A 60,948-nucleotide genomic window follows, 5' to 3' on the forward strand; every position below is an offset into this window, starting at 1 on the left:
ACAACTACGGTATGAGATGCCCGAGCCACGCTTAAACCTCTTCCTCTTTATTTCTACTTATTCTAAAAGGTTAGCAACTATATTTCCTTGTTTAGACCGTGCGGTACTAATTTTTAGGATCGTGATTGTATTTGATATACTGTCGTATAACGCAGATGAGCCATCCATGGATGTACGGTGATCGACGCACAGCCGCTTACAGAGAAGGCGTGCATTCTTTTCGAGATGCAGCCGATGCGAACAAGCATGGTGATGGCTATATGTTTTGTCCATGTGTTGAATGTCGGAATGAGAAGGATTACACTTCCTCAAGAGTCATTCAGAGCCACCTGCTTCGGTCCGGTTTTATGTCGGGCTATAATGTTTGGACCAAGCACGGAGAAAGAGGGGTTATGATGGAAGACGACGATGAAGAAGAAGAGAACGATGATGACAACTATCGATCTATGTTCCCTGAGTATGCTGATACTGCAATGGAAGACAATGAAGAAGAAGATCAGGATGAAGAACGAGAACCAGATGAGCCCGCTGATGATCTTGGTCGGGTCATTTCTGATGCACAGCGAGGTTGCGACACAGAAAAGGAGAGGTTGCAGTTCGAGCAGATGTTACAGGACCACAACAAATTGTTGTACCCAACTTGTGAAGATAGCCAGAAGAAGCTGGGTAGCACACTGGAATTGCTGAAGTGGAAGGCAGAGACCGGTGTAACTGACACGTCATTCGAAAAGTTGCTGGTACTGATGAAGAAGATGCTTCCAAGAAAGAACGAATTGCCCGCCAGCACGTACGAAGCAAAGAAGCTTGTCTGCCCTCTAGGATTAGATGTGCAGAAGATACATGCATGCCCTAATGACTGCATCCTCTACCGCGGTGAGAAGTACGAGAATATGGATAAATGTCCGGTATGCACTGCATTGAGGTATAAGATCAGAAAAGATGACCCTGGTGATATTGAGGGCGAGCCACCCAGGAAGAGGGTTCCTGCCAAGGTGATGTGGTATGCTCCTATAATACCACGGTTGAAACGTCTGTTCAGAAATAAAGATCATGCGAAGTTGTTGCGATGGCACATGGAAGATCGTATGAAAGACGATAAGTTGAGGCACACCGCTGATGGTCGGCAATGGAGAAAAATCGAGAGAGAGTTCCCGAGATTTGCAGCTGATGCAAGGAACTTATGGTTAGGTCTGAGTACAGATGGCATGAATCGTTTTGGGGAGCAGAGTTGCAGTCACAGCACCTGGCCCGTTACTCTATGTATCTACAACCTTCCTCCTTGGTTGTGCATGAAGCGAAAGTTCATTATGATGCCAGTGCTTATCCAAGGTCCAAAGCAACCCGGCAACGATATTGATGTGTACCTAAGGCCATTAGTTGATGAACTTTTACAGCTGTGGGCCGAACCAGGTGTACGTGTGTGGGACGAGCACAAACAAGAGGAATTTGACCTTCGAGCGTTGCTTTTCGTAACCATCAATGATTGGCCTGCTCTTAGTAACATTTCAGGACAGTCAAACAAGGCATACAATGCATGCACGCACTGTTTGGATCAGACAAAAAGTATATATCTGGACAAATGTAGGAAGAATGTGTACCCGTACAATCGTCGTTTTCTTCCGCCCAAGCATCCCTTAAAGAAAAAAAGGCAAGCATTTCAATGGCAAGGCAGAACCCCGGGGGAAGCCTGTCATCCGTAGTGGTGCTGAAGTATTTGATATGGTCAAAGATTTAAAAGTAATCTTCGGAAAGGGTCCTGGCAGCCAACCTGTTCCTAACGGCCCTGATAAGCGCGTACCCATGTGGAAGAAGAAATCTATATTTTGGGAGCTACCCTACTGGGAAGTCCATGAGGTCCGCTCGGCAATCGACGTGATGCACCTCACGAAGAATCTCTACGTGAATATTCTAGGCTTCCTGGGCTTTTATGGGAAGTCAAAAGATACACCGGAAGCATGGGAGGACCATGAACGTCATAAAGGAAGAGATGGCATGCATCCAGGGCAGTTTCAAGGGCGTGCCAGCTACGCCCTTACTAAGGAAGAGAAGGAAATCTTCTTTGAAGTCCTTTTCAGTATCAAGGTCCCGACTGGCTTCTCGTCGAATATAAAGGGAATTGTAAATATGAAAGACAAAAAATTCCAAAACCTAAAGTCTCATGATTGCCACGTGCTTATGACGCAATTGCTTCCGGTTGCATTGAGGGGAATTCTACCGAAAAATGTTTGCCTGGCAATTGTGAAGGTATGTGCATTCCTCAATGCAATTTCTCATAAAGTAATCGATCGAGAAAGACTATCAGGGTTACAGATTGATGTGGTCCAATGTCTGGTCAGCTTTGAGTTGTTGTACCCGCCATTCTTCTTCAATATAATGACACACCTCCTAGTTCACCTAGTCGAAGAGATTAGAATTCTCGGTCCTGTGTTTCTACACAATATGTTCCCCTTCGAGAGGTTCATGGGAGTCTTAAAGAAATATGTTCGTAACCGTGCTAGGCCAGAAGGAAGCATATCCAAGGGCTATGGAACAGAAGAGGTCATTGAGTTTTGTGTGGACTTTCTTCCTGACCTTAAGCCGATTGGTGTTCCTGAATCTCGGTATGAGGGTAGGCTGACAGGAAAAGGCACACTAGGAAGGAAAGCAAAAGTATGTATGGACGGGCATTCTTTCTCTCAAGCACACTACATAGTTCTACACAATTCCACCGTGGTGGCTCCGTATATCGTGAGACACAAGAATATTCTACGCTCCAAAAACCCGGGGAAGGCTGACTCTTGGATTAAAGGGGAACACGAGAAGACTTTCGGCAGTTGGTTGCAGACACATCTCATGAATGACGACATCGTTGGAGATCAGCTGTACTGTTTGGCCAGGCCACCATCTTTGACTATATGTACTTTCCAAGGGTATGAGATAAATGGGAAATACATTTTACACGGTTGCCCAAGATAAAAAGAGCACCAACCAAAATAGTGGTGTCCGCTTTGATGCAACAGACGAGAATGGGCACTGTTTGGAAACATATTACGGGTACATAGAGGAGATAAGGGAACTTGACTATGGACCTACTTTTAAGATCCCTTTGTTTCGGTGCAAATGGGTGAAGCTGACAGGAGGCGGAGTAGTTGTAGACCAAAAGTACGGCATGACAACAGTGGATCTCAACAATCTTGCGTACATGGATGAACCATTTGTCCTAGCCAATGATGTCGCTCAGGTTTTCTATGTGAAGGACATGTCTACAAAAACGAGAAAAAGAAATCAGCAAAAGAAGATATCGTCCGATGAGCCAAAACGCCACATAGTTCTTTCAGGGAAAAGAAACATCGTGGGAGTAGATGACAAGACAGACATGTGAGTAGATTATAATAAGTTTCATGAAATTCCGCCCTTCAAAGTGAAAACGAACCCAAGCATCCTACTGAATGATGAAGATTCTCCATGGCTACGACCCACAAGAAAACAGAAATAATAGATAGGAATATTGGTGCAATAATGTAATGATGTATTAAACCTTTTATGTAATGCATGTATGGAATGTACTAAACCTTTTAGTTTTGAATTATTTATTCAATTTCAAAAAAACGAAGTGCATCCAGTTTTTGTCGTAGCCCTCTCAACTTTTTAACACATGCTATGTGGGTGAAATGATGATAGCATGGCAACTTTCAACATTTTCAGAGTTCATTTGTAGTGCTTTTCAATTTCAGGGTCAACTAGCTCAAAAAAAATAAGTAAATGCACGAAGAATACCAAATGAAGTCAGATATTGTTGAAATTTTGTGATGTGCCTTTGAATGGTGCATTTTGAACACACAAAAAGTATGGAGTTCAAATAAGTTCAAAAAAATGAAATCCCTTTGTAAGGGATGAGTTCTCGTCCGAAACCCTTATACTTCGAGAGAGATTGTCCATTTTGTACACGAAGTGCATCCAGTTTTTGTCGTAGCCCTCTCAACTTTTTAACACATGCTATGTGGGTGAAATGATGATAGAATGCCAACTTTCAACATTTTCAGAGTTCATTTGTAGTGCTTTTCAATTTCAGGGTCAACTAGCTCAAAAAAAATAAGTAAATACACGAAGAATACCAAATGAAGTCAGAAATTGTTGAAATTTTGTGATGTGCCTTTGAATGGTGCATTTTGAACACACAAAAAGTATGGAGTTCAAATAAGTTCAAAAAAATGAAATCCCTTTGTAAGAGATGAGTTCTCGTTCGAAACCCTGATACTTCGAGAGAGATTGTCCGTTTTGTACACGAAGTGCATCAAGTTTTTGTCGTAGCCCTCTCAACTTTTTAACACATGCTATGTGGGTGAAATGATGATAGCATGCCAACTTTCAACATTTTCAGAGTTCATTTGTAGTGCTTTACAATTTCAGGGTCAACTAGCTCAAAAAAATAAGTAAATGCACGAAGAATACCAAATGAAGTCAAAAATTGTTGAAATTTCGTGATGTGCCTTTGAATGGTGCATTTTGAACACACAAAAAGTATGGAGTTCAAATAAGTTCAAAAAAATGAAATCCCTTTGTAAGAGATGAGTTCTCGTTCGAAACCCTGATACTTCGAGAGAGATTGTCCGTTTTGTACACGAAGTGCATCCAGTTTTTGTCGTAACCCTCTCAACTTTTTAACACATGCTATGTGGGTGAAATGATGATAGCATGCCCACTTTTGTCACATCCCTAACACCTTAAGCTAGTTAGTCTTGTGCTCATGTCTTCTTTGCATTGCATCTAAGAAATTTTCAACAAGAACAAAGAAAGAGGTGATGGAAAAACTCAAACCCTAGCCACTTCTTCAAATAAAGGAAATCTCAAAACTAGTTAAAATCAATGAACCCAAAATGGCCTCAAGAAAAGTTCAAACTTTCTGATAAATCATGAAAGTAAATGAGCAATGAAGAAAACCATTTTCTTAATATCTTAAGCATTTTAAATAAATGCAAAAGCTACTGGTTTCAAGTTTTAAATTTGAAATCAGAAACTTTAAAATTTCAAAAATGTTTAAAACTTTGGAAATGGTTGGAAATATTCCAACAAATATTCAGGTGTGTTTAAAATAGTTTTTACAAACCATTTTGGAGCTGAAATAAAAAGCAAAACAATAGTTAGCAAAAGAGAAACAAAATAGAAAAGAAATAAGAGAAAGAAATGACTTACCTCTATTTGTCGCCGGCCCAGCCCGCCAGGGGCTCCCCGGTCATCTTCCTCCTCCTGCCAGAAGGCAGGGGAGAAGATGAGCACGGCGGCCGAGCCGGCCACCTCCTGCCTGCCTGCTCGCTGCTGGAGGCCTCCAGGAGCGCCAGCGCGACGCCCGCGTCTTCTTATCCTCCTCCCCGCGGCTCTATCCTCTCCCCTATGCCTCTCGATCCCGTTTCCCTCTCGGATCTCTCTCTCCCGAAGCTCCGGTCGCCGTCGATCCGTCGTCTCCTGGTCCTCCCCGACCCTGCCGGCAGCCTCACAAGATCCGCCGTGAGCTCCTCTTCCTGTTCCCCCTCTTCCCGAGGCCTTCCCCCTCCTCTAACCACGTTAGCCGCCGGAGCCCGAAGGACCTCGTCGCCGGCCATGTCATTGTCGTCGTTGTGGTACTCGGCTCGCGAGGCCGAGCTCAGGAATGAGCTCCTCGAGCTCTGTAGATGGCGTAGGGCCTCTCTCCCAGCTCGCTATCCCCCTGCATCGGCACTTTCGTCGATGCCTGAACCGCAGCCGCCGCTGGCCTCATCGCCGGCAAGGATTCCGGTGACCACCGGGTCCAGCTCCACTCCAGATAGATGCGGCGTTTCACCAGCTGCCTGTAGCTCTCTTCTGCGCCCAAAACCGACGGCCGTAGCGCTGTTTGGCTCTCTCCGGCGAGCCCTCCGCCGCGCCCGTGGTCGCCGCCGGCCATACTCCGGTGGGGGCCGACGTGCCCAAGCTAATCTAGTAGATTAGAGGCTTAAACTCTCGCTGACAATGGGCACAAGGCCAAGTCAACTTAGTTAAGGGGCTGGTCAGCGCGGGATTAACCCCAGAGAGGCTGACCAGTGGGTCCCCCATGTCAGGTTTGACCTGAAGAGGTCGGCTGACCTGCTGATGTCAGGCTGACGCAATAAAGAGATTTTTCAGTATAAGAATAATTCCAGAAATGTTTAAAACTTCAAAAATTCATAGAAAATAATCTGTAACTCCAATGAAAATAATTTATATATGAAAAAGTATCAGAAAAATTCAAGGAATCTGAATATGCTATTTTCCATCATGTTTGAAAAAGTTACAGAACCCAAACATGTAGATTAATGAATTTGTCAACTCTTATAAATACTTTATAAATGGAATATGGAAAGTATTTAAATTTATTTTTGTTTGACATGATCAAACACTGCTCTAACAACAAACCAGCAACTTAACATGACATCACATGCATGTTAACATCAAGTTGATCTGAGCATCAGGTCGAATCAATTAAAACGGTATCTGAGAATACCTCGTTTGAAGTGATATTTGAATTTGATTCAAATCAACTTCAAACCTAATACATGTTGACTATATTAGTTTATCACCTTGCATTCTCATGCCATGCTCATGCATCATCTTGTTTGCATATGATTGTTATTGATTGTTGCCCTTCATCTCGGTAGGCTCCGCACCCCCGGATTCCACCGAATATCCGTCTGACGGATATTGTCCCTCCTCTGAGCAACAAGGCAAGCAACCATTTTGATCATCCCGATAAATCCCATGTTCTTGCTCCTGCACTTATTTATTGCATTAGGATCAAATGCTTCAACTGCTTTTGCCACGTTAGTTGAACCCACTTCCTTTGCATGACCTATCCTTGTCACAGTAAATAGCCGAACCTTGCAACCTAGCATACCTGGTAGTTGCTTGAGCTATATTGTGCCGTATCCTGCTATGCATGCTATGCTTAGAGTTGTGTATGGTCTGTCATCTGGGACATGAATAGAATTGTGAGAATGTGTTCGGTAAGCAAAGGTTCTGTGTTGAATCTGATTTGGTAAAGGTACCGATGAAAGGCTGTGTAGGAGTACATGGCGGGTTGTTTCATTGGAACCGTCCTTAGGAACTGAGTTCCGTGTATGTAATCCAAGACTAGATACTACCACATGCTGGGCCCTGAAATATGACCCTGCTCGGCCTATTAATCGCTTAGTACTCGGTCCAGGAGTTGCAAGTAGTTTCTGGTGTTTATAGTAATGTTGGAGGCCGTGCATGGTGCTGACCTGAGAGGTGGGCCGCGATGCGGTAGGCAGTGGCACGGTGTACCAAGTGGCACCCGGATGGTGGGCTTGGGAACCCTGCGCACATCGTTTGAGGCCGTGGTGGAAACCTCGGTCGGACTTCCGTACGGGTTACTCTCAGATAGGTGATAAACCTGGACTAGGTACTAGTGTGGTTAACGGTCGTGACCGACTCCCTCGCTGGGCTTCCGCTTGAAGGTTGCCGAGGTGCATGACGTGCACATGGCGATAAGTGGCGAGAGCGTGTGTGACGAAGTACACCCCTGCAGGGTTATGATCTATTCGAATAGCCGCGTCCGCGCATATGGACTACTTGGAGACATATGTTGTTCATAGATAACTTAAATGGCTACTTATAAAATTGCCAAGATAAGTGTGAGTGTCGTGGATGGCAATTCCGAATGGAGATGGAATGATTCCACGATGGTGTATTGTTGTGGTGTTAGTGGACTCGTGTGCGAGAAATCAAGTTGTCAAAATTATTTAAAAATGCAAGTTGTCTAGCCACGAGTCAAATGCTGGCTTCCCGCATGAAACCCCACAATACCTTATTGATACATTGCATGAGTAGATAGTTATCCTAAAGTCTTGAACTTATTTGAACCCCTGCGCACATGCTATGTGTCTTTTCTGCGGGAATTAAGGACTAGGTTACTCATCTTCTTCTAGGCTCGTGTTTCTGATCGGTAGATTATAGGACTACGGGTCAAGAGACATTGGGTTTCTTTCATTCCTAGGAAAAAGGAAGTAAGTTTGATGATCATTGAGTTGAACTTGATAGTTGAGTGGTTACGCTATTCCATTTCTGGGTTGTCTCAAAATTTGTTTTTGAGCATTTACAGCCGTTATGCTGCCCAATTTTTCATTCGGAGCTCTAATGCTTTTGCATTACTCTCTATTTACATATGCCTGGCCGTCCTTCTCGTCGGGTGGTACGTCTGACCAGGTGCATTGATGTACCGGGTCATACGGCCATGCTGGTCAGGGTGATGTCGGTGTGCGGTTACCACTGGTACCCCGAGTACACAGTGGAGGAACAGTACCGAGACTTCAACCAGATCCAGTACATCTGCAGTGTTAGGGTATTTCCAGACTACCCTGGAGCTAAGGAGCCAATCCATTGGTCCTATGGGTTGGGAGTCACTATTGACATGGCAGTACAAGATGTTGCCTATTCAATGCTGACCATTATGAGAGCGAGACATGCACTGCTGCAGAATTCAGAGTTCTGCTATGTTCCGGCCTCTCAGCCTGGTGAAGACGGATACCTTAGTGGAGTCTATTTTGATTCTTCTATGGAGGATCCACTTCTGCAGTCCACTGTTGAGATGCTAGAGAACAGAGACAGGGATGCTCGTGCTCTCCGCATGGAGCTTTATGCTACCCGTGCCCGTCTGTGGACGGCCTTGACGCAGCTGGCACCGGTAGTCCAGACAGGGTATGGAGAGATGGAGATGCTGAACCCTGTTAGGACCCATCTTCCGGCTCACGTTGACTGGCCAGCTTTAGGAGGAGTCACACCTCTTCGGGGACCCCTCTTACCACCAGTCAGGGGACCAAGGCCACATCCGTGTCCTTATGGATCCCAGGGATCTCAGGCTAGAGTGTTTCCTGATCCGTAGGTTGAGCTTCCAGGTCATGGAGGTAATCTCTATGAGATGTTCTATGCGGATGCGTGAGCTGTGAGCGGAAGGATAGTATGGTAGTAGCCGTACGTTCACAGTCCTGCGTGACTTGTGAAGTATGCCTGTAATGTGAAATGAATTCCGGAGGCCTAGATAAATAATGTATAGGGAGCTTGTAAGCCTCTGATGAGTAGTTTCATAATTTCAGTAGTTTGCTCTTCGGTTAAGGTTGTACTGAACTATGTATGGGTGTGTATGAACCATGGTGTATATATAGCAGTTGCTTGTTACCATGTTGTTCGGATATTCATTTCCGCATTCCGTGTGTTCAGTACATTCTTAATCCATAGCTAGTATTGATATTATATTGGTCTAAGCTGTGAGTTTGTTTGTCAGGATGGTGTTCACCAGGTTGAACCGTGCCCCTGGTCATGAGCAAGGCGAGGGTAGTCAAGCGTCGCAGGAAGACCTGCCTCACCCGCCCTCTCTGGCGGAAGTGATGCTTGAGGCAGAGAGAAATAAAAGGGAGACCAACCAACTGTTAGAGCGTATTGAGCAGAATACGGCTCGTCAGCCTAGGAATGCTGCAGTGTCCCTCAACGACTTTGTGAAGCTGAATCCTCCAAAGTTTCATCATTCCGTCGATCCCCTCGACGTTGATGACTCGTTGTGTAGCATCTCACGCAAGATTCGCTCTGCGAATGTGTCTGAGGCCGACAAGGTGACCTTTGCGGCTTATTTCCTGGAAAGATCCGCCAATCTGTGGTGGGAGAACTTTGAAGCTATGCGTCCTGCTGAACCAGTAGCCACATGGGCAGACTTCAGTGCAGCATTTCGTCTGCAACATATTCCAGAGGGCCTGATGGACAGAAAGAGAGAGGAGTTATGTGCCTTCACTCAGGGCAAGTTGACTGTGGATGCCTATAGCCGCGAGTTCGGTAATCTTGCCCGCTATGCAACAGAGGAGGTGTCTACTGACGCCAAGAATTAAACAAGGTTCTGTAAGGGTTTGAGCCCTGAGCTTCGTCGTGATCTGCGCCTCCACGAGTGTGCATGCTTTCAAGCCCTGGTCAACAAGGCGATCAGTGCCGAGACTGGTCATTCTGACTTTGAAGCCACAAGGAAGCACTCCCGTGACTTTGGCTCGTCTTCTCGTTCCGCGTTTCCAAAAAGCAGGCTGTGGGTTCCGAACAGTTCTCTGCCGTCAAGATACACTCCGAGGCCATCCTACGTGGCGCCTCAGACGAATCAGGCCAACCCTCCAGCAAAAGCTTATGGTGGTCCAGCTAGCAATGCTGCACCACGTGCCAACCAAGTGATATGCTACAAGTGTGGAGAACCCGGGCACTATTCCCGTGAGTGTCCTCAAAATGTGGGTGCCAACCAACCCGGAAAGTCTGTCGGGCAAGCCAAGTCGGGCAAAGCTTACTATGTGAAGCCAACTCCTGCACGTGGCCGTGTGAACTATGTGTCAGCAGAAGAAGCTGCAGAGGATCCCGACGTCATGCTGGGTAAGCTTCTTGTTAATCATCACCCAGCATCCGTTCTCTTTGACACTGGGTCTTCTCATTCCTTCATTTCAGAAAGTTATGCACAGTTGCATAACATGTCTTTTTGTGATATGCCAATCCCATTGGTTGTCCAAACTCCTGGTAGGAAATGGCAAACCTCTAGGATAACCTATGACAATGAAATTCTAGTAGACAGGCTAGTTTTTCTAGCCTCATTGATAGCCTTGAAATCTTCGGATATTAATATCATCTTGGGCATGGACTGGATGTCAGCTCACTATGTCAAGATTGATACCCATTCTAGAAATGTCCAGCTTACCCATCCCTCGGGTGAGATAGTAAATGTCTCTACTCGAGTTGCCAAATGCCAACTCTATTCCTTAAATGCCAACCCTCTTCTGGAACTTGAAGACATTCCGGTAGTCCGTGACTTCCCGGATGTTTTTCCAGAGGAACTGCTAGGAATTCCACCTGACAGAGATGTAGAGTTTGTGATAGATCTTGTTCCGGGAACTGTTCCAATAGCCAGAAGACCTTATAAGATGGCACCCCTGGAGCTAGCCGAACTTAAGAAGCAATTAGATGAGGCCTTGAATAAAGGTTTCATTCGTCCTAGCTCTTCTCCTTGGGCTTGCCCCGTCCTCTTCGTCAAGAAAAAAGACGGAACGGATCGGATGGTTGTAGATTATCGACCAGTTAATCTGGTCACCATAAAGAACAAGTATCCGCTCCCCAGGATCAACGATCTGTACGATCAGCTCACTGGATCCTCAGTCTTCTCCAAAATGGATTTGAGGTTGGGATACCATCAAATCAAGATCAAGAACGGGGACATTCCAAAAACGGCTTTTGTTACTCGTTATGGCCAATACGAGTACACCGTCATGTCTTTCGGTTTAACCAATGCCCCAGCCACCTTCTCTCCTGTGATGAATTCAATCTTCATGGAGTATTTGGATAAATTCGTCATGGTATACCTCGATGATATTCTCATCTACTCGAAGAACGAACAAGAACATGCCGAGCATCTAAGGCTGGTATTGATGAAACTTCGAGAGCATCGCCTTTATGCCAAGTTTTCAAAATGTGAATTCTGGTTACCAGAAGTGACCTATCTGGATCACGTAATCTCTGGTAAGGGTATTGCTGTCAATCCCGAGAGAGTTCAAGCTGTCCTTGATTGGACTCAACCTGAATCGGTTAAGCAAGTTAGGAGTTTTCTTGGTCTAGCGAGCTATTGTCGCCGCTTTGTCGAGAATTTCTCCAAGGTTGCAAAGCCTCTAACTGAACTCCTCAAGAAATATAAAAAGTTCGAGTGGACACCACAGTGTGAGCATAGTTTTCAGGAACTGAAAAGACGCCTGACTTCCGCACCTGTGTTGCTACCACCAGATTTTTCTAAGGACTTTGTTATCTATTGCGACACCTCGCGACAAGGATTAGGTTGCATTCTCATGCAAGATCGTCATGTGATCGCATACGCATCTCGACAGTTGCGTCCACATGAGGATAATTATCCCACACCTGACCTTGAGCTTGCAGCTGTGGTCCATGCACTAAAAACCTGGCGACATTACCTTTTGGGTAATCGTTGCGAAATATTCACTGATCACGAAAGTCTGAAATATATCTTCACCCAGCCGGATTTGAATCTCAGGCAAAGACGGTGGGTTGAGTTGATCTCGGATTACGACTTAGGGATAACTTACACCCCGGGGAAGGCCAATGTTATGGCCGATGCACTAAGTCGTAAATCTTATTGTAACAATTTGATGCTACAACGAGATCAACCACATCTCCATGTGGACTTTCGGAAGTTGAATCTTCATATTGTTCCTCAAGGATTCCTTTCTACCCTGGTGGCGAAGCCTACTCTTAAGGATCAATTAATAGCTGGCCAAAAGCGTGACAAGGGTATATCACGGATCAAGGAGAATATTTTTAGCGGAAACGCTAAGGAATTTTCCATGAACGATTAAGGTGTTGTGTTCTTCCAGAATCGTTTAGTGGTTCCTAAGAACCCACATCTAAGGTAGTTAATCCTTAAGGAGGCCCATGATTCTCCTCTCACCATTCATCCCGGTAGTACTAAGATGTATCAGGACCTACGCCAGAGGTTCTGGTGGACTAGAATGAAGAGAGAAATTGCTGAGTTTGTTGCTAACTGCGACGTTTGTCGTCGAGTTAAGGCAGAACATCAAAGGCCTGCTCGCACCCTTCAACCTCTAGCTATTCCTGAATGGAAATGGGATAAAGTTAGTATGGATTTCATTACCGGATTTCCCAAGACCAAGAAAGGAAATAATGCTATCTTTGTGGTCATTGACCGTCTTTCCAAAGTGGCTCATTTTCTTCCTGTCCGTGAGAGTATAACAGCTAGCTAGCTAGCAGAGTTATATATCTCTCGAATAGTGTCTCTTCATGGTGTTCCCCTGGAGATTAAATCGGACCGTGGAAGTATCTTTACTTCTCGCTTCTGGGAAAGTTTTCAGAATGCCATGGGGGCTCACTTATCTTTTAGCACTGCTTTCCATCCCCAATCAAGTGGTCAAGTAGAAAGAGTGAATCAAATCCTAGAAGATATGCTCCGAGCTTGTGTTATATCGTTCGGTGTGAATTGGGAGAAGTGCCTTCCATTCGCCGAATTCGCTTATAACAATAGTTATCAATCAAGCTTGGGCAAAGCCCCTTTTGAAGTTCTCTATGGACGAAGATGTCGAACACCTCTTAATTGGTCAGAAACCGGAGAGAGGCAACTCTTTGGCCCGGACATGATCCAGGATGCAGAAGAGCAGGTTCGCATTATTCCTGAAAAGTTGAAAACAGCCCAGTCTCGTCAAAAGAGCCAATATGATCGTCATCATAAGGCTGTGACCTTTGAAGTTGACGAGAAGGCTTACCTTCGGGTTACACCTTTGAAGGGTACCCATCGATTCGGTATCAAGGGCAAGTTGGCTCCTCGTTACATTGGTCCTTTTCGCATTCTTGCCAAATGAGGAGAAATTGCCTACTAGTTGGAACTTCCTCCGCATCTTTCCAAGGTTCATGATGTTTTCCACGTCTCGCAACTCAGGCGTTACTTTTCGGATCCTATCCGTGAAGTTGACCACGAAACGCTTGATCTCCAAGATAACCTTTCATACCGAGAATACCTCGTGCGTATTCTTGATCAAGCTGAGCGTACCACTCGACGTCGAAACCTCAAGTTTCTTAAAGTTCAATGGTCAAATCATTCTGAAAAGGAGGCAACTTGGGAAAGAGAGGATCGTCTCCGACTTGAGTATCCTGCGTTATTCCCGACGACTTCTAAATCTCGGGACGAGATTCCTTTGAGTGGGGGTGAGTTGTCACATCCCTGACACCTTAAGCTAGTTAGTCTTGTGCTCATGTCTTCTTTGCATTGCATCTAAGAAATTTTCAAAAAGAACAAAGAAATAGGTGATGGAAAAACTCAAACCCTAGCCACTTCTTCAAATAAAGGAAATCTCAAAACTAGTTAAAATCAATGAACCCAAAATGGCCTCAAGAAAAGTTCAAACTTTCTGATAAATCATGAAAGTAAATGAGCAATGAAGAAAACCATTTTCTTAACATCTTAAGCATTTTAAATAAATGCAAAAGCTACTGGTTTCAAGTTTTAAATTTGAAATCAGAAACTTTAAAATTTCAAAAATGTTGAAAACTTTGGAAATGGTTGGAAATATTCCAACAAATATTCACGTGTGTTTAAAATAGTTTTTACAAACCATTTTGGAGCTGAAATAAATAGCAAAACAATAGTTAGCAAAACAAAAACAAAATAGAAAAGAAATAAGAGAAAGAAATGACTTACCTCTATTTGTCGCCGGCCCAGCCCACCAGGGGCTCCCCGGTCATCTTCCTCCTCCTGCCAGAAGGCAGGGGAGAAGATGAGCACGGCGGCCGAGCCGGCCACCTCCTGCCTGCCTGCTCGCTGCTGGAGGCCTCCAGGAGCGCCACCGCGACGCCCGCGTCTTCTTATCCTCCTCCCCGCGGCTCTATCCTCTCCCCTATGCCTCTCGATCCCCTTTCCCTCTCGGATCTCTCTCCCGAAGCTACGGTCGCCGTCGATCCGTCGTCTCCTGGTCCTCCCCGACCCTGCCGGCAGCCTCACAAGATCCGCCGTGAGCTCCTCTTCCTGTTCCCCCTCTTCCCGAGGCCTTCCCCCTCCTCTAACCACGTTAGCCGCCGGAGCCCGAAGGACCTCGTCGCCGGCCATGTCATTGTCGTCGTTGTGGTACTCGGCTCGCGAGGCCGAGCTCAGGAATGAGCTCCTCGAGCTCTGTAGATGGCGTAGGGCCTCTCTCCCAGCTCGCTAGCCCCCTGCATCGGCACTTTCGTCGACGCCTGAACCGCAGCCGCCGCTGGCCTCATCGCCGGCAAGGATTCTGGTGACCACCGGGTCCAGCTCCACCCCAGATAGATGCGGCGTTTCACCAGCTGCCTGTAGCTCTCTTCTGCGCCCAAAACCGACGGCCGTAGCGCTGTCTGGCTCTCTCCGACGAGCCCTCCGCCGCGCCCGTGGTCGCCGCCGGCCATACTCCGGTGGGGGCCGACGTGGCCAAGCTAATCCAGTAGATTAGAGGCTTAAACTCTCGCTAACAGTGGGCCCAAGGCCAAGTCAACTTAGTTAAGGGGCTGGTCAGCGCGGGATTAACCCCAGAGAGGCTGACCAGTGGGTCCCCCCTGTCAGGTTTGACTTGAACAGGTCGGCTGACCTGCTGATGTCAGGCTGACGCAATAAAGAGATTTTTCAGTATAAGAATAATTCCAGAAATGTTTAAAACTTCAAAAATTCATAGAAAATAATCTCTAACTCCAATGAAAATAATTTATATATGAAAAAGTATCAAAAAAATTCAAGGAATCTGAATATGCTATTTTCCATAATGTTTGAAAAAGTTACAGAACCCAAACATGTAGATTAATGAATTTGTCAACTCTTATAAATACTTTATAAATGGAATATGGAAAGTATTTAAATTTCTTTTTGTTTGACATGATCAAACACTGCTCTAACAACAAACCAGCAACTTAACATGACATCCCATGCATGTTAACATCAAGTTGATCTGAGCATCAGGTCGAATCAATTAAAACGGTATCTGAGAATACCTCGTTTGAAGTGATATTTGAATTTGATTCAAATCAACTTCAAACCTAATACATGTTGACTATATTAGTTTATCACCTTGCATTCTCATGCCATGCTCATGCATCATCTTGTTTGCATATGATTGTTATTGATTGTTGCCCTTCATCTCGGTAGGCTCCGCACCCCTGGATTCCACCGAATATCCGTCTGACGGATATTGTCCCTCCTCTGAGCAACAAGGCAAGCAACCATTTTGATCATCCCGATAAATCCCATGTTCTTGCTCCTGCACTTATTTATTGCATTAGGATCAAATGCTTCAACTGCTTTTTCCACGTTAGTTGAACCCACTTCCTTTGCATGACCTATCCTTGTCACAGTAAATAGCCGAACCTTGCAACCTAGCATACCTGGTAGTTGCTTGAGCTATGATGTGCTGTATCCTGCTATGCATGCTATGCTTAGAGTTGTGTATGGTCTGTCATCTGGGAGATGAATAGAATTGTGAGAATGTGTTCGGTAAGCAAAGGTTGTGTGTTGAATCTGATTTGGTAAAGGTACCGATGAAAGGTTGTGTAGGAGTACATGGCGGGTTGTTTCATTGGAACCGTCCTTAGGAACTGAGTTCCGTGTATGTAATCCAAGACTAGATACTACCACATGATGGGCCCTGAAATATGACCCCGCTCGGCCTATTAATCCCTTAGTACTCGGTCCAGGAGTTGCAAGTAGTTTCTGGTGTTTATAGTAATGCTGGAGGCCGTGCATGGTGCTGGCCTGAGAGGTGGGCCGTGATGCGGTAGGCAGTGGCACGGTGTACCAAGTGGCACCCGGATGGTGGGCTTGGGAACCCTGCGCACATCGTTTGAGGCCGTGGCGGAAACCTCGGCCGGACGTCCGTACGGGTTACTCTCAGATAGGCGATAAACCTGGACTAGGTACTAGTGTGGTTAACGGTCGTGGCCGACTCCCTCGCTGGGCTTCCGCTTGAAGGTTGCCGAGGTGCATGACGTGCACATGGCGATAAGTGGCGAGAGCGTGTGTGACGAAGTACACCCCTGCAGGGTTATGATCTATTCGAATAGTCGCGTCCGCGGATATGGACTACTTGGAGACATATGTTGTTCATAGATAACTTAAATGGCTACTTATAAAATTGCCAAGATAAGTGTGAGTGTCATGGACGACAATTCTGAATGGAGACGGAATGATTCCACGATGGTGTACTGTTGTGGTGTTAGTGGACTCGTGTGCGATAAATCAAGTTGTCAAAATTATTTAAAAATGAAAGTTGTCTAGCCACGAGTCAAATGCTGGCTTCCCGCATGAAACCCCACAATACCTCATTGATACATTGCATGAGTAGATAGTTATCCTAAAGTCTTGCTGAGTACCTTCGTACTCATGTTTGCTTAATAAATGTTGCAGAGGTTGCTAATGACCCTAATGGAGGGTTCTTCGTAGACATCGACGACGACGAGTAGCTGGTGTCCCAGCTACGATCTGGCCCTACGTTGGGTCTGTAGTATAGTCAGGCCATGTGCCATCTAGTTGTCCTGTCTGTACTCATACAGTTTAAACTCTTCCGCTGGCTTGTAACTGAATGACTGCTATTATGGGTCGTGAGACCCTTAATGTGTAATATTATGTGTGTGGCTCTTCCGAGCCTCTTAAATAAAGTTTGTATGTTTATGGTTATGTTGTGATGCCATCGATGTATCTATACATATCGGTATGCCATGCGTACGTGTGTCGTACTTGATATGTATGGGGTTCGATTACCTAGTCGTGAACTTTAGTAGCACTCCTTACAAGGAAATGCCCCTTTGTGATCCAACGAGCCTTGGTAGTTCGCTACTGCTCCGGACACATTGGTTGACCGACATGTGTCCTTCTTAGCTGCTGTGTTTGTCCCCTTTGGGGAAATGTCACGCGATGTAATGGAGTCCTTGTAGCTTGCTACAACTCGTCTACACTCGCTGGTGACCGACACCTGCTTTGTTTGGTCATGTATGCATGTCCTTGTGCGGTACTGCCACTTTGGTTTGTGACTAGACTTGTCGATCCGGGTTCTCTGACATTGGAATGCTAGCGACACTATTGCATACGTGAGTCAAAAGACGCAAACGGTCCCGGCTAAGGTAAGGCTGCAGCCGTGGAGTTAACCGTGCGTGAGACCGCAAAGAGATGCGATGTGTTACAGGCTGGATTCCTATGCCCTAGGATCGGGGTCCCGACAGCGTTGGTATCAGAGCCTGACTGACTGTAGGATTACTAAGCCAAACTGGTCGAAGTTGAGTATAGAATTGCTTTAGTTATATATAAGGGAATTTTTTGTGGAAGGGAACGTAAGACTCTTGTTCTCTTCTCAAGTTATTCTATTCTGGTCATCCTCGTCTTTTCTGCGGGAATTAAGGACTAGGTTACTCATCTTCTTCTAGGCTCGTGTTTCTGATCGGTAGATTATAGGACTACGGGTCAAGAGACATTGGGTTTCTTTCATTCCTAGGAAAAAGGAAGTAAGTTTGATGATCATTGAGTTGAACTTGATAGTTGAGTGGTTACGCTATTCCATTTCTGGGTTGTCTCAAAATTTGTTTTTGAGCATTTACAGCCGTTATGCTGCCCAATTTTTCATTCGGAGCTCTAATGCTTTTGCATTACTCTCTATTTACATATGCCTGGCCGTCCTTCTCGTCGGGTGGTACGTCTGACCAGGTGCATTGATGTACCGGGTCATACGGCCATGCTGGTCAGGGTGATGTCGGTGTGCGGTTACCACTGGTACCCCGAGTACACAGTGGAGGAACAGTACCGAGACTTCAACCAGATCCAGTACATCTGCAGTGTTAGGGTATTTCCAGACTACCCTGGAGCTAAGGAGCCAATCCATTGGTCCTATGGGTTGGGAGTCACTATTGACATGGCAGTACAAGATGTTGCCTATTCAATGCTGACCATTATGAGAGCGAGACATGCACTGCTGCAGAATTCAGAGTTCTGCTATGTTCCGGCCTCTCAGCCTGGTGAAGACGGATACCTTAGTGGAGTCTATTTTGATTCTTCTATGGAGGATCCACTTCTGCAGTCCACTGTTGAGATGCTAGAGAACAGAGACAGGGATGCTCGTGCTCTCCGCATGGAGCTTTATGCTACCCGTGCCCGTCTGTGGACGGCCTTGACGCAGCTGGCACCGGTAGTCCAGACAGGGTATGGAGAGATGGAGATGCTGAACCCTGTTAGGACCCATCTTCCGGCTCACGTTGACTGGCCAGCTTTAGGAGGAGTCACACCTCTTCGGGGACCCCTCTTACCACCAGTCAGGGGACCAAGGCCACATCCGTGTCCTTATGGATCCCAGGGATCTCAGGCTAGAGTGTTTCCTGATCCGTAGGTTGAGCTTCCAGGTCATGGAGGTAATCTCTATGAGATGTTCTATGCGGATGCGTGAGCTGTGAGCGGAAGGATAGTATGGTAGTAGCCGTACGTTCACAGTCCTGCGTGACTTGTGAAGTATGCCTGTAATGTGAAATGAATTCCGGAGGCCTAGATAAATAATGTATAGGGAGCTTGTAAGCCTCTGATGAGTAGTTTCATAATTTCAGTAGTTTGCTCTTCGGTTAAGGTTGTACTGAACTATGTATGGGTGTGTATGAACCATGGTGTATATATAGCAGTTGCTTGTTACCATGTTGTTCGGATATTCATTTCCGCATTCCGTGTGTTCAGTACATTCTTAATCCATAGCTAGTATTGATATTATATTGGTCTAAGCTGTGAGTTTGTTTGTCAGGATGGTGTTCACCAGGTTGAACCGTGCCCCTGGTCATGAGCAAGGCGAGGGTAGTCAAGCGTCACAGGAAGACCTGCCTCACCCGCCCTCTCTGGCGGAAGTGATGCTTGAGGCAGAGAGAAATAAAAGGGAGACCAACCAACTGTTAGAGCGTATTGAGCAGAATACGGCTCGTCAGCCTAGGAATGCTGCAGTGTCCCTCAACGACTTTGTGAAGCTGAATCCTCCAAAGTTTCATCATTCCGTCGATCCCCTCGACGTTGATGACTCGTTGTGTAGCATCTCACGCAAGATTCGCTCTGCGAATGTGTCTGAGGCCGACAAGGTGACCTTTGCGGCTTATTTCCTGGAAAGATCCGCCAATCTGTGGTGGGAGAACTTTGAAGCTATGCGTCCTGCTGAACCAGTAGCCACATGGGCAGACTTCAGTGCAGCATTTCGTCTGCAACATATTCCAGAGGGCCTGATGGACAGAAAGAGAGAGGAGTTATGTGCCTTCACTCAGGGCAAGTTGACTGTGGATGCCTATAGCCGCGAGTTCGGTAATCTTGCCCGCTATGCAACAGAGGAGGTGTCTACTGACGCCAAGAATTAAACAAGGTTCTGTAAGGGTTTGAGCCCTGAGCTTCGTCGTGATCTGCGCCTCCACGAGTGTGCATGCTTTCAAGCCCTGGTCAACAAGGCGATCAGTGCCGAGACTGGTCATTCTGACTTTGAAGCCACAAGGAAGCACTCCCGTGACTTTGGCTCGTCTTCTCGTTCCGCGTTTCCAAAAAGCAGGCTGTGGGTTCCGAACAGTTCTCTGCCGTCAAGATACACTCCGAGGCCATCCTACGTGGCGCCTCAGACGAATCAGGCCAACCCTCCAGCAAAAGCTTATGGTGGTCCAGCTAGCAATGCTGCACCACGTGCCAACCAAGTGATATGCTACAAGTGTGGAGAACCCGGGCACTATTCCCGTGAGTGTCCTCAAAATGTGGGTGCCAACCAACCCGGAAAGTCTGTCGGGCAAGCCAAGTCGGGCAAAGCTTACTATGTGAAGCCAACTCCTGCACGTGGCCGTGTGAACTATGTGTCAGCAGAAGAAGCTGCAGAGGATCCCGACGTCATGCTGGGTAAGCTTCTTGTTAATCATCACCCAGCATCCGTTCTCTTTGACACTGGGTCTTCTCATTCCTTCATTTCAGAAAGTTATGCACAGTTGCATAACATGTCTTTTTGTGATATGCCAATCCCATTGGTTGTCCAAACTCCTGGTAGGAAATGGCAAACCTCTAGGATAACCTATGACAATGAAATTCTAGTAGACAGGCTAGTTTTTCTAGCCTCATTGATAGCCTTGAAATCTTCGGATATTAATATCATCTTGGGCATGGACTGGATGTCAGCTCACTATGTCAAGATTGATACCCATTCTAGAAATGTCCAGCTTACCCATCCCTCGGGTGAGATAGTAAATGTCTCTACTCGAGTTGCCAAATGCCAACTCTATTCCTTAAATGCCAACCCTCTTCTGGAACTTGAAGACATTCCGGTAGTCCGTGACTTCCCGGATGTTTTTCCAGAGGAACTGCTAGGAATTCCACCTGACAGAGATGTAGAGTTTGTGATAGATCTTGTTCCGGGAACTGTTCCAATAGCCAGAAGACCTTATAAGATGGCACCCCTGGAGCTAGCCGAACTTAAGAAGCAATTAGATGAGGCCTTGAATAAAGGTTTCATTCGTCCTAGCTCTTCTCCTTGGGCTTGCCCCGTCCTCTTCGTCAAGAAAAAAGACGGAACGGATCGGATGGTTGTAGATTATCGACCAGTTAATCTGGTCACCATAAAGAACAAGTATCCGCTCCCCAGGATCAACGATCTGTACGATCAGCTCACTGGATCCTCAGTCTTCTCCAAAATGGATTTGAGGTTGGGATACCATCAAATCAAGATCAAGAACGGGGACATTCCAAAAACGGCTTTTGTTACTCGTTATGGCCAATACGAGTACACCGTCATGTCTTTCGGTTTAACCAATGCCCCAGCCACCTTCTCTCGTGTGATGAATTCAATCTTCATGGAGTATTTGGATAAATTCGTCGTGGTATACCTCGATGATATTCTCATCTACTCGAAGAACGAACAAGAACATGCCGAGCATCTAAGGCTGGTATTGATGAAACTTCGAGAGCATCGCCTTTATGCCAAGTTTTCAAAATGTGAATTCTGGTTACCAGAAGTGACCTATCTGGATCACGTAATCTCTGGTAAGGGTATTGCTGTCAATCCCGAGAGAGTTCAAGCTGTCCTTGATTGGACTCAACCTGAATCGGTTAAGCAAGTTAGGAGTTTTCTTGGTCTAGCGAGCTATTGTCGCCGCTTTGTCGAGAATTTCTCCAAGGTTGCAAAGCCTCTAACTGAACTCCTCAAGAAAGATAAAAAGTTCGAGTGGACACCACAGTGTGAGCATAGTTTTCAGGAACTGAAAAGACGCCTGACTTCCGCACCTGTGTTGCTACCACCAGATTTTTCTGAGGACTTTGTTATCTATTGCGACACCTCGCGACAAGGATTAGGTTGCATTCTCATGCAAGATCGTCATGTGATCGCATACGCATCTCGACAGTTGCGTCCACATGAGGATAATTATCCCACACCTGACCTTGAGCTTGCAGCTGTGGTCCATGCACTAAAAACCTGGCGACATTACCTTTTGGGTAATCGTTGCGAAATATTCACTGATCACGAAAGTCTGAAATATATCTTCACCCAGCCGGATTTGAATCTCAGGCAAAGACGGTGGGTTGAGTTGATCTCGGATTACGACTTAGGGATAACTTACACCCCGGGGAAGGCCAATGTTATGGCCGATGCACTAAGTCGTAAATCTTATTGTAACAATTTGATGCTACAACGAGATCAACCACATCTCCATGTGGACTTTCGGAAGTTGAATCTTCATATTGTTCCTCAAGGATTCCTTTCTACCCTGGTGGCGAAGCCTACTCTTAAGGATCAATTAATAGCTGGCCAAAAGCGTGACAAGGGTATATCACGGATCAAGGAGAATATTTTTAGCGGAAACGCTAAGGAATTTTCCATGAACGATTAAGGTGTTGTGTTCTTCCAGAATCGTTTAGTGGTTCCTAAGAACCCACATCTAAGGTAGTTAATCCTTAAGGAGGCCCATGATTCTCCTCTCACCATTCATCCCGGTAGTACTAAGATGTATCAGGACCTACGCCAGAGGTTCTGGTGGACTAGAATGAAGAGAGAAATTGCTGAGTTTGTTGCTAACTGCGACGTTTGTCGTCGAGTTAAGGCAGAACATCAAAGGCCTGCTCGCACCCTTCAACCTCTAGCTATTCCTGAATGGAAATGGGATAAAGTTAGTATGGATTTCATTACCGGATTTCCCAAGACCAAGAAAGGAAATAATGCTATCTTTGTGGTCATTGACCGTCTTTCCAAAGTGGCTCATTTTCTTCCTGTCCGTGAGAGTATAACAGCTAGCTAGCTAGCAGAGTTATATATCTCTCGAATAGTGTCTCTTCATGGTGTTCCCCTGGAGATTAAATCGGACCGTGGAAGTATCTTTACTTCTCGCTTCTGGGAAAGTTTTCAGAATGCCATGGGGGCTCACTTATCTTTTAGCACTGCTTTCCATCCCCAATCAAGTGGTCAAGTAGAAAGAGTGAATCAAATCCTAGAAGATATGCTCCGAGCTTGTGTTATATCGTTCGGTGTGAATTGGGAGAAGTGCCTTCCATTCGCCGAATTCGCTTATAACAATAGTTATCAATCAAGCTTGGGCAAAGCCCCTTTTGAAGTTCTCTATGGACGAAGATGTCGAACACCTCTTAATTGGTCAGAAACCGGAGAGAGGCAACTCTTTGGCCCGGACATGATCCAGGATGCAGAAGAGCAGGTTCGCATTATTCCTGAAAAGTTGAAAACAGCCCAGTCTCGTCAAAAGAGCCAATATGATCGTCATCATAAGGCTGTGACCTTTGAAGTTGACGAGAAGGCTTACCTTCGGGTTACACCTTTGAAGGGTACCCATCGATTCGGTATCAAGGGCAAGTTGGCTCCTCGTTACATTGGTCCTTTTCGCATTCTTGCCAAATGAGGAGAAATTGCCTACTAGTTGGAACTTCCTCCGCATCTTTCCAAGGTTCATGATGTTTTCCACGTCTCGCAACTCAGGCGTTACTTTTCGGATCCTATCCGTGAAGTTGACCACGAAACGCTTGATCTCCAAGATAACCTTTCATACCGAGAATACCTCGTGCGTATTCTTGATCAAGCTGAGCGTACCACTCGACGTCGAAACCTCAAGTTTCTTAAAGTTCAATGGTCAAATCATTCTGAAAAGGAGGCAACTTGGGAAAGAGAGGATCGTCTCCGACTTGAGTATCCTGCGTTATTCCCGACGACTTCTAAATCTCGGGACGAGATTCCTTTGAGTGGGGGTGAGTTGTCACATCCCTGACACCTTAAGCTAGTTAGTCTTGTGCTCATGTCTTCTTTGCATTGCATCTAAGAAATTTTCAAAAAGAACAAAGAAATAGGTGATGGAAAAACTCAAACCCTAGCCACTTCTTCAAATAAAGGAAATCTCAAAACTAGTTAAAATCAATGAACCCAAAATGGCCTCAAGAAAAGTTCAAACTTTCTGATAAATCATGAAAGTAAATGAGCAATGAAGAAAACCATTTTCTTAACATCTTAAGCATTTTAAATAAATGCAAAAGCTACTGGTTTCAAGTTTTAAATTTGAAATCAGAAACTTTAAAATTTCAAAAATGTTGAAAACTTTGGAAATGGTTGGAAATATTCCAACAAATATTCACGTGTGTTTAAAATAGTTTTTACAAACCATTTTGGAGCTGAAATAAATAGCAAAACAATAGTTAGCAAAACAAAAACAAAATAGAAAAGAAATAAGAGAAAGAAATGACTTACCTCTATTTGTCGCCGGCCCAGCCCACCAGGGGCTCCCCGGTCATCTTCCTCCTCCTGCCAGAAGGCAGGGGAGAAGATGAGCACGGCGGCCGAGCCGGCCACCTCCTGCCTGCCTGCTCGCTGCTGGAGGCCTCCAGGAGCGCCACCGCGACGCCCGCGTCTTCTTATCCTCCTCCCCGCGGCTCTATCCTCTCCCCTATGCCTCTCGATCCCCTTTCCCTCTCGGATCTCTCTCCCGAAGCTACGGTCGCCGTCGATCCGTCGTCTCCTGGTCCTCCCCGACCCTACCGGCAGCCTCACAAGATCCGCCGTGAGCTCCTCTTCCTGTTCCCCCTCTTCCCGAGGCCTTCCCCCTCCTCTAACCACGTTAGCCGCCGGAGCCCGAAGGACCTCGTCGCCGGCCATGTCATTGTCGTCGTTGTGGTACTCGGCTCGCGAGGCCGAGCTCAGGAATGAGCTCCTCGAGCTCTGTAGATGGCGTAGGGCCTCTCTCCCAGCTCGCTAGCCCCCTGCATCGGCACTTTCGTCGACGCCTGAACCGCAGCCGCCGCTGGCCTCATCGCCGGCAAGGATTCTGGTGACCACCGGGTCCAGCTCCACCCCAGATAGATGCGGCGTTTCACCAGCTGCCTGTAGCTCTCTTCTGCGCCCAAAACCGACGGCCGTAGCGCTGTCTGGCTCTCTCCGACGAGCCCTCCGCCGCGCCCGTGGTCGCCGCCGGCCATACTCCGGTGGGGGCCGACGTGGCCAAGCTAATCCAGTAGATTAGAGGCTTAAACTCTCGCTAACAGTGGGCCCAAGGCCAAGTCAACTTAGTTAAGGGGCTGGTCAGCGCGGGATTAACCCCAGAGAGGCTGACCAGTGGGTCCCCCCTGTCAGGTTTGACTTGAACAGGTCGGCTGACCTGCTGATGTCAGGCTAACGCAATAAAGAGATTTTTCAGTATAAGAATAATTCCAGAAATGTTTAAAACTTCAAAAATTCATAGAAAATAATCTCTAACTCCAATGAAAATAATTTATATATGAAAAAGTATCAAAAAAATTCAAGGAATCTGAATATGCTATTTTCCATAATGTTTGAAAAAGTTACAGAACCCAAACATGTAGATTAATGAATTTGTCAACTCTTATAAATACTTTATAAATGGAATATGGAAAGTATTTAAATTTCTTTTTGTTTGACATGATCAAACACTGCTCTAACAACAAACCAGCAACTTAACATGACATCCCATGCATGTTAACATCAAGTTGATCTGAGCATCAGGTCGAATCAATTAAAACGGTATCTGAGAATACCTCGTTTGAAGTGATATTTGAATTTGATTCAAATCAACTTCAAACCTAATACATGTTGACTATATTAGTTTATCACCTTGCATTCTCATGCCATGCTCATGCATCATCTTGTTTGCATATGATTGTTATTGATTGTTGCCCTTCATCTCGGTAGGCTCCGCACCCCTGGATTCCACCGAATATCCGTCTGACGGATATTGTCCCTCCTCTGAGCAACAAGGCAAGCAACCATTTTGATCATCCCGATAAATCCCATGTTCTTGCTCCTGCACTTATTTATAGCATTAGGATCAAATGCTTCAACTGCTTTTTCCACGTTAGTTGAACCCACTTCCTTTGCATGACCTATCCTTGTCACAGTAAATAGCCGAACCTTGCAACCTAGCATACCTGGTAGTTGCTTGAGCTATGATGTGCTGTATCCTGCTATGCATGCTATGCTTAGAGTTGTGTATGGTCTGTCATCTGGGAGATGAATAGAATTGTGAGAATGTGTTCGGTAAGCAAAGGTTGTGTGTTGAATCTGATTTGGTAAAGGTACCGATGAAAGGTTGTGTAGGAGTACATGGCGGGTTGTTTCATTGGAACCGTCCTTAGGAACTGAGTTCCGTGTATGTAATCCAAGACTAGATACTACCACATGATGGGCCCTGAAATATGACCCCGCTCGGCCTATTAATCCCTTAGTACTCGGTCCAGGAGTTGCAATTAGTTTCTGGTGTTTATAGTAATGCTGGAGGCCGTGCATGGTGCTGGCCTGAGAGGTGGGCCGTGATGCGGTAGGCAGTGGCACGGTGTACCAAGTGGCACCCGGATGGTGGGCTTGGGAACCCTGCGCACATCGTTTGAGGCCGTGGCGGAAACCTCGGCCGGACTTCCGTACGGGTTACTCTCAGATAGGCGATAAACCTGGACTAGGTACTAGTGTGGTTAACGGTCGTGGCCGACTCCCTCGCTGGGCTTCCGCTTGAAGGTTGCCGAGGTGCATGACGTGCACATGGCGATAAGTGGCGAGAGCGTGTGTGACGAAGTACACCCCTGCAGGGTTATGATCTATTCGAATAGTCGCGTCCGCGGATATGGACTACTTGGAGACATATGTTGTTCATAGATAACTTAAATGGCTACTTATAAAATTGCCAAGATAAGTGTGAGTGTCATGGACGACAATTCTGAATGGAGACGGAATGATTCCACGATGGTGTACTGTTGTGGTGTTAGTGGACTCGTGTGCGATAAATCAAGTTGTCAAAATTATTTAAAAATGAAAGTTGTCTAGCCACGAGTCAAATGCTGGCTTCCCGCATGAAACCCCACAATACCTCATTGATACATTGCATGAGTAGATAGTTATCCTAAAGTCTTGCTGAGTACCTTCGTACTCATGTTTGCTTAATAAATGTTGCAGAGGTTGCTAATGACCCTAATGGAGGGTTCTTCGTAGACATCGACGACGACGAGTAGCTGGTGTCCCAGCTACGATCTGGCCCTACGTTGGGTCTGTAGTATAGTCAGGCCATGTGCCATCTAGTTGTCCTGTCTGTACTCATACAGTTTAAACTCTTCCGCTGGCTTGTAACTGAATGACTGCTATTATGGGTCGTGAGACCCTTAATGTGTAATATTATGTGTGTGGCTCTTCCGAGCCTCTTAAATAAATTTGTATGTTTATGGTTATGTTGTGATGCCATCGATGTATCTATACATATCGGTATGCCATGCGTACATGTGTCGTACTTGATATGTATGGGGTTCGATTACCTAGTCGTGAACTTTAGTAGCACTCCTTACAAGGAAATGCCCCTTTGTGATCCAACGAGCCTTAGTAGTTCGCTACTGCTCTGGACACATTGGTTGACCGGCATGTGTCCTTCTTAGCTACTGTGTTTGTCCCCTTTGGGGAAATGTCACGCTATGTAATGGAGTCCTTGTAGCTTGCTACGACTCGTCTACAATCGCTGGTGACCGACACATGCTTTGTTGGGTCATATATTCCTGCCCTTGTCCGGTACTGCCACTTTGGTTTGTGACTAGACTTGTCGATCCGGGTTCTCTGACATTGGAATGCTAGCGACACTATTGCATACGTGAGTCAAAAGACGCAAACGGTCCCGGCTAAGGTAAGGCTGCAGCCGTGGAGTTAACCGTGCGTGAGACCGCAAAGAGATGCGATGTGTTACAGGCTGGATTCCTATGCCCTAGGATCGGGGTCCCGACAACTTTCAACATTTTCAGAGTTCATTCGTAGAGCTTTACAATTTCGGGGTCAACTAGCTCAAAAAAAATAAGTAAATGCACGAAGAATACCAAATGAAGTCAGAAATTGTTGAAATTTTGTGATGTGCCTTTGAATGGTGCATTTTGAACACACAAAAAGTATGGAGTTCAAATAAGTTCAAAAAAATGAAATCCCTTTGTAAGAGATGAGTTCTCGTTTGAAACCCTGATACTTCGAGAGAGATTGTCCGTTTTGTACACGAAGTGCATCCAGTTTTTGTCGTAGCCCTCTCAACTTTTTAACACATGCTATGTGGGTGAAATGATGATAGCACGCCAACTTTCAACATTTTCAGAGTTCATTTGTAGTGCTTTTCAATTTCAGGGTCAACTAGCTCAAAAAAATAAGTAAATGCACGAAGAATACCAAATGAAGTCAGAAATTGTTGAAATTTTGTGATGTGCCTTTGAATGGTGCATTTTGAACACACAAAAAGTATGGAGTTCAAATAAGTTCAAAAAAATGAAATCCCTTTGTAAGAGATGAGTTCTCGTTCGAAACCCTCATACTTCGAGAGAGATTGTCCGTTTTGTACACGAAGTGCATCCAGTTTTCGTCGTAGCCCTCTCAACTTTTTAACACATGCTATGTGGGTGAAATGATGATAGCAGGGCAACTTTCAACATTTTCAGAGTTCATTTGTAGTGCTTTTCAATTTCAGGGTCAACTAGCTCAAAAAAAAAGTAAATGCACGAAGAATACCAAATGAAGTCAGAAATTGTTGAAATTTTGTGATGTGCCTTTGAATGGTGCATTTTGAACACACAAAAAGTATGGAGTTCAAATAAGTTCATAAAAATGAAATCCCTTTGTAAGAGATGAGTTCTCGTTCGAAACCCTGAAACTTCGAGAGAGATTGTCCGTTCTGTACACGAAGTTACTCCAGTTTTTGTGGTAGCCCTCTCAAATTTTTAACACAGGCAATGTGGGTGAAATGATGATAGCATGCCAACTTTCAACATTTTTAGAGTTCATTTGTAGTGCTTTTCAATTTCAGGGTCAACTAGCTCAAAAAAAAAGTAAATGCACGAAGAATACCAAATGAAGTCAGAAATTGTTGAAATTTTGTGATGTGCCTTTGAATGGTGCATTTTGAACACACAAAAAGTATGGAGTTCAAATAAGTTCATAAAAATGAAATCCCTTTGTAAGAGATGAGTTCTCGTTCGAAACCCTCAAACTTCGTGAGATTGTCCGTTTGGTACACGAAGTGCATCCAGTTTTTGTCGTAGCCCTCTCATATTTTTAACACACGCAATGTGGGTGAAATGATGATAGCATGCCAACTTTCAACATTTTCAGAGTTCATTTGTAGTGCTTTTCAATTTCAGGGTCAACTAGCTCAAAAAAAAGTAAATGCACGAAGAATACCAAATGAAGTCAGAAATTGTTGAAATTTTGTGATGTGCCTTTGAATGGTGCATTTTGAACACACAAAAGTATGGAGTTCATTATCATAGTTTTGTCAAATTCTCAAATATGCAAAAAGAATTTTAATAAACATAGTTTTTAATTGAAAATAACAAAATAGTTAATAGTTTGGATAGTCAAAATAATTAATTTTGAAAATAGGAAATAGTTTTGAATTATTTATTCAATTTCAAACACTTTTCATTATCATAGTTTTGTCAAATTCTCAAATATGCAAAAAGAATTTTAATAAACATAGTTTTTAATTGAAAATAACAAAATAGTTAATAGTTTGGATAGTCAAAATAATTAGATTTGAAAATAGAAAATAGTTTTGAATTATTTATTCAATTTCAAACACTTTTCATTATCATAGTTTTGTCAAACTCTCAAATATGCAAAAAGAATTTCAATAAACATAGTTTTTAATTGAAAATAACAAAATAGTTAATAGTTTGGATAGTCAAATAATTAATTTTTAAAATAGAAAATAGTTTTGAATTTTTTATTAAATTTCAAACACTTTTCATTTTCATAGTTTTGTCAAATTCTCAAATTTGCAAAAAAGAATTTTAATAAACATAGTTTTTAATTGAAAATAACAAAATAGTTAATAGTTTAGATAGTCAAAATAATTAATTTCGAAAATGCAAAATAGTTTTGAATTATTTATTCAATTTCAAACACTTTTCATTATCATAGTTTTGTCAAATTCTCAAATATGCAAAAAGAATTTTAATAAACTTAGTTTTTAATTGAAAGTAACAAAATAGTTAATAGTTTGTATAGTCAAAATAATTAATTTTGAAAATAGAAAATAGTTTTGAATTATTTATTCAATTTCAAACACTTTTCATTATCATAGTTTTGTCAAATTCTCAAATATGCAAAAAGAATTTCAATAAACATAGTTTTAAATTGAAAATAACAAAATAGTTAATAGTTTGGATAGTCAAAATAATTAATTTTTAAAATAGAAAATAGTTTTGAATTATTTATTCAATTTCAAACACTTTTCATTTTCATAGTTTTGTCAATTTCTCAAATTTGCAAAAAAGAATTTTAATAAACATAGTTTTTAATTGAAAATAACAAAATAGTTAATAGTTTAGATAGTCAAAATAATTAATTTTGAAAATGCAAAATAGTTTTGAATTATTTATTCAATTTCAAACACTTTTCATTATCATAGTTTTGTCAAATTCTCAAATATGCAAAAAGAATTTGAATAAACTTAGTTTTTAATTGAAAGTAACAAAATAGTTAATAGTTTGTATAGTCAAAATAATTAATTTTGAAAATAGAAAATAGTTTTGAATTATTTGTTCAATTTCAAACACTTTTCATTATCATAGTTTTGTCAAATTTTCAAATATGCAAAAAGAATTTTAATAAACATAGTTTTTAATTGAAAATAACAAAATAGTTAATAGTTTGGATAGTCAAAATAATTAATTTTGAAAATAGAAAATAGTTTGGAATTATTTATTCAATTTCAAACAATTTTCATTATCATAGTTTTGTCAAATTGTCAAATGTGCAAAAAGAATTTTAATAAACATAGTTTTTAATTGAAAATAACAAAATATTTAATTTTGAAAATAGAAAAAAATTGAAACTATATGAGAATTTATAGATAAAATTAAACCTAAATTCAAAGTGACCTCTCTTTGAATTTAGGTTTAATTTTCTCCATAATTTTAAATATAGTTTCAATTTTTAAATTTACAGTCAGTTTAGGCCCGTAACCCTGCTTTAGAGAGGAGCTCGATAGAGATGCTGCGACGGGGCTTATAAACTAGTGTTAGTCCCCCTCGCTGGGCGAGGTGGGACTAAACTTATCGTGCAGCCAGCGGAGGGGCTTTAGTCCCGGGTGGAGCCACGATCCGGGACTAAAGCCCCTCGCTTGCCGCCTGCCGGGCACGGCCCCCCTGCTTCCCGCCTTTTGGTCTGCTGAAAAAGGGCCTTTAGTCCCGGGTCATGGCTCCACCCGGGACTAAAGGGTATCTTTAGTCCCGGTTCGAGCCCCGAACCGGGACTAAAGATCCACCTATATAAGCGGGAGTTAGAAAATTTCCAACCCATATCGCATTTTGTTCTCTCTTCTTCCTCGTTCTCCTGCCCGGCGCGGCACCGACGAACATCACAACGACGCCGTCAGGCGGCCCGCCGTCCTCCTCGCCGCCGCCTGTTGTCCTCCTCGCCGCCGCGTGCCATCCTCCTCGCCGTCGTCGACGCCTCCGGCCGGTAAGCCCCCCGCCCCCTCCTCCCCAACACTCCGGTCTGTAGAAGAAAAGAAGAAAAAGGAGAAGAAAAGAAGAAAAAGGAGAAGAAAAGAAGAAAAAGGGAAAAAGAAGAAAAAGGAGAAGAAAAGAAGAAAAAGGAGAAGAAAAGAAGAAAAAGGAGAAGAAAAGAAGAAAAAGGAGAAGAAAAGAAGAAAAATGGAAGAAAAGAAGAAAAAGGAGAAGAAAAGAAGAAAAAGGGAAGAAAAGAAGAAAAAGGAGAAGAAAAGAAGAAAAAGAAGAAGAAAAGAAGAAAAAGGAAAAGAAAAGATTTTTTTTTGTCATTTAATTCCTATTGTTATTAGGTTTGTGCTAGATTATTAGGGTTAGTAATATTTAGAATTAGGTTAGGGTTACAAGAAGAAGAAAGATGAACAAAAATAAGAAAATATGATTAGGAAAAAGGAAAATAAGAAGAGGAGGAGAAGAAAAGAAGAAAAAGGAGAATAAGAAGAGGAGGAGAGGAGAAGAAGAGGAAAATAGAAGAAGAGGAGAAGTAGAAGAAGAGAAGTTGAAGAAGAAGCGGAGAAGAAAATAAGAAAGAAGAAGAAGAAGAAGAAGAAGAAGACATTTCTACGTATATAGATGCTTAATTGGTGTTTCTTAGATTATTGCTTAATTTTGCTATTGTATATGCTTAAGTGTTAATAGTTTATTTTACTATATATACAATTAGTTTATTTTTAGCAAGAAAATTAATAGAACTAGTTTATTTTTTAGTTCAGTTTACGATGCCTATCCCGCATCCTCGTCGTCGACTCGGCGGAGGACACCTGCTTGATCAGAGGGGCCATGTCCGGGACTGGGCTCCGCCCGGCTGGTATTAGGAGGTGCTACCTTCCCGGGGGGCGTAGGTTGGTGAGGAGCGAGCCCGTTATTGACCCGATCCTTGTTTGGTGGCGGTCGCGTGGGCCAGTGACGGTGCCGAGGCTTCCGGACACCGCGGAGGTGGTACGCCACCGTGTCAGCGAGGAGGATGAGCACGTCCGTCGCTACATGGTTGCGTTGGAGGGCAGGTTCGAGCATACCTGGCAGGTTCTTCAGGGATCTCAGTGGAGCTATGATCCTGTGATGGTTCCTTCTCTTTGGGTGTCCACCGCCCGCGACGATACCCGTCGGGCGCTACGGTTCTAGCTGTATCAGTGATGCTATATGTATGATAGTATTCGAGGAGTATTAGTGATAATATTCGACGATGTACGGACAAAAGAGATGATGTAGTTTTGCTTATAATTGAATGCATGCTAATTTGAATACTACTTTATTTTACGATTTGGTTTTGCTTATTGAATGCTCAAATTGGAAAAGTACTCCTACTTTGAATACTATGCAGAAATCTAGGAGTCCCGGGTGAAGCCACGACCCGGGACTAAAGTTGTTTTGGAACGGAGTTCCTGATAGAATAATTCTTTTTTGGTACAAAGTTCAACAAAGTCCTTTGACACTAGACAATGTGACATATAGAAGGGTAGATGAGATCAGAAAAAATAGGATCATTTTCTACACATCTAGAATGTCACCATTTTGTTAAATCCTTAAAGGTTAAGAGAATCCGTTAGACATATTTTAGAGTTTAGATTCTAGCCAAGACCCGGGACTAAAGGTCCTCCTATATAAAACGACACTTCGAAGTTTCCAACCCCTCTTATATAGTTTTTTAGTTTATTAGTTAATCAAATGTCCGTTTTTTGTAGAACTATGGATCCACATATCAGGAACCTCGAAGAGGAAGAACTTCTCAAAGATATAATCAAAGACGGCCCCGATGTTGAACCAGCTGAATCTCCGTCGTCATATCTAAACCCCTCCGGATATGGAATGGAGGTCGACCGACACGAAGATGAAGCCGATGGGGCAGGAGATAGGTCCAATGACGGAGAAGGTGATAGCTCCACTGATGGAGAAGCCGGTGGAGAAATAATAAAGTCCGGCGAGGTATACATATGAAGTTCGACAATCACTTGTAATATGTGAAAAATATTGGAGATAGCTCTATATTGTATACATATACATTCATTTGACAAATGTTTCTCCCTCTTAGGCCTCCACATCGAGCAAAGCTACGAAACGAGGCCCGACTAGAAAGTTGGATGCACGGACGCATTACACCTTTGAGGTGATATTGCCTACGGGGGAACCCAAGCTTCTAAGAATGATGCTGACACATTCAAGAAGCAATGCGGAGTTCTCGTTAGGGATCACGTCCCGATCAGCGTTCGGGAGTGGAACAAGCGCAAAGGGGCAGCCGATAGTGACTATGTCGCCGAAAGGTACAAAGATAATCTTTGGAATGATCTCATGTCACATTTCAACCTGCCAGAATGTGAGAATGAAGACGCCGCAAAAAAACTGAGGGCCAAAGTCAAGCAGTGGACTCTAAAGAAGATGGTCGAACTGTTCCGTAGCTGGAAGAAGAAGCTATGGAAAAACTATCTGAAGACAAAGAAAGTGCGAGTATTCGAGGGGTATCTAGCCAAGCAGGCGAATCACTGGAAGGCATTTCAAGAGTACAAGGAGTCAGAAGATGCCCAGGCATTATCAGAAAAGAACAAGAAAAATGCCGACAAGAAGAAATATCACCACAAGCTGGGGCCAGGGGGCTATGAGACTGCCATGCCAAAGTGGGATAAAAAAGAGCAAGATCTGCTAGCTAAAGGCATCATACCTGAACCACTCCGTGATGAGTGGGAATTGAGAGCAAGAAATTGGTTCCTTGCGCATGGTGGTTCGTACGATGAAGAAACAGGGGACCTCATCTGCAGTGACGGTCTTAGGATACCCAGGGAGAATTGGAAAAAGATAGTGAAAGAAATTAAGGAGGGAAAAAGACAGTTCACTGCAGATAGAGAGAAAGATTTGCTCACACTGGTCCTCGGCAATGACGAACATGGAGGACGAACGCGAGGCTTCGGTCCTTCTTACCCGTGGTGGCTTGGGTTTGCCAGAGACCAAGAAACTTACAGAAGCCGAGCGAGAGCAAAGAAGCGGCAGCAGGATGAGGAGAATGACAAGTTCAACCAGTTGCTTGCCAGGATTAACGAGCAACAGAAGCAGATTGATGAGCTTAGAGGAGTAGCGCGCTAGGAAGATCCTGCACTCGATATTACCGGCGCCCCATCTAAGCGGAAAAGCAGCGTGGCTGAATCTGAGGCCCCGCCCGACGATGCATGAAGAATGATAGAGGGCGGTCCCGGCTATCCCGTGGATGGAATCAAGGAGTCAACATCATGTGAACTCCATCAGAAATTCAAGAACATATCCATGAAGGTGGCCGTCGGACAAGCTTTACCTTCTGGCCCTGATGCACGCTCGCATGGCCGTGAGATTCTAGCTGGCTTTGCTAAAGTCGGGGTGGATGAAATCATGGCGGTTTTCATGATATGGAGCTCGACATAGTTGGACCCGAAGATGAGAGGACACTCGGAGAAGTACTGGGTGGAGTCATCCTATGGGACAAGAACTACATCAAGCTTCCAGGATCGGCCCCAAGGACAACACCGCCTCCGAGTCGTCGCAGGTCACCTACACCACCATCACCTCCAAGGCCTCCACATGACGTCGGCCAGCACAACACGAGTCCATCTCGATCACCGCCGCCGGACTTGGGTCGTCCGTCTCCGCCGTCGCCCGCTCCGGATACTAAGCGGAAGCGTGCCAGCAAGAACGCTCCGCCGATGATTTCTAAGCGACGGAGCCCCCCAAAGCGCAAACTGTTGCCCCTCCCAAAGGTACCTCATGCTAATATTCCTATCAGACCTTATGATCGTACCGCCGAGGAAAACGCCAGGATAGCAAAGGAACATCATGATGCGCAGATGAAAAAGAAGGAACCCAAGCCCCGCCCGGAATACACCGAGAAGCAAATAGCATTTGCAAAATACTTCACAAACCTTCCATCACAGTATGACTTACACCATAAGCCTGATGACTATACACGCACATTGCAGAAGGAAGTGAAAAAGAGCAGATCACGTGCAAGTGCAAGTGGGAGCAAATCAAGTTCAACTACAAGCAAAAAAAGATCAGACGTTCCTCAGCTTGGACAACAGGCCAAATAGTCGATCCCACCCCTCAGGGTGTTACCCGAGAATGTCCCCCCTCCGGTGCAGGGGCAAGATTTGGAATTAGCAAAGAAGTGGGCGGATGAATGGGGTATCCCGGTTGAAGACATTCTGGCTTCCCAAGACGACAGGTTACCCAAGGCTGTGGTAGCCCCTAAGCCACAGTTTGTCATGGGAGCGCCTTTGGTCAGCAAAGATGATCTCCCAACAAATATGCGTTACTTGCATACATGGTACTTAAGTGAATCAAAGAATGGGAGAACGATGATCATGGTGAGTGTCCCACGGGAGTACTACAGCCACCCCGAAGAAATCCATATCGACTTTGATGAACTCTTCCAGATGTAAAATGCCGACGCCCTCGACAAATCGCTTATGAGTTGCTATTGTCTATAAGTTTTTCAATTCGTTGTATACATATAACTTGTTTAGTTATTTCAATTCATTGTCTACATATAACTTGTACTCTATTATGCAGAATGAAGATTCTGGATTGTAAAAATAGGAACATCCTAAATATTGGGTTTATTGACCCAGATAAAATACATATAGCGACGCTAACTGATAAACCCAAGGAGACGGAGGAAAACCTTCTAAGGTTTCTAACAGATCAAAATTTCTGTGACCACATACTGTTTCCATACAACTTCAGGTGAGGGTCTTTACTCTATTGTGTCCATTCACTTATAAGTGTAATTGATAAGTTACTCACACACACACACACACACACACACACACATATATATATATATACACATACATACATGTGCAGCTTCCATTGGATTCTGTTGGACATTCAAATTGATAAGGGAAGAGTTGATGCCTTCGACCCATTATCGAGACCCTTGGAACAGTTCCAAAGCCTGCAGGACATGCTCCAAGGGTAATTTCAATCATTCTTGCGCTCTATCGGTCTCTTTCGATGATTTTCTGATATATCAATTAATGAAAAACTTAGCAAATCATTTTCCTTGTCGGGCAGGGTTTGGAAGCAGTTCAAGTGCGTGACTCCCGGTATCGAGCCTGAGAAGCTGACCTTTAGAGCGGCTCGGGTAAGTAGTAGTATGATATACTTCTATTTTCAATACATTTATGATGCTAGATTATTATTTTGATTATATATATTCTATTCTCGTAAAGTGCGACCAGCAGCCACGGGGAACGCATCTATGCGGATACTATGTTTGCGAGACCATTCGCACGTTTACCTCTCAGCACAAGGATCACAGATACGACGTAAGCAATGAACATTCACACCTCTATTTTTACCCGTCATTCTTTGTTATCATGATTGATATTCATATTCATCTCCTCTTCTTATATAGTACACGGCCATGAGGGAGAAGTCCCTACCAGAGCAATGCGCGATTGCTGTTGCAGAGGAGCTTGCGACCTTTCTGAGGACGGAAGCCATAGATGACAAATGACGATTTAGTGTAGCTAGGGGCCATTACTGATGTTGGTCCATGTAATCGAATAGACGGGCTCTAGTCCCGATAATTCAGATCTCCATATAATTGTATATATATGCTCGCTTGTAAGATAAGTTAATCTTATATATATATGCATAATTATTTCTATTTAGAATTATATCAAAACTAATTCCCGAACACCAAACGAGGCATCACGTTAATCTCCCGAACACCTAAACCCTAAAATCCTAAAACCCAAAAATAAACAAAATCTGAAACTCTTTAGTCCCGGTCCGTGTTAAGACCCGAGACTAAAGGGTCTGCCCCTAAGGGCGCTCCGAGACGCCCACGTGAAACACCTTTGGTCCCGGCTTGGAACAGGGCCGGGACTAAAGGTTAGGCCTTTAGTCCCGCCCCTTTAGTTCCAGTTGGTGAAGCGGGACTAAAGCCCCTTACGGGCCGGGGCTATAGGCCCTATCCCCACTAGTGTTCCGTTAATCACTTTGTATTGATCTGAACTCACGATAGGCAGGTTACGCACATATAAATAGAACAAGCTAGCAATTAAAGCACTACTCGGGTACCAGCTCTTGTCCTACTCGAATACGTGTATATCCATCAGTCCGACAAACTCATACATGGATTCCTATTCCTACTTATCACATGCACATTCCGTGCACAGCTTGTGTTTAAGTCTAACAGTCGTGCCTCTAATGCGGGACTTACATGCTTGCCTCTAAACTTTGCTCAAAACACCACAATGTATAAAGATGCTGCAGCCTCTAAGCATTTACCCCAGATGTAATATAATATATTTCTTTCTCTCATAAACTCACCTAGATGAGCTCCGGGGCCACGGGAATGACAAGTAGAGCCACTATATTATTTAAATCAAAGAAGAAGCTTGGAGGCAGCCTCTTAGCATGGAGGCGACTCCAACATTTTTTAGCTTAGAGGCTGGATGTGCAGTGTATGGTGCCTGCTTTAAAGTCTTAGAGGCGGTCTTTAGAGGCAGCAAAACACTACATTGTGGATGCCCTGAACTAGCTTCATGTTTTTTTTCTTTCTGTCTTGGGGATAAGCATCTCCTCTTGTTCTTCTCAGGTTGTTGCACTCGTGTGCCAACCTTGTGTGTACATACTCTTTCTACCTATCAATGAACAATACACAAGCTTTGCGTATTTGTGAAAAAAAAAAAAGAAACGATGTATTCGTTAGTGGTGGACAAATTTAATCAACATGTTTTGTGATTCTGTATTTATGAAAATTTCTACCACTGTATCATAAAAATATACCGGGTGGCAACACGCATCGTGACGAATTAGTAAGCTTTAAAGGATCCTTTTCGTTTTGGAATGAGCGATGGCCTACACGGGCTAACTAGTGCGACATACAAAGATATGGATATAAGGTAACATGCGCGGGATGCGGTAGGTCATTGCATGCATGTGAATTTGAAGTGCGTGTCGACGCGCGGGATCTGGTAGGCGATGGGTAAAATCATCCAAACTTTGAAAAAATCATCCAAAAATTCCTCGTTTAACCCCCTTTGGCATGTGTTCCTAACAAATTACGCGACATGAAATGAAATTTTCAGAAGGGGGGAGTCAGAGGATAAACTTTTTTTATCGATCTTAGTAACAGGTTTCTGTACATCCTGAGATGGCTCTATTCTATTCCATTTTGACAGCTAAAAGAAAGAAACTATCTCAATTGAGTTGCATATCGGTTGATATTTTAGCTTTTCAAGGACTGTTTTGTGAAACGGAAAATAGTAAGAGTAGATGGGGCACCCTAAGAAAAGAAAAAGAGTAGGTGGGGCGGCAGACAGATAGTCTGAAATTTCCCCTCAGTCCTACTCGTCCTCTCCCGACTCCAAACCCTAGCACCCAATTCGGCGGCCGCAGGCACAACACAAGCGACGATGGCGGCGGTGCTTGTGCGGGAGCTTGGCGAGATGGAGGAGCTCGTGGAGGAGATCCTCATCCGCCTCCCTAAGGACGAGCCTGGTAATCTTCTCCGCTCCTCCCTCGTCTGCAAGCCATGGCGCGGCCTCCTCGCCGGCGACGGCTTCCGTCGCCGCTACGGCGACTTCCACCAAACACCTCCCATGCTTGGCTTCTTCCAAAACTGGCCGGAACCCTGCGCCGAATTATGGCCTACCACGGATTTCCTCGCGCGTGACCTCGACCCCCAGCACCACTATTCCGTGGAAGATTGTCGCCACGGCCGGGTCCTCCTTCGGTACTTGGATGAGGATGCGAATATGGCAAGGCTGGTCGTCTGGGACCCCATCACGGGCAGACAAACGGTGTTTGGCAGCCTCGAAAACGAAATGTCGGCAACGGGAAGCTGGTCTGCCTCGGTGCTCTGTGCTGCGGACAACTGCCGCCACGGTGACTGCCAATCGGGTCCAGTCCGCGTTGTTTTCGTCATCCTTCACCAGGAAGAGCAGGTTGCTACGGCGTCCGTCTACTCATCGGAGACGGCTAGTTGGAGCTCTCCGGCCGTCACCGACATTGGTATGTTTGAGGATGAAGATGAAATCTGTTTCTGCACGCCTAGTGTACTCGCAGGAGACGCGCTCTATTTCCTCCTGTTCCGGGACCAGGATGTTGAAGATTGCAGTATTCTCGAATACAACTTTGGAACCTCTTGTCTGTCAGAGATTCATCATCCGGAAGAGATGGAGGATGCCAGCAACAGTCCTATCCTCATGGTGGGGGAAGACGGCAGGCTGGGGATTGCACACCTCTTCTTTTTCTGCCTCTCCATCTGGTGGAGGGAGGTGGATCCCGATGGAGGTGTGTCCTGGACACAACCGAGAGACATCGACCTCCAGACTATTCTTCCCGCTAGTGATTTCACAGTATCACCAGAGTTGGTTGGCTCCGTCGAGGGTACTGACATCATTTTTGTAACCACAAGTCTCGGCACCTACGAAATTGATCTCAAGTCACTAAGCTTGAAGATGCTCTCAAGCAAGCTGGATCAACATCCACATGTCAGATGGACCCTCTTTCCCTACGTCAGCTTCTACCATCCTCCAGGTATGTACCTTAATTAACATCTTTTTTTATATATAGTTGTGATTTGGGAATAGATGTTAATTACTTGTAATATATTTCAGTCGCAGGTGGCACAAATAAAAATAGTGAATGTGTAATCAGCAGACACTATGATGCTTTCTCAGCATACTGACTGCTTGTTCTTCCATGATTGTTTCTTTCTTCAGCGGCGGCTGGTGGTGTTCTGGCTGAAGCATCAAGTGATGAAGAACCTGGGCATGGCAATGAGGAAGCAGAAGTCTCAAGCATTGAAGAAGTTTAAATTGAAGAGTTGGCGTCTGGAATTGTGGCTGAAGCATCAAGTGAAGCTTGACATAGCAACGAGGAAGCAAAAGTCTCAAGCATTGAAATTCAGTTTGCTGTTTTGGTGCTTGTCTTTCGTTGGTTTTCAAAGTTAGATGGGATACTGGTGTGAGTTTGATGGGTGATGCTAGACTTGTGTTATCATGTCTTGTTAATTCTCTATTTTTGTTAGCCATGCTATGGATGTTTTTGTTGTTCAATGTTCAAACCCTGATTCCATTTAAGCTGGGGAAAGTTGTCTTTTATGTAAAACAAATTGGCTGAAAGTTTTATGCATAATTATACATTTCTCTCCACACAAAGTAGCATATTTAAAATTTTAAATAGTGCTAGCAGCTGCATACTCTTGTGAATGGATCACACAGTAATGTTCTCCCTTTGTATCAAAATAATTGTAGTTGGAGAAAACTAGACTAGTTCTCTCCAAATACAATTATTTAGGAACGGAGGAAGTACTAATGAGCCTCCGAGCTATGATACCATTACAACTGATAGCCAACTTGTCTACTGATGTCGATGTCTTTCCAGCGCAATTTAATCAATAACGGAGTAGGCTGCTTCGTGAACACGATGAATATATACTAGTATGTTCAATGGTTTAAGTTTAAGCTGTTGTTGATTGATCACTTTTTTTGCCCTCTTATTTGTTTTGCATAAAGGATATATGTGTCGAAGAGAAATTCGGTCTTTTAGAGCGAGAAAGTTTGCTACCCTGAAATGCTGTAGACAATATATATGAACAAAATATATGTAATCATCATGGAAGCATAAAGAATGCCTCTACTGAATACCCATTCGTTCTTGCAGGAGTATCTTGCATGGGCTTCTGCGGAACCTATATTACCTTCTTACATCTTATGTGAAAAGCAGACGTAGAAGGGACCATGTTCAAAAACCTCAATCTGGCAAGAACAGATGCCGCCATTTCTTACTTTGTTTTATAAATTACCCCCTCTATAAATCTGATAAGACCAGATCCTATTCGGTTAACTCCCATATCCTATGTTCTCTTAGTTTAAGGGCTACTGAAGCTTGTTTGCATGTTGTGACTTACGGTACGCCTGTTCCTCTCCTAGCTTCTTGGCTCAGTCTAGTGGTTCTCCACTATTGCTGGTGTGCCCTATTTATACTATTGGTCAATGTTTAGATGGATGATACATCTGTTGTTGACTCAAATTTTGCACAAATGAGTAGGACTACCAGGCGGAAGGAATGGCGCCATGCCGCACCCATGTATGAGTCTATTGTTGGCTAAATTGCAACTTAATTTGTTGGTTCCTCGTGTGTATTTGTTGTTATTCAGTTTTACCAAGTAGTGTGAGAAGATTACAAACTGTCGAAAAAAGTACAAATTGCTAGGTCGATTACATTATTTACTCGGATGTTAACTCGGAGGTAAATTGCTAGCACGGCATATATAAGCTAATAAAAAATACATGTTTATTTAGTTAGAGCTACAAACAGACAATAGAAGCAAAACTATTAGCCGCATTTATTTGTGTGTTCAGTTTGTAGGAGGTGTAATATGTAGATTGAAATCTTCAACTTTCTCAAATAGTAGCCTAAGTGTGCACATAGATGAATATCCTCATCTCATACTTGTACTTAATATTAAAAATTGATAAACATCGAACAGAAGCAAAACCATTAGCCTGATATATCTGAGTCTTCACTTTGTAGAAGGTGTGAGCTCATATGTAGACTGAAATCCTCAACTTACTCAAATAGTATCCTAAATGTGCACATAAATGAATAACCACGCCTCATACTCGTACTTGATCTTAGAAAGAGATAAACATGAGATGGCCATAAAAATAGGTGTTCACAAAATATAATTTTTTTAGTTCTTTATATCTTGAGCAAAATCTGCTATTACCAATCAAACACACAAATGCAGATCTTTTGAATAGATCGAAGCATTAATCAAATATAATTACCACACAATCTTCTAATACCGCAAGCACTATTAAGAAAGTTTGCTCATGGACATTCATTGGTGCAATATTTGATAACCATTTTCGATGATAAAACTATTATGTTAGCCAAGCAACCTTTGTATGCTAACTATAAACTATCAGTACTCAGTCCACAAGTGATAAGCATCAAATTCGACATGTGTGCATGCCTTCTTCCTTGCAAAAGCATTGTATTTAAATGTATGTCCTACAAAATTTGAAAAATTGCAGTCTCTGAAACTGACCAAACAATACTTTCACAAAACACATAGGAAGTAGAGTCACATGTCACAGCGAGAAAGAAAATTGCATTTGGTCGAATAGGCGGGAAGAGGTTACCGGAGTTGAAATCGGGGTCGTGATCGCCACGATGTAGCGGAGGCGGTCCGCAAGGTGGAAGTGGTCGAGGCAAGGCGCTGCGGTTGGGGGTCTAGGAGACGACCGAGGTAATTAGGTTGGCGAATGTAGTGGAGGCGGTCGGCAAGGTGGAAACGGTCGAGGCAAGGCGTTGCAACCGGGGAGTCTCGGAGATGACCGAGGTAATTAAGGTTGACGAGGTAGGCAAAATCGGCGACGGTCGACGGAGTTGTGCCGGGTAGTGAAGAACGACGTGGTTGCTGAGTTTGTGCTGTTGAATCCCGTGGATAGGGGGAGATGCATTGACACAGAGAGCGTGATGGTGAGAACGGATGTGAGGATGCCATGATGCTATGTAGCCCATCCCTGGAAATCCACGTTGGCGGCCGTAGGCTCCCCGCGGTGGAGTGGGCAAAGTCGGGGCATGCGGTGTTTTGCAGCCATGGAAAGAGGCGGGGCGTCGTTCGGCAACCAATGGGGATTCGATGTGTTTGATACATAGGGAAGGGTGGTCCTCACCGAGAGAAGGAAGAAGAGAAGAAGACACTATTACACCAGATCGGTGCGTGAGGATGAAGCGATAGGGTGGGACCTGTGCAGTTTCTGGAGTCCATGAGAAACATCTTGTCTAGTATAAACCAATTTGAAAAAAATTAGTGCGTTATTGCAAAATAATGCCATCTCTAAAATACGTGATTGCAAAACATTACACATTGATTTATTTAGTGAGGCACTGCTCAGAAAGCTATAAGAACGTATTTTCAGTGGTCTGAACACACTACAAAATCAGGAATAAACTGGGTGAAAAATACCAAACCAAAGGAAAAGGTAGACACACATGTCACTAATGTACACTGATTTATTTAGCGAGGCAATACTCTACATATTATAGCATGCTATTTTGTAAAGATCTAAATGCACTACAAAACTGCAAAGTGGACTACGTTAAAAAATCCAAAATTAAATTAGAGAAAAAAGTGGACAGATGTGTCGCTCATAGAATAGCTCATTGCTAGCAATCGAAATGCACCAAGCGACTTCTAGACTTTTTAATGGTTTCAACGTTAATTTTTAGGGGTCTAATTATTTTTCACGAAAGTTGAGGAAAAATGATCAACATGTGCCAGTTGGAGGAGTAAGGACCCAAAGCACTTGAAACGCACCTGGTGGCTCCTAGCTTAGTAGCTTTTGATTGGGTGGGACTGCACAGTTTTCGAAGTCCATAAGAAACATCTAGTCTAGTATAAACCAATTTGCAAAACATTACACATTAATTTATTCACTGTGGCACTGCTTAGAAAGCTATATGATGCTTTTTTCAGTGGTCTAAACACACTACAAAATTAGGGATAAACTGTGAAAAAAATCAGAACCAGAGAAAAAGCTGGGCACATGTGTTGCAAATGTACACTGATTTATTTAGCAAGGCAATACCTTACACATTATAGTGTGCTATTTTTTAATGATATAAAAGCACTACAAAACTGAAAGTGAACTACGTTAAAAAATATCCTAAATTAAATTAATTAGATAAAAAAGTAGACACATGTGTCGCTCATAGAATAGCTCACGGCTAGCAATCGAAACGCACCAAGCGACTTCTAGACTTTTTAATGATGTCAATGTTAATTTTTAGGGGAGTAATTATAAAAGTAGAAAAATGGTCAACACGTATTAGTAGGAGGAGTAAGGACCGAAAGTACTTGAAACGCACATGGTGTGTGTGCGTGTTGCCTGTTGCGTGTGTGCGTGTGTGTGTGGGGGGAGGGGGGGGGGGGTTGGCAGCATGGGATTTAATCTACATATTTTTGCTAGAATTACACATGACATTCTCTCATTCATGTTTATCGTTCTAAACAACTCGATTGATGACCTCTTAAGGTGAGGTACACATACGCACCCCTTCGGCTGGTATGGGGTTGATGACTTGGTCTTGTCCTTGTTAGGTTTATTTCACTATGTGAAATGCTTGCCTATTGGCAAACTCATGCCTTTGGTTGGTACTACGTAAGCTTATCCTCTTGAGGATTTTCTTGAATAGGACATTTCTTAACATATATATGTGGCTCAGATCATTAGCATATTGGAAAAAGTTTGCTGGAATTAATTTAATCTAAAGGCTTAATCAATACTTAATTTAACGATGGGCTTTGACTTACTGAGGTTTAACCTAAGGGGAGGAGGGAGGGAGAGAGACAGAGAGTAGTTACTTTCTTGATGCATGTGAGCTAACACCCTCGCAAAGAAACATATTCTTACTAGGGGGCTGTGTCAGCCGCAGCTCCGGCGATGCTCCGCCACACCGGCGCAACGGTGCTCAGCAGTGACCCGTTGCATCTACGATGATGCTCCATTGCAGTGTCATGCCAGCGTGGCGGTGTTCCAATGCAGCACCAATGATGCGCCATTGAAGCACGAACTCATGCATGACGGGGGCTCCAACGCAGCACCGGCGAGCTCCAACGATGCTTCAATGGAGCGCGAACATGGCGGTGCTGCAACGCAGCACCGACGGCCTGTCACAGCTCAGGTAATGCTTCACTGGAGCTGCAGCGCGCAACAACGACGATGCAGTGAATGGCGACTGCTGCGGCGAGGTGGGTTGGAGCACCATGGTTGTTGCGAACCCCGATGGCGTGCTCTTCTCAGCAAAAAGCTTGCCGTCACCGCGTTCGTCGCTGCAGCGCTGCGGTGCCACTTTGCAACAGTAACACACCTTCGTGGGATCCGGAGGGAGAGGGCAGGAAGAGAGAAGAAGGCGCAACCATGGCATGAGGCAGAGCGTCGAAGAAATAAATTGGGAAGGGGAAATGCGAGGAAGAAAGAACGAGCTGAGGAGGGCGTCTGTCACGCGAAAGAGATAAGGTTGGTCGCATGGAGGGGAAAGATGTGGTCTACCCACAGGTACGTGTCGCACGGAGAAAGCGGCTTGCGAGGGAGAGAAATCATCCGGTTGATTTTAATACTTTTCCTTCTTACTAATATGTTCTACCAGATAAACATTTTTCGGTTTTTGCAGTAGTAGGATAGCAATCCGTTTTTTTTTAGATAGAAAAAAACACATGCAGGTATGACAATGTTTCACAAAACAAAAGCAACAGATTGATTCTTATTCCTCTTATGCATTTTATTTCATTTTAGTGTACATATTTTTGTTTTCAAATGTTTTCTGGGCAAATCCTATTCGATATCTTATGTGTTGTTAGTTTACAACCATTATTTGATCTATGTTCTAGCTATTAGCTCCTTCAGAACCTTGCATAGTGATAGTGTTATCAGGTTTTTGCCCCATACAAATGAGCTGATTATGGGCATGTTGCAGCAAATGTGATATTGGGATCCTAGTAACTAGAAGGAAAGCCGCGAATTGCTGCGCAGTTGTACCTTACCATTGTTGAAACAACTATTTCTACATAGCTCCATCGTACGTGCACACACGTATGGTTCCAAGGTGGCAAAAACCATAGGCATATAAACAAAGAACTTACAGTGTGTATATTATATGAAGCATACGAGACCATTTCATGTCAATAACCCTTGTAACTATCAAAGAGCGATAAATATGTAATGCATGGGTATTAGCTAGCAAGGAACCCCAGAATACTAACACATAAATAGTCCATAATATTGATCTTACGATCTCACGATATCAAATGCTCGCATATGCAAGAAAGCAGATATCTCAGTAGTGCCAACCAAATAAAAAATAAAATGGTTCATTAAACTATATTTACTTTTTAATAAAACAAAGTAAAAGATAGATCAAGTACAAAATTATCCTATATAGTCAGGACTGGAGGGTAAGCAAGAAGCTAAGTACTTGTGATGTAATTTACATCAGACCTGCAGAATTGAAAAATATATCCTAAGACGTGCATATAACCATATGGCTTAGATACACGCTGTACTTAAGCCTGGTGGGCAATCTGAAGATGGCAATCAGAATTCTTGATGATTGAAGCTACCATTCAAAATAAAAATGGACAATCTGAAATTTCCTGTTTGTACTACTACATGTTTGTCAGCAAAGTGAGTGAACACCAGTAGCAGAGCCTGAGAAACATTTAGCAAAAAATCTTTTGTTCGCAAATTTGCCAGAATCCCATCAGTTCTTGTGACATGAAAGCGAAACATAGATGATATGATATCTATGAATAATAATAGATTAACTAATTAATTCGATAAATAATTCTATCCAACAAGCAAGTAAAAATAGGTTACCACTACATCCATTATTTGAGAAATGTCATGCAAATATACCACTTTTAGTATTCTCTCTGGGTTTCACTAAACATTAACAATTGGAATTTTAATAGCCATGAAATCTGGAGATTTTCAAACAAGGACAATGAGGTGACATTATCAGTATTAACTATTAAGTGAGATCTTTGTGGTTGCTAAAAAGCCTAAAATATTTTAGGAATCCTCAAATACAATCCCTTTGACAAGTTAACTAACAATTAATTTTGCAGGTGCGTTTCGCGATGGGTTATAGGGTAAAAACAGGAATCTGTAAGCCTTTGAATTATGTGAGTAGACTAAATATTCCCGTTTACTGCTATTACCCATGAACTCATAACAGACGGAGGTACTGATTAAAGGATGTTCGTTTAAGTTACTGATGGTGTATTCGACTATTCTTATAGATATACGTTAAGATTCTATTTGCAACAAGCTAGGTTCAAAATATCATCTCGATACTGATGAAATATATGTATAGGGATATTAACGCGTGCGTTTGTTTTCTGTTGAGATGTAATATGCGGATCAGTTAGGCTTGATCTTATCCTTTGTATAGCTGTATTTTGTAACGTAGCATCGATACCGGTTTCCAAACCATGATCTTGAGAGCAAACTTTTCCTTCACGGAGTGCAGCAATTTCTTTAGCCGACACTTGAAGAATTGGATCCTCCTCATTCTCGAGTTCACACATCAACATCATGTCACCTTCATATCCTTGCTGGGCCATGAACGCCTTCTTCTTTGGGGATTCTTGCACTTCCACTTGAAGTGCCCCATGATGCCACAATTTTGACACTTGATCTTGCGCTTGTCAAGCTTCTTCTTCTTCTTCGGAACGCCATCACCGGCGTCCTTCTGACTTTGTTCGTTTGGCACACGATCTTGGCAAGCGTAACTGCTAGAGCCCTCACCTTCTCTCGTTGAGTCCAGCGCCTGCCACTGAGCCCGTGTGAGCATGACAAGCTCATCGTTGCTCCCGTCCCCGAGACTGTACCGCATACGCTCGCCGTGAGCCTTGTAGCGTCCGACGAGATCATCAATGGACAGGGTCGCGAGATCGACGCACTGCTCGATCGTCGTGACAGTTTCCAGGTACCAAGGAGGAGCCTCGCGCAAGAACCGATGGACTACCGAGGCCTCCGTGAGGTTTTCTCTAAGTGCGCGGATCCGATTGACGAGAGTAGCAACCCGTGAAGCGAACGCGTCCACGGACTCATTGTCATCCATGACCAAAGTCTCATAGTTCTTTAAGAGAGTTTGAAGATTGGCTTGTTTGACATGGTTCTGTCCCTCAAACATGAGCTTCAAGGTATCCCACACCTCCTTCGCTGTTTCTTTGGCAATCACGTGTTGAAAGACATCCATCGGAATCACCGAATAAATCTCCGACTTCACCTGTCGATCCTTCCGATGCTCAGCTCCCTCCTTCTTGAAAGCGGCGCCTCCTGGATCAACTGCATCCCACAACACGTTGGCGCGCAGACCACACTCCATCAGGGCCTTTCAGACCCCGAAGTTCTCACGTTCAAATCATGGGTACGACGAACTCGTCGGAGCCGCAAATACTTTAGCCACACCGGTGTACTCCGCCAGCTTCTTGTCCTTCTCCTCGTCTGACATGATCTCCCGTTACTAGAAGATCAACCTTGCTCTAGATACCATTGATGGCCCATACCTACCGCCGAGTACTTTCCGACGAGAGGCAATGACCGACGACGAACGACGATGACGAACGAAGCTCGCTGATGAACTCGATGAGATACATTACGCCGAGATTCGTTGTATATATACGTCGCGATTCGTCAACCTGTACTTTTGGCCTAGCGTATTGGTTTTGCAGTCACACGTACCAAGCAAGCTAGCTCCCTGGAGGATGGATTCCTTAAGCTAACTAGCCGACGCACGTATGAGAGCAATTCCTGCTGGACGTGCACGTATACTATATGAGCTCTTGCTGATCGAAACTATCCGGTCAAAGCAACGCGAGAAACAGGGCGTCGAGATGATTGCCACGGGAATCGTGTCGCTTCCGTTAATCACTTTGTATTGATCTGAACTCATCATAGGCAGGTTACACACATATAAATAGGACAAGCTAGCAATTAAAGCACTACTCGGATACCAGCTCTTGTCCTACTCGAATACGTGTATATCCATCAGTCGACAAACTCATACATGGATTCCTATTCCTACTTATCACATGCACATTCCGTGCACAGCTTGTGTTTAAGTCTAACAGTCGTGCCTCTAATGCGGGACTCACATGCTTGCCTCTAAACTTTGCTCAAAACACCACAATGTATAAAGATGCTGCAGCCTCTAAGCATTTACCCCAGATGTAATATAATATATTTCTTTCTCTCATAAACTCACCTAGATGAGCTCCGGGGCCACGGGAATGACAAGTAGAACCACTATATTATTTAAATCAAAGAAGAAGCTTGGAGGCAGCCTCTTAGCATGGAGGCGACTCCAACATTTTTTAGCTTAGAGGCTGGATGTGCAGTGTATGGTGCCTGCTTTAAAGTCTTAGAGGCGGTCTTTAGAGGCAGCAAAACACTACATTGTGGATGCCCTGAACTAGCTTCATGTTTTTTTTTTCTGTCTTGGGGATAAGCATCTCCTCTTGTTCTTCTCAGGTTGTTGCACTCGTGTGCCAACCTTGTGTGTACATACTCTTTCTACCTATCAATGAACAATACACAAGCTTTGCGTATTTGTGAAAAAAAAAAGAAACGATGTATTCGTTAGTGGTGGACAAATTTAATCAACATGTTTTGTGATTCTGTATTTATGAAAATTTCTACCACTGTATCATAAAAATATACCGGGTGGCAACACGCATCGTGACGAATTAGTAAGCTTTAAAGGATCCTTTTCGTTTTGGAATGAGCGATGGCCTACACGGGTTAACTAGAGCGACATACAAAGATATGGATATAAGGTAACATGCGCGGGATGCGGTAGGTCATTGCATGCATGTGAATTTGAAGTGCGTGTCGACGCGCGGGATCTGGTAGGCGATGGGTAAAATCATCCAAACTTTGAAAAAATCATCCAAAAATTCCTCGTTTAACCCCCTTTGGCATGTGTTCCTAACAAATTACGCGACATGAAATGAAATTTTCAGAAGGGGGGAGTCAGAGGATAAACTTTTTTTATCGATCTTAGTAACAGGTTTCTGTACATCCTGAGATGGCTCTATTCTATTCCATTTTGACAGCTAAAAGAAAGAAACTATCTCAATTGAGTTGCATATCGGTTGATATTTTAGCTTTTCAAGGACTGTTTTGTGAAACGGAAAATAGTAAGAGTAGATGGGGCACCCTAAGAAAAGAAAAAGAGTAGGTGGGGCGGCAGACAGATAGTCTGAAATTTCCCCTCAGTCCTACTCGTCCTCTCCCGACTCCAAACCCTAGCACCCAATTCGGCGGCCGCAGGCACAACACAAGCGACGATGGCGGCGGTGCTTGTGCGGGAGCTTGGCGAGATGGAGGAGCTCGTGGAGGAGATCCTCATCCGCCTCCCTAAGGACGAGCCTGGTAATCTTCTCCGCTCCTCCCTCGTCTGCAAGCCATGGCGCGGCCTCCTCGCCGGCGACGGCTTCCGTCGCCGCTACGGCGACTTCCACCAAACACCTCCCATGCTTGGCTTCTTCCAAAACTGGCCGGAACCCTGCGCCGAATTATGGCCTACCACGGATTTCCTCGCGCGTGACCTCGACCCCCAGCACCACTATTCCGTGGAAGATTGTCGCCACGGCCGGGTCCTCCTTCGGTACTTGGATGAGGATGCGAATATGGCAAGGCTGGTCGTCTGGGACCCCATCACGGGCAGACAAACGGTGTTTGGCAGCCTCGAAAACGAAATGTCGGCAACGGGAAGCTGGTCTGCCTCGGTGCTCTGTGCTGCGGACAACTGCCGCCACGGTGACTGCCAATCGGGTCCAGTCCGCGTTGTTTTCGTCATCCTTCACCAGGAAGAGCAGGTTGCTACGGCGTCCGTCTACTCATCGGAGACGGCTAGTTGGAGCTCTCCGGCCGTCACCGACATTGGTATGTTTGAGGATGAAGATGAAATCTGTTTCTGCACGCCTAGTGTACTCGCAGGAGACGCGCTCTATTTCCTCCTGTTCCGGGACCAGGATGTTGAAGATTGCAGTATTCTCGAATACAACTTTGGAACCTCTTGTCTGTCAGAGATTCATCATCCGGAAGAGATGGAGGATGCCAGCAACAGTCCTATCCTCATGGTGGGGGAAGACGGCAGGCTGGGGATTGCACACCTCTTCTTTTTCTGCCTCTCCATCTGGTGGAGGGAGGTGGATCCCGATGGAGGTGTGTCCTGGACACAACCGAGAGACATCGACCTCCAGACTATTCTTCCCGCTAGTGATTTCACAGTATCACCAGAGTTGGTTGGCTCCGTCGAGGGTACTGACATCATTTTTGTAACCACAAGTCTCGGCACCTACGAAATTGATCTCAAGTCACTAAGCTTGAAGATGCTCTCAAGCAAGCTGGATCAACATCCACATGTCAGATGGACCCTCTTTCCCTACGTCAGCTTCTACCATCCTCCAGGTATGTACCTTAATTAACATCTTTTTTTATATATAGTTGTGATTTGGGAATAGATGTTAATTACTTGTAATATATTTCAGTCGCAGGTGGCACAAATAAAAATAGTGAATGTGTAATCAGCAGACACTATGATGCTTTCTCAGCATACTGACTGCTTGTTCTTCCATGATTGTTTCTTTCTTCAGCGGCGGCTGGTGGTGTTCTGGCTGAAGCATCAAGTGATGAAGAACCTGGGCATGGCAATGAGGAAGCAGAAGTCTCAAGCATTGAAGAAGTTTAGATTGAAGAGTTGGCGTCTGGAATTGTGGCTGAAGCATCAAGTGAAGCTTGACATAGCAACGAGGAAGCAAAAGTCTCAAGCATTGAAATTCAGTTTGCTGTTTTGGTGCTTGTCTTTCGTTGGTTTTCAAAGTTAATTAGATGGGATACTGGTGTGAGTTTGATGGGTGATGCTAGACTTGTGTTATCATGTCTTGTTAATTCTCTATTTTTGTTAGCCATGCTATGGATGTTTTTGTTGTTCAATGTTCAAACCCTGATTCCATTTAAGCTGGGGAAAGTTGTCTTTTATGTAAAACAAATTGGCTGAAAGTTTTATGCATAATTATACATTTCTCTCCACACAAAGTAGCATATTTAAAATTTTAAATAGTGCTAGCAGCTGCATACTCTTGTGAATGGATCACACAGTAATGTTCTCCCTTTGTATCAAAATAATTGTAGTTGGAGAAAACTAGACTAGTTCTCTCCAAATACAATTATTTAGGAACGGAGGAAGTACTAATGAGCCTCCGAGCTATGATACCATTACAACTGATAGCCAACTTGTCTACTGATGTCGATGTCTTTCCAGCGCAATTTAATCAATAACGGAGTAGGCTGCTTCGTGAACACGATGAATATATACTAGTATGTTCAATGGTTTAAGTTTAAGCTGTTGTTGATTGATCACTTTTTTTGCCCTCTTATTTGTTTTGCATAAAGGATATATGTGTCGAAGAGAAATTCGGTCTTTTAGAGCGAGAAAGTTTGCTACCCTGAAATGCTGTAGACAATATATATGAACAAAATATATGTAATCATCATGGAAGCATAAAGAATGCCTCTACTGAATACCCATTCGTTCTTGCAGGAGTATCTTGCATGGGCTTCTGCGGAACCTATATTACCTTCTTACATCTTATGTGAAAAGCAGACGTAGAAGGGACCATGTTCAAAAACCTCAATCTGGCAAGAACAGATGCCGCCATTTCTTACTTTGTTTTATAAATTACCCCCTCTATAAATCTGATAAGACCAGATCCTATTCGGTTAACTCCCATATCCTATGTTCTCTTAGTTTAAGGGCTACTGAAGCTTGTTTGCATGTTGTGACTTACGGTACGCCTGTTCCTCTCCTAGCTTCTTGGCTCAGTCTAGTGGTTCTCCACTATTGCTGGTGTGCCCTATTTATACTATTGGTCAATGTTTAGATGGATGATACATCTGTTGTTGACTCAAATTTTGCACAAATGAGTAGGACTACCAGGCGGAAGGAATGGCGCCATGCCGCACCCATGTATGAGTCTATTGTTGGCTAAATTGCAACTTAATTTGTTGGTTCCTCGTGTGTATTTGTTGTTATTCAGTTTTACCAAGTAGTGTGAGAAGATTACAAACTGTCGAAAAAAGTACAAATTGCTAGGTCGATTACATTATTTACTCGGATGTTAACTCGGAGGTAAATTGCTAGCACGGCATATATAAGCTAATAAAAAATACATGTTTATTTAGTTAGAGCTACAAACAGACAATAGAAGCAAAACTATTAGCCGCATTTATTTGTGTGTTCAGTTTGTAGGAGGTGTAATATGTAGATTGAAATCTTCAACTTTCTCAAATAGTAGCCTAAGTGTGCACATAGATGAATATCCTCATCTCATACTTGTACTTAATATTAAAAATTGATAAACATCGAACAGAAGCAAAACCATTAGCCTGATATATCTGAGTCTTCACTTTGTAGAAGGTGTGAGCTCATATGTAGACTGAAATCCTCAACTTACTCAAATAGTATCCTAAATGTGCACATAAATGAATAACCACGCCTCATACTCGTACTTGATCTTAGAAAGAGATAAACATGAGATGGCCATAAAAATAGGTGTTCACAAAATATAATTTTTTTAGTTCTTTATATCTTGAGCAAAATCTGCTATTACCAATCAAACACACAAATGCAGATCTTTTGAATAGATCGAAGCATTAATCAAATATAATTACCACACAATCTTCTAATACCGCAAGCACTATTAAGAAAGTTTGCTCATGGACATTCATTGGTGCAATATTTGATAACCATTTTCGATGATAAAACTATTATGTTAGCCAAGCAACCTTTGTATGCTAACTATAAACTATCAGTACTCAGTCCACAAGTGATAAGCATCAAATTCGACATGTGTGCATGCCTTCTTCCTTGCAAAAGCATTGTATTTAAATGTATGTCCTACAAAATTTGAAAAATTGCAGTCTCTGAAACTGACCAAACAATACTTTCACAAAACACATAGGAAGTAGAGTCACATGTCACAGCGAGAAAGAAAATTGCATTTGGTCGAATAGGCGGGAAGAGGTTACCGGAGTTGAAATCGGGGTCGTGATCGCCACGATGTAGCGGAGGCGGTCCGCAAGGTGGAAGTGGTCGAGGCAAGGCGCTGCGGTTGGGGGTCTAGGAGACGACCGAGGTAATTAGGTTGGCGAATGTAGTGGAGGCGGTCGGCAAGGTGGAAACGGTCGAGGCAAGGCGTTGCAACCGGGGAGTCTCGGAGATGACCGAGGTAATTAAGGTTGACGAGGTAGGCAAAATCGGCGACGGTCGACGGAGTTGTGCCGGGTAGTGAAGAACGACGTGGTTGCTGAGTTTGTGCTGTTGAATCCCGTGGATAGGGGGAGATGCATTGACACAGAGAGCGTGATGGTGAGAACGGATGTGAGGATGCCATGATGCTATGTAGCCCATCCCTGGAAATCCACGTTGGCGGCCGTAGGCTCCCCGCGGTGGAGTGGGCAAAGTCGGGGCATGCGGTGTTTTGCAGCCATGGAAAGAGGCGGGGCGTCGTTCGGCAACCAATGGGGATTCGATGTGTTTGATACATAGGGAAGGGTGGTCCTCACCGAGAGAAGGAAGAAGAGAAGAAGACACTATTACACCAGATCGGTGCGTGAGGATGAAGCGATAGGGTGGGACCTGTGCAGTTTCTGGAGTCCATGAGAAACATCTTGTCTAGTATAAACCAATTTGAAAAAAATTAGTGCGTTATTGCAAAATAATGCCATCTCTAAAATACGTGATTGCAAAACATTACACATTGATTTATTTAGTGAGGCACTGCTCAGAAAGCTATAAGAACGTATTTTCAGTGGTCTGAACACACTACAAAATCAGGAATAAACTGGGTGAAAAATACCAAACCAAAGGAAAAGGTAGACACACATGTCACTAATGTACACTGATTTATTTAGCGAGGCAATACTCTACATATTATAGCATGCTATTTTGTAAAGATCTAAATGCACTACAAAACTGCAAAGTGGACTACGTTAAAAAATCCAAAATTAAATTAGAGAAAAAAGTGGACAGATGTGTCGCTCATAGAATAGCTCATTGCTAGCAATCGAAATGCACCAAGCGACTTCTAGACTTTTTAATGGTTTCAACGTTAACTTTTAGGGGTCTAATTATTTTTCACGAAAGTTGAGGAAAAATGATCAACATGTGCCAGTTGGAGGAGTAAGGACCCAAAGCACTTGAAACGCACCTGGTGGCTCCTAGCTTAGTAGCTTTTGATTGGGTGGGACTGCACAGTTTTCGAAGTCCATAAGAAACATCTAGTCTAGTATAAACCAATTTGCAAAACATTACACATTAATTTATTCACTGTGGCACTGCTTAGAAAGCTATATGATGCTTTTTTCAGTGGTCTAAACACACTACAAAATTAGGGATAAACTGTGAAAAAAATCAGAACCAGAGAAAAAGCTGGGCACATGTGTTGCAAATGTACACTGATTTATTTAGCAAGGCAATACCTTACACATTATAGTGTGCTATTTTTTAATGATATAAAAGCACTACAAAACTGAAAGTGAACTACGTTAAAAAATATCCTAAATTAAATTAATTAGATAAAAAAGTAGACACATGTGTCGCTCATAGAATAGCTCACGGCTAGCAATCGAAACGCACCAAGCGACTTCTAGACTTTTTAATGATGTCAATGTTAATTTTTAGGGGAGTAATTATAAAAGTAGAAAAATGGTCAACACGTATTAGTAGGAGGAGTAAGGACCGAAAGTACTTGAAACGCACATGGTGTGTGTGCGTGTTGCCTGTTGCGTGTGTGCGTGTGTGTGTGGGGGGAGGGGGGGGTTGGCAGCATGGGATTTAATCTACATATTTTTGCTAGAATTACACATGACATTCTCTCATTCATGTTTATCGTTCTAAACAACTCGATTGATGACCTCTTAAGGTGAGGTACACATACGCACCCCTTCGGCTGGTATGGGGTTGATGACTTGGTCTTGTCCTTGTTAGGTTTATTTCACTATGTGAAATGCTTGCCTATTGGCAAACTCATGCCTTTGGTTGGTACTACGTAAGCTTATCCTCTTGAGGATTTTCTTGAATAGGACATTTCTTAACATATATATGTGGCTCAGATCATTAGCATATTGGAAAAAGTTTGCTGGAATTAATTTAATCTAAAGGCTTAATCAATACTTAATTTAACGATGGGCTTTGACTTACTGAGGTTTAACCTAAGGGGAGGAGGGAGGGAGAGAGACAGAGAGTAGTTACTTTCTTGATGCATGTGAGCTAACACCCTCGCAAAGAAACATATTCTTACTAGGGGGCTGTGTCAGCCGCAGCTCCGGCGATGCTCCGCCACACCGGCGCAACGGTGCTCAGCAGTGACCCGTTGCATCTACGATGATGCTCCATTGCAGTGTCATGCCAGCGTGGCGGTGTTCCAATGCAGCACCAATGATGCGCCATTGAAGCACGAACTCATGCATGACGGGGGCTCCAACGCAGCACCGGCGAGCTCCAACGATGCTTCAATGGAGCGCGAACATGGCGGTGCTGCAACGCAGCACCGACGGCCTGTCACAGCTCAGGTAATGCTTCACTGGAGCTGCAGCGCGCAACAACGACGATGCAGTGAATGGCGACTGCTGCGGCGAGGTGGGTTGGAGCACCATGGTTGTTGCGAACCCCGATGGCGTGCTCTTCTCAGCAAAAAGCTTGCCGTCACCGCGTTCGTCGCTGCAGCGCTGCGGTGCCACTTTGCAACAGTAACACACCTTCGTGGGATCCGGAGGGAGAGGGCAGGAAGAGAGAAGAAGGCGCAACCATGGCATGAGGCAGAGCGTCGAAGAAATAAATTGGGAAGGGGAAATGCGAGGAAGAAAGAACGAGCTGAGGAGGGCGTCTGTCACGCGAAAGAGATAAGGTTGGTCGCATGGAGGGGAAAGATGTGGTCTACCCACAGGTACGTGTCGCACGGAGAAAGCGGCTTGCGAGGGAGAGAAATCATCCGGTTGATTTTAATACTTTTCCTTCTTACTAATATGTTCTACCAGATAAACATTTTTCGGTTTTTGCAGTAGTAGGATAGCAATCCGTTTTTTTTAGATAGAAAAAAACACATGCAGGTATGACAATGTTTCACAAAACAAAAGCAACAGATTGATTCTTATTCCTCTTATGCATTTTATTTCATTTTAGTGTACATATTTTTGTTTTCAAATGTTTTCTGGGCAAATCCTATTCGATATCTTATGTGTTGTTAGTTTACAACCATTATTTGATCTATGTTCTAGCTATTAGCTCCTTCAGAACCTTGCATAGTGATAGTGTTATCAGGTTTTTGCCCCATACAAATGAGCTGATTATGGGCATGTTGCAGCAAATGTGATATTGGGATCCTAGTAACTAGAAGGAAAGCCGCGAATTGCTGCGCAGTTGTACCTTACCATTGTTGAAACAACTATTTCTACATAGCTCCATCGTACGTGCACACACGTATGGTTCCAAGGTGGCAAAAACCATAGGCATATAAACAAAGAACTTACAGTGTGTATATTATATGAAGCATACGAGACCATTTCATGTCAATAACCCTTGTAACTATCAAAGAGCGATAAATATGTAATGCATGGGTATTAGCTAGCAAGGAACCCCAGAATACTAACACATAAATAGTCCGTAATATTGATCTTACGATCTCACGATATCAAATGCTCGCATATGCAAGAAAGCAGATATCTCAGTAGTGCCAACCAAATAAAAAATAAAATGGTTCATTAAACTATATTTACTTTTTAATAAAACAAAGTAAAAGATAGATCAAGTACAAAATTATCCTATATAGTCAGGACTGGAGGGTAAGCAAGAAGCTAAGTACTTGTGATGTAATTTACAACAGACCTGCAGAATTGAAAAATATATCCTAAGACGTGCATATAACCATATGGCTTAGATACACGCTGTACTTAAGCCTGGTGGGCAATCTGAAGATGGCAATCAGAATTCTTGATGATTGAAGCTACCATTCAAAATAAAAATGGACAATCTGAAATTTCCTGTTTGTACTACTACATGTTTGTCAGCAAAGTGAGTGAACACCAGTAGCAGAGCCTGAGAAACATTTAGCAAAAAATCTTTTGTTCGCAAATTTGCCAGAATCCCATCAGTTCTTGTGACATGAAAGCGAAACATAGATGATATGATATCTATGAATAATAATAGATTAACTAATTAATTCGATAAATAATTCTATCCAACAAGCAAGTAAAAATAGGTTACCACTACATCCATTATTTGAGAAATGTCATGCAAATATACCACTTTTAGTATTCTCTCTGGGTTTCACTAAACATTAACAATTGGAATTTTAATAGCCATGAAATCTGGAGATTTTCAAACAAGGACAATGAGGTGACATTATCAGTATTAACTATTAAGTGAGATCTTTGTGGTTGCTAAAAAGCCTAAAATATTTTAGGAATCCTCAAATACAATCCCTTTGACAAGTTAACTAACAATTAATTTTGCAGGTGCGTTTCGCGATGGGTTATAGGGTAAAAACAGGAATCTGTAAGCCTTTGAATTATGTGAGTAGACTAAATATTCCCGTTTACTGCTATTACCATGAACTCATAACAGACGGAGGTACTGATTAAAGGATGTTCGTTTAAGTTACTGATGGTGTATTCGACTATTCTTATAGATATACGTTAAGATTCTATTTGCAACAAGCTAGGTTCAAAATATCATCTCGATACTGATGAAATATATGTATAGGGATATTAACGCGTGCGTTTGTTTTCTGTTGAGATGTAATATGCGGATCAGTTAGGCTTGATCTTATCCTTTGTATAGCTGTATTTTGTAACGTAGCATCGATACCGGTTTCCAAACCATGATCTTGAGAGCAAACTTTTCCTTCACGGAGTGCGGCAATTTCTTTAGCCGACACTTGAAGAATTGGATCCTCCTCATTCTCGAGTTCACACATCAACATCATGTCACCTTCATATCCTTGCTGGGCCATGAACGCCTTCTTCTTTGGGGATTCTTGCACTTCCACTTGAAGTGCCCCATGATGCCACAATTTTGACACTTGATCTTGCGCTTGTCAAGCTTCTTCTTCTTCTTCGGAACGCCATCACCGGCGTCCTTCTGACTTTGTTCGTTTGGCACACGATCTTGGCAAGCGTAACTGCTAGAGCCCTCACCTTCTCTCGTTGAGTCCAGCGCCTGCCACTGAGCCCGTGTGAGCATGACAAGCTCATCGTTGCTCCCGTCCCCGAGACTGTACCGCATACGCTCGCCGTGAGCCTTGTAGCGTCCGACGAGATCATCAATGGACAGGGTCGCGAGATCGACGCACTGCTCGATCGTCGTGACAGTTTCCAGGTACCAAGGAGGAGCCTCGCGCAAGAACCGATGGACTACCGAGGCCTCCGTGAGGTTTTCTCTAAGTGCGCGGATCCGATTGACGAGAGTAGCAACCCGTGAAGCGAACGCGTCCACGGACTCATTGTCATCCATGACCAAAGTCTCATAGTTCTTTAAGAGAGTTTGAAGATTGGCTTGTTTGACATGGTTCTGTCCCTCAAACATGAGCTTCAAGGTATCCCACACCTCCTTCGCTGTTTCTTTGGCAATCACGTGTTGAAAGACATCCATCGGAATCACCGAATAAATCTCCGACTTCACCTGTCGATCCTTCCGATGCTCAGCTCCCTCCTTCTTGAAAGCGGCGCCTCCTGGATCAACTGCATCCCACAACACGTTGGCGCGCAGACCACACTCCATCAGGGCTTTTCAGACCCCGAAGTTCTCACGTTCAAATCATGGGTACGACGAACTCGTCGGAGCCGCAAATACTTTAGCCACACCGGTGTACTCCGCCAGCTTCTTGTCCTTCTCCTCGTCTGACATGATCTCCCGTTACTAGAAGATCAACCTTGCTCTAGATACCATTGATGGCCCATACCTAACGCCGAGTACTTTCCGACGAGAGGCAATGACCGACGACGAACGACGATGACGAACGAAGCTCGCTGATGAACTCGATGAGATACATTACGCCGAGATTCGTTGTATATATACGTCGCGATTCGTCAACCTGTACTTTTGGCCTAGCGTATTGGTTTTGCAGTCACACGTACCAAGCAAGCTAGCTCCCTGGAGGATGGATTCCTTAAGCAAGCTAGCCGACGCACGTATGAGAGCAATTCCTGCTGGACGTGCACGTATACTATATGAGCTCTTGCTGATCGAAACTATCCGGTCAAAGCAACGCGAGAAACAGGGCGTCGAGATGATTGCCACGGGAATCGTGTCGCTTCCATTAATCACTTTGTATTGATCTGAACTCATCATAGGCAGGTTACACACATATAAATAGGACAAGCTAGCAATTAAAGCACTACTCGGATACCAGCTCTTGTCCTACTCGAATACGTGTATATCCATCAGTCGACAAACTCATACATGGATTCCTATTCCTACTTATCACATGCACATTCCGTGCACAGCTTGTGTTTAAGTCTAACAGTCGTGCCTCTAATGCGGGACTCACATGCTTGCCTCTAAACTTTGCTCAAAACACCACAATGTATAAAGATGCTGCAGCCTCTAAGCATTTACCCCAGATGTAATATAATATATTTCTTTCTCTCATAAACTCACCTAGATGAGCTCCGGGGCCACGGGAATGACAAGTAGAACCACTATATTATTTAAATCAAAGAAGAAGCTTGGAGGCAGCCTCTTAGCATGGAGGCGACTCCAACATTTTTTAGCTTAGAGGCTGGATGTGCAGTGTATGGTGCCTGCTTTAAAGTCTTAGAGGCGGTCTTTAGAGGCAGCAAAACACTACATTGTGGATGCCCTGAACT

General features: G+C 43.8%; 2 protein-coding genes across 2 annotated transcripts; both read left to right on the forward strand.

The window, feature by feature from the left end:
- Positions 1-38,788: 38,788 nt before the first annotated feature.
- On the forward strand, positions 38,789-40,313 carry LOC123400624. The gene is made up of 2 exons (XM_045094657.1): positions 38,789-40,033; positions 40,219-40,313. Exons 1-2 carry the CDS (start codon positions 38,908-38,910, stop codon positions 40,311-40,313), a joined length of 1,221 nt encoding a protein of 406 aa, XP_044950592.1. The 5' UTR covers positions 38,789-38,907.
- A 9,936-nt stretch (positions 40,314-50,249) lies between these two features.
- On the forward strand, positions 50,250-52,036 carry LOC123414284. The gene is made up of 2 exons (XM_045106648.1): positions 50,250-51,492; positions 51,678-52,036. Exons 1-2 carry the CDS (start codon positions 50,367-50,369, stop codon positions 51,770-51,772), a joined length of 1,221 nt encoding a protein of 406 aa, XP_044962583.1. The 5' UTR covers positions 50,250-50,366; the 3' UTR covers positions 51,773-52,036.
- Positions 52,037-60,948: the final 8,912 nt, after the last annotated feature.

This window comes from Hordeum vulgare, chromosome 1H (genome assembly GCF_904849725.1).
Source record: "Hordeum vulgare subsp. vulgare chromosome 1H, MorexV3_pseudomolecules_assembly, whole genome shotgun sequence".
NCBI lineage: Eukaryota > Viridiplantae > Streptophyta > Magnoliopsida > Poales > Poaceae > Hordeum > Hordeum vulgare.

Excerpts from the sequence above, each read along its gene's own strand:
- LOC123400624 (XM_045094657.1), top strand. The coding sequence starts at position 38,908 with ATGGCGGCGGTGCTTGTGCGGGAGCTTGGCGAGATGGAGGAGCTCGTG. Across the intron at positions 40,034-40,218 it reads CAGCTTCTACCATCCTCCAG|CGGCGGCTGGTGGTGTTCTG; the intron begins GTATGTACCTTA and ends TTCTTTCTTCAG.
- LOC123414284 (XM_045106648.1), top strand. The coding sequence starts at position 50,367 with ATGGCGGCGGTGCTTGTGCGGGAGCTTGGCGAGATGGAGGAGCTCGTG. Across the intron at positions 51,493-51,677 it reads CAGCTTCTACCATCCTCCAG|CGGCGGCTGGTGGTGTTCTG; the intron begins GTATGTACCTTA and ends TTCTTTCTTCAG.